The sequence below is a fragment of the Papaver somniferum genome, unplaced genomic scaffold (assembly GCF_003573695.1).
Source record: "Papaver somniferum cultivar HN1 unplaced genomic scaffold, ASM357369v1 unplaced-scaffold_107, whole genome shotgun sequence".
Lineage (NCBI taxonomy): Eukaryota > Viridiplantae > Streptophyta > Magnoliopsida > Ranunculales > Papaveraceae > Papaver > Papaver somniferum.
Window position 1 is genome coordinate 768,154 of NW_020619603.1, and position 72,089 is coordinate 840,242.

Genomic DNA, 72,089 nt, shown 5'->3' on the forward strand with positions numbered 1-72,089 from the left:
TTGGCGGTTAAGAAAATCTTCACCCGCCACCCTACCCGCCAAATAGTGGATAGGGTAGGATACGGTTAAAAAACTGGCGGGTAGGATAGAGTTGGCGGGTATGGTTAGGGTATGTACACCCCTGGTATTTTATATGAATGATTGTATGTGAAAATCATCGTAGGGAAGGATATATGATGACTTTGAAATCAACGGAAAGTCAATTTCTATATCAACAAGAAGATGCACGTAAATTGTTTGATAAAAAGCCTCTTTCGAATCAGGTAACTATTCTTCTTCATTGTTTGATGCTCTTAAGTTCAAGAATGCAAGTTCAGAGTAATAATAGTGTGGGTTCTATTCTGATCTTCAATTGCCAGTTTTTTCCTTTTTCTTTTTGGACACAATACCAAGCAATTAATTTGATGAGGTTTTATTTTATTTTATTTTTGTTTTGATCAGACAGCTTGGGAAAATATAAGAAGCCAGAGGTCGATTTTGATTTTGCAGTAAAATGTAGATCAAATCGTATAAACGCAGGTAGCCTACCATCTTGCGGCAACAAAGATCCCATAAAGTGATGATTAAGCCTATTCTTCTTCTAAGGTTTGATCCCTCTCATTACTTACTTTCAGTATAAAAAAAATTTATATAATGTATGTCGTCTTTCTCACAAATGACAAACTAACAAGTGTAAACGGAGTCTGTACAAGGCTCTTTTGGCGGGAGTATATAATACTTAGGCAGTTACTTAATTTAAGTGTTTTGGTTAAAAGCTGAGCATTGTCGTCTCTTTACTAACATCTGAACTATATATAACCCTAGAACTACTCACAATGGATGGATGAGTAGTTTGGTTAGCTAGATAAAACTTCATTTCGGGTTGATCCAAATTACGCAGAGCTTTATCTCACTACATATGTTGATGTTTTTCATTGCCAGATATTGAGATTTTTGGATCAACTAAAGAGATTTTTTTCTTCTTTGTTTGGTTTAATTTTGCAGGTGCGATTTTTCTTTCATAAACAACAAAAACCCATTTTGTGTGTAAACCCGAACCCTAAGGTGCGATTTTTCTTTGCTCTTGATAAATGATAAATAACAAAAACTCATTTCACAATACTCATGGAAACTGGAGTTTTGTGTCATAAATTGATTTTTCGTTTTTGTAGTACTACTTTTTCAGGCAGTGATTATGATCCTATACACTCTTCAATGACTTCAGAATAAGTAGTAGTAGTTTAGGGTTCTTGGATAAATTCGTTAAACATACATTCTGGTATGTACTATAATAACCAAGGTTCTTTTGCCCACACTACAGACTGGAGGTACAGCTTGATGCGAATAATTTGGTAAGTAAATTGATGTTCTTCTGATTGACTTGCTGCCGTGATTGTTTTCTATTTTTGGGAGAAGCTGAAAAATTTTGTTCCTGCGTAAAACCTCCCCACCCCCCCCCCACCCCCCCCCCACCCCCCCCCCCCCCACCCCCCCCCCCGTATTTTTCGTCTGCAAAAAGTAGTCTTTTCTGTGTCTCCCGGATGAACTAACTGTTTGTTTTTCTTAACTAATTTTTGTGCATCAAGGCGTTTGGTATATTCTAACCCTATTATCTTTGCACGACATAATATTTGGGTTTCAATAGAATCTCTCTATTTAATAAAAATAAGCTATTGAAAAGATTTTCAGGGTTTGGAATGATAGAGGTAATCTCATTAAACGGTGATTAATATCAGTTCAACCCCTGAACTGGATGTTCTATTGGTTTTGATCTTTAATCAGTTACTACGGGTTTTTCTGTAGTTTATGGCTTCATTAGAGAGCGTGTTCGGTAAAGGAGCATATGCCTACCATATTTCGGTTTTCACATGCACTTGAATGTCAGCATACGTCCATGTCAATTATGTGCTTAATCATTATCGTTTGTGTCTTATTCGTGATGTATTCTCTATCAGCTTCTTCTTCCGGGCCACCTAGATTCTCGGGATAGGAGGATTGTTTTCACCTAGCCTTCTCAACACCTCAGTCCAAGCAGGGCCTATAGGGATATCTGTAAAATTAGTGACATGAAATTGATTATTAACTGAAACGTAAAATCTTGATAAGACATGCTGCATATGATGCCTTGGGAGGTTAGTTTCACAGAACTGAACTGATATTTACTTCTGAAGGATACATTATTCTACAACCACCTTTATGCTGGATGATTTAGTATATAAGGAAAGCACATTAAACTGGCCTTGATTTCCTTATGCAAGCAAGAAAAAACTCTCAGTGGTGTGTTGTTTATTAGATTGATTTTGTATTGAATTTCTGCGGGTTCCTTCTCATGGCTTGATGGGTATACCATATAGTGTTTGTACATCTAATTCTCATATTCTTTTTGAAGCACAAAAGATGGTAAGTGGAAATGAATACTTTGGTTTAGATTTTTTAAGTTTTTGTGGTCAGGTCACATACGTTATTAGTTTTTTAAGTTTTTTATAGCTGCAGCGGTGAATGTAAGTACCATGAAGGCAAGTTTTATAACAATAGAAAATTTTCAACATTCTGGGGCATTCATTTCAAGCTGGCTCGAGGCATCTCTAATTTGTTTCTCTCTTTGTTTCAACCAGGCATCAAATATTGATTCACTGTTCTATCAACAAATATTGATTACGATCAAACCTTCGATTCCAATTATTAAGAAGTAACATTACTTTTTAATTTTGCTGCTGGATTTTTTGCGAAAACAGCGAAGAACATAAAAAAAACCTAAAAACAAACTGGTGGCGCAACCACCATGAGAAAACCCTAATCTCTTCTCTTCCATAATCACGGCTAGCATAACTTATTGCGTCCTTCGTTTTTGCCAGTTTTTTCTTTATTCTCACTGTGCGTTCTGACATGCTATTGATTCTGATTTCTTTTCTTCTTCTCGGATTGATATTTTAATCATGTTTTTGTGTTTGTTTGATGCAGCGGGTGATCATACTTGGACGATGTGCAATGGGTTCATCTTTACAATCTCATAATGGAATGATGGCCCTCCATGATATTTTTTTGGTAATTTCGAACCCTAACTTTTAATCTACTTTCACAATCTCTTTTTCATTATTTTAGCTGGTAATCCCTTCCTCTTTTATTCATTCTTGAGTGATGTTTTTGTAATATTTATAAGCATTTGTTTTTGGATTTAAGAAACCTAGTTTCAAGTTTATAAAATACACAGACCTAATTTGGAGTTACCATGATTTGACAAGAATTTCATCACATGAGTGTGAACAAGGCATTAGAGTGTGCAGACTCATGAATGGGAATGGTAATTTATTTCTTTATTGTGTGTAATTTCACATGGGGCGAGAGATATACACTAGGTTGCCTTTTAGTGTCGCCAAGGCAGAGGCTAAGCATAAAGGGAATGGTAGGATCATTGACCAACGACAGCAACACAATATAGCAATCCCCCACATCACTAAAACACCAGCATCGTCAAGCTGAGAAATGCAAAAATATGAATGGATGTTCGTGGTGATGGGGATTGGGAGGTCATGTGCTTTTAATTAACTTCCAATATCCTTTTGGGTTGTTATCTTAGTCAGTTGTTGTTTCAATATGCCACTTTCAATTCAATTTTTTTATTTGTACCAACTTCAGCTGCCATAAATACAATATGTAAGCTTTACTTTTGAAGCAAATTTTAATTCTCATTGTTTTATTATGGACGCCCAGTCAATTTGTCTTTTTTTTACTATATATATCAATAAGTTTGTCCATATCACTGTATTCCATTCGGCGCTAACAATGGGTTTTTCCTTTCATCATTTGGATAGCCGAATCCCCTTTGGGTTCTCCGATTTTTGTTCTATTGTAATGGGTTAAGGTACCCCCTTACGTATTATTATCTTCTGGTGGGGATATGATTATTGATTTTATTGGTTAGGATACTTCTTCTCATCAGTTCATTTCAGTCCGGTATAAATCCATCTACCATCGATTAATCAGTAGTAGTTGAGTACAACGGGGGCAGATCACAGCTCCAAGTTGTTGAATTACAACCATGAAAGACCAACCTGTTCTTGATATTCTCCCTCAAGTCGGTGACGTCATCTTTGAATTCTGGTCATGCAAATTTCATCATTTGCGGATCAGTTCAGCAACTCACACGATCTGACATTTCCTTTTCATTCTTAATGCACATGCCTTGACTATGTATATACTTAGGACTTGACCTATGATATTGGCACTGACTTAATAGATAATGTAAGCGTTAACCACATATACATTAAAGATGTGTTCACTATCCAAAAACATATAAATGGATACTTGCTTTTCCAATGATATTGGCACCGAATGGTCGAGTTAATTTTTCCTAATGAATACGAAGGCCGCCAAGCGTCCACAAGAACGACGTGGATGCCTTCCCGTTTGGCTTATGAAGTTTTGTTAGGGTTCGTTTGCAACAACTTCCAATCAATTTAAAGGACTTGGACGAGGCGAAGCCGAGCTTTACCGAATCAAATGGGGACTTGGGCGAGGCGAAGCCGAGCTTTACCAAATCAAAGAAAGAGGCGGTGATGCACGGATTGGAGTCATTTGTGCAATCTAACCATGATCCTCAGTGTTCCCACACTTATCCACTTGTGCAAATTAAGAATGATGCACGGATTGGAGTCATTTGACATGCTACATTTAGCATATACTCTATAGTACATTCTTCAAGAATAATTCCCTTCAGGGTAACCAAAATTCATAAATAAACATCAAAAGAGAATCGCCAATAACAAGAGAAACGAATAATTATAGCAACAAACAAATTGAAGCAAGAAGTCTCTGTTTCATTGTTGTTTTCTAATCCAATTATATATGGTAGGAAGGACATAACATGCTTCTACTCTATGTTCCAAATTATCAAGAACTTACTAGTGTACAAAGTGAAGATAAAATTCTAATTAGATATATTACATACTGGGACTCGGTGTAAACAGAGAATGACAACCTTCACAAAAATCAAGTGAACTTGCTAAAATTTAGACAAAAATCAATGAGAATGAGAAAAACAGGACTTACTATTGAGAGGAGAAGTCCATGTGGCAGTCAGAAAACTATATATCATTGTCGCAAGAGATTTCGTAAGAGAAGTCATCCATATGTCATCGGCATCATAAGCACCGTCGTTAAGTTTTTTTCAGGTAAAATATGATCTCAAGAGGTTTTATAAGATAATTCAACCATTAGGGACTAGGCCATCAGCATCATACACTTCCTATAAGCTTTTTCAACACTTGCTTTTTCTAAGCATCGTTACTTTAGGAAGAATCCTCTGTAAAGTATTTTGAAGCTACTCCATTCCATCTTTTTAATGTATCTCTGCACCAAATAAACAAGTAACGATATACAAATAGTTCAGTCCATATAATTGAAAAAATGTGCTAGAATACGGCTGTCCTGAATAGAGAACATTTTTGGTTGTAACAATTTGGACTCTTCTCTAGCTTCAATTCTTAATCATCCAATTTTAGAAACGGATCTCACAGTATTTTTGTGTTAGTTCCTGTGAACTCCAACAAAAACTTTAACTAAATAATTCATGTGGTTGAAGGACAACTACTAACATGACTAATTTTTTACCCTTAAAAGAGAGTGAATTGTTTTGATACTTGGAGGGATTCCGGCACTTCTGCAGTTTCGATCGCCTTGTTCAACCACATTCCTAGCCGCCGTCTTTTGCTATTTGTGGGAAATATGTGCCTCTGCTCATGGGTATGAGTGCCCACCCAAAGATTGCTACATTAGGAGGAGGAATTAATCAAAATTAGGTCATTCAAATTCAAATTTGAAACTGATTTTAGTATGTGTTTGATACTTACTCAGGTTACATCACCCTGTTGGGGAGGTATAAAATTCCCTTTTCCGATTCCACTCATACCAATTAATATCCAAATTAACCATTTTATCTTCCTCTTTCCAAGGTATATGAGACACAAAACCCAAATTCCATTTATAACCCATCTATCAATTAAGTGGTGATGAAGATAATGTGATGTAGTGGAGGTAGAATGGAAGATGAAGACGGCGCTGCTGTTTTTTTGGAGGAGGAGGAAGACAGTTAGTGAAATAGAAAGAAGCGGAAATCTATATAGGTGTTTCTTTTAGGGTTTTAAGTTGGAAATTTATATTACCGAAACTACCCTTGTATTTATTCGGTCGGTTTTGTGGTTGTCGCCTGATCGGACCACGATTTAAGATCACGATCCAATAGGAATGTAATTTTTAAAATGAAAAACTAAGACCATAGCCGGTTTGAATCAATCCGATCCCATCCATCCATCTGCCCAATACAGCTGAAAGTATAAAATCGTGCCTTAAACCGAACATCCAGATTTTTCTCTTTCTGTTTGTCCCCCTCCCACTTTTGAGAGAAAGAAAAAGGACGTTAGGGTTTTGAAAATGGCATCTTCATCTCGTAATGGAAAACAAAAGTTAAACACGGTTTGTCATGTCAAAATCTTCAAGAATAACAACTGTGATGAGGTACACTCCAATTCTTGATCGGTATGCTAACACACAAACTATTGGCTCTCAAATGTAAACAGTTTGATTAAACCCGTAAAAAATCTGATTCACCAAAATTTAAACAAAATAGCCTTATACTTCTCAACTTGTACCGCAACATATAGACCAACAACCTACGATTTATATCAATCTTATTCACACCACAAATGCCGTATATAAAATATCATGAGGCAATCTCCCATATCACTTTTAGAATAGACTCGGAGTCAATTCAGTGAAAACCTTGTTGCAAATTTCATCTTCATCTTTTCGCTGATCGCCTTTCTAATCTTATGCATGTTTTAAATTCATAGTTTACTATACTATACAATCTAAATTTCATCTGAAATTCAAGTCTAGTTATGTTTCTTATGTCCGTGTGCTAGGTCGATGGCGCACTTGGATGAACGCTTGCGAAGTTACAGTGGTTTTTCCTGACTAATCCTTATTTTATCCTTAACTTTCTGAACTGTTTAATTCTCCAAGGATTTAAATAACTATTTACCCATTCTGATATCCTCTCTGTCACACGCTTATGGCTATTACTAGACTCGGTAACAGTATTTACACAAACCCTATGATTAGGTGTTATCGATTTGGCAAGTTTTATTACAAGTGTACATCATTCAATCATCGGAAATACAGTGTCTTTTTTAATATTTTCCTCATATTCACTGTTTTCTCCTCCATCACTATTTACAGCTTCAGGATTGATCATCTTTCCAAAAAAAACCAAAACTTGCAACGAACCCAAAAATTCATGGAAGGTTCATCGCTTTTTAACATGCTTAAAGCCTTAAAGCTTCCTGATATTTCTTCTGAAGATTTGGTTTAGGGTGATGCTCAATGGAAGTTCTGATTTTTAGGTAAAGTGTATTCAGTCAAAACTTTCATTGTTACTAAACTAGATAATGAGTTGAAAACGTCGTGGATAAAAAGTAAAGAAATTTTTATAAAGAAGGAGGAAGATGACATGTTTATGATAAAGTTTTACACTCAAGAAGAATATGAAATTATCTTAAAGTTTCATTCGTGGTTTATTGAGGGTGATCTACTTGTCCTTGAACCTTGGACCACATTTATTCCAAAAAGCCAAGTTAATCTTACTAAGCAACTTCTGTGGCTTAGACTCTACAACATGCAGCCATAATTTGTTAACCCAATCATTGTCAATGGTATTGTTGTTGTTATAGGTGAAGTGAGAGCCCTAGACCCCCCAGATTGCATTCTTCCTAAGGGTGAAGTTCAAAAAGTTCAAGTGTTGATCGATGTTAGAGATCCGTTTCGTAGGGGTTTTTGGTTGAAGAACGTAGTTAATGAAGAAGTATGGTTACCCATATTTTATGAAAACAACCTTTTAATCTCTGTGGTTATTGTTACACCATAAACCATAAATAAGGTGAATGTGAAATGATTGCTAATTTTCTCCTCCAACGACAAAAACGTTATCTCTCATCCAACTCTATTATTGACCCTCCTTCATGGACCAATCCTGATAATAGAGGTGTTAAGTTGGTGGTAAATCAACTGCAAGTTCAACCAAGACTCGAGCATCAACCAGAGATGGAAATTAATGAACATGCAGAAGAATTAGAAGACCATGCAGAAGAAGGAGCTTGGAATTGGAAACTTTATTCAACACAAAGAAAAGAAAAAAACCGTTGAAGACGAAGAAATCACAGAAACTGCAGAAACCGAAGAAATGACGCGATTGAGAAAATAAGGGCCTAGTTAATCTCCCTCCAGTACTTCAATTTTATGTTTGCATGCCAAATTAGGTCAATAAAGTCAATTTTTTGAATCTGCAGTTACTTAGCCGGCAGGGTCTTTGATTACGACCCTGCCGACTTTCAATATTTAGGGTTAGCCGTTATTTTCCTAGGTTTTGATTTCTAATGTATAAAGTGTCGGAACTGGAAATCTAGCGTAGTGATGGCTTTTGAGTTGGAGCATTTGTAGAGGGATTGCTTAAGCCTGTTAGTTAGACTTAATTTTATACCTCCACCGGAATAGGTAGTAAAAAAAGGTGGTTTGAGATTATTATTATTATTATTTATTTATTTATTTTTTGGGGGTGGGTGCAATCAAGATGGGTTAAGCCTGACTTCTAGTGTAGTTTTTGGTTTTTCATAAAAGATATTCATGATTTATAAAAGGGGATACCACTGTTAGCGGGTGTGATACCAATTGAGCGATCCAACAATCAGGATCTGTTAACACTTGCTTGTCCTATATAGAAAGGCATCACCCCCAAGTATTACTGGTATCCTCTTTATAAATTATATGGAAACATTTGTTTGGATTTGGGTTGCACGGACGCATAGACGCGGACATGACACAACGCGGAAACTATAAATTTCCCAAAAAATTAGGACGCGAACACGTAAATACATATTTTATTTATATATTATTTATATATGTAGTTATGTATTTATGCAACAAAGTCAAGTGTTTCGATTCTAAATTAGAAAGTAATGCTACAAGTGTATTAATTTCAAAATAAAATGAGAGATCGTTTGTTTATACACGTCGAAGGTCAAACAATTATCACTATTAAACACATGGCACAATTAAAATGCATTCTTAGTACAACACATGCCCAACCAAAAATATATGTGATGTCATTTCCAATTACAAAATCCTAATAAAGACTTTTTTTTATGCCCATCCTAATAAAGACTTAAATGTTTGATCTAAATGTTTGTCTTTTTTCATTTAGTTAATAATAGTAAAATAAAAGATGAAGTTTAAATGAAAATGAAAAAAAATGTTCCAAACACGAATCATCGGCGCGTCCAAATAAGACGCGGGCAGGACGCGCATATTGGTGCGTCGAACACACGTCGTCTCAACATCTAATGCGCGTTCTGTGTCCGACACGAATCGGACATGGACGACTCCAAAAACGGAGCGTCCGTGCAACCCCGGTTTGGATCGAACCACGGGCAGCCCCAGTACTCTCCAGACAGACGGAGACGGCCCGGAAGGAGATAAATATTTCATGAAAGACCTAAACCGAAACTTTGCCAAAGATGTTCTTTATTTCATCTCCTCCCCAATTATAAACGTCTGCACCACCGCCGTGTGAGAGACTGTTAGGGTATTGAAAATGGCTTCTTCATCTCTTAATCAACAAGAAGAAGATACATATGTCAAACACGGTTTGTCATATGTGAAGATCTACAAGAACAAGAAGTGTGATGAGGTAGGTACACTCAGTTTCTCTTTTTGATTTTAGGTTTTCGATCTTAATTTCTATTTATTTGTCTCCTTGTGTTAATTGTAGGGTTTTACTAATGATCATCACCATAACAGTCCACATCCACCTTCTATTCATCATACCAGTGAAGAAGAACGACCTCCGTATGTAATTGTTGTTCACGGACCCCCCAAGGTGAATTACTGGTTATTATACTGTAGCCGAAGCCAATTATGGTTAATTTAGTACTTCATTTGGTTTGATTTGATGATTGCTTGCAATTCTAACTTAATTCCGTTCCTATTTCTGTTCTAGGTTGGAAAAACCCTATTAATCAAGTGTTTAGAGGATCACTTTAGCAGGAGAAATGTGGCAGGCCCCAGTAGATGTTTTTTATTAGGTGACAAGAGACGGATACAGTTTGTGGAGTGTCCCAATAATGTCAATGGCATGATTGATGCTGCAAAGTATGCCGATGCTGTGATGTTCCTCATTGATGCGGGTTATGGGTTTGAAATGGTATGTCACTAGCTTCTTCTGCAGTTGTCTTTGTTCCTTATACCCTTAACTTTTTTGATGTACAAGTGTAGGAAGCTGCTTATGAATATGTTTCTGTTGATTTCAGGAAACATTCGAGTTCCTCGAACTCTTAAAAGTTCACGGCATGCCCAAGGTTATGGGGGTGCTTACATATCTTGATAGCTTCAAGGATGAAGATGTGCTAGCAAAGACTCGGCAAAACCTCTTGGACCAGTTCCAGACTAACATACACAATGGAGCAAAAGCGTTCTGCTTATCCGGTCGTCATAATGCGATGTAAGTTTCGTCCTCCTATCTTATTAGTTTTTTTCTTCAATGGAAAAGCCAATTTGTAACCCAAGGGACTCACCCGAAGGAGAAAAACAGTGCATTAAAGGAAAAACTCTTACTCAGCTGATGGTGGTTAACAGGTATTTGGAGCACGAAATTAGCGAGCTGGCAAGCTTCTTATCGACAATGGAATTCCATCCTTTGTCATGGCGAGCTGCACGTCCTTATATGCTGGTAGATCTTTTTGAAGATGTCACTCCTCTTGAGAAAGTGCAAATGGATAAAGAATGCCCAAGAGACATTATGTTGGAAGGATACCTTCGAGGATGTGACATCGAGAATGGATCTAAGGTACTTCTTTTTCAGGCCAGGTTACCTGTTGAGTGACTTGTTTGTTATTCCATCACTTCCAGAAAGTAGAAACTGCTTCTGTGAATATAACTTTTTGGTTCGTCTGAGCGTCCTCCTGCTTGCATTATTGCTCCTAGTTCAGCGTGATATGTTCTTTTTCTTAAACATTTTTCTATCTAATGTACTATATCTGTCTTCATATCTAGCGTGTAGTTGTTTATTTTTTCCTTCCACGTACAAACTGACTTAATGTGTTATTATGTCAGGTGCATATTGCTGGTGTTGGTGATTTTCCTTTAGCTAGCGTTACAAGCTTAACTGATCCTTTCGCGTTGCCGTCTGTTGATACCAATAATCTGAAGGTACCCACTGTTTTTATTCTTCCTACCTAATTTCTAGTCTCTAGAAAGGCGACTGATAATCTTCATTTTTTTTTTTTTGGTGGGATTAATACTGCATTTTGTAAAAAGGTAGTTCGCCTGGAATTTGAGGCCCTTTATGGCTATACTTCATGCTCTTGTGATTCCTTTGTAGATTTTTATTAAATCAGTCAAAGAAATGGTTTGCATATATCTACCGCATTATGTGGAAAAACAAGATTTCCTGAAATAGGAGGCTGATATGGCTTCTTTGTGGATCTTCATTCTTAACCACTTTTTGTGAATGGAGAACCTGTTCATATCATTACAGTGATTGCATCACTTCTCTTTCCTTCATTGTTTTATGTTAATTTTGCTAGTCTTATAGAATAATCCGAAGGGTTTATAACTTTCTATTCATGTTTATTAAGACGTTAGCCTAGTGCCTTTTGCAATTAGGTATTTGTATTTGTTTCTTAACCTTGTTATTTGTTCAAATTATCCAGTCTTTGGTTCTCTAGTTACTCATCCTCTTTTCCCCTGTTTAACTACTTTTATTTGGAAGCAGACAAACACAGACGAGGTCAGCGATTTTGACGAGCTTTCTAACATGCAGATCGAGTGCTTCAGAGCAGGGACATATTTAAGGTTTGAGTTCCATGACGTTCCATTTGAGATGGTTAAAAATCATGATCCCTGTCAGCCTATTCTTGTTGGAGGCATCACTGTTGAGGAAGCAAAAGTTGGATATATGCAGGTTATTATACTTCAATATTTGATAGTAAAGTATTTTTGGGACACTTTATGTCTGTTCACTACTGTAAGCCCTTATGAATACTGTTTTCTCTTCTAGGTGAAACTTGAGCCACATAGTTGGCATATGAAGTTATTGAAGTCAAAGGACCCTATCATTGTTTCAGTTGGTTGGAGGCGGTACCAGACAAGGCCTATTTATACGCTGGAAGATTGCCATGGCAGAAATCGAGTGCTGAAATACACCCTGGAAGACATGCCCTGTCTTGCAACGTTTTGGGGCCCTCTTGCACCTACCGGTACTGAACTTGCTGTTGTACAAAGTCTGGCAGATAACAAGGTATGGTGTATTTCTTCTAAGTTAAAAGTCCATGCAATTCGTTTTGGTTAAGTTAAAAAGTGTGGTAATTATATTATATTCCTTGATAAGAATGTTATCGTTCTATTATTCCTTGGATTTTTATTTAATTTGCTGAGTACATTGTAATTGGATTTCCAGGCTGCATTTCGGATTTTAGCAAAGGCTCCTGTTCTTGAATTTAACCATGACATAAAGATAGTGAAGAAGCGCAAGCGGATAGGAACTCCATATAAGATATTCAAGAAAACTGCTCTTATAAAGGATATGTTCACATCGGATCTCGAAATTGCTAATTTCAAGGATGCAAAAATTCAGACTGCACGAGGAATATCTGGGATGGTTGATAAGGTTAGTGTGGCAAGTGTTCGTATTTATCTTCTCTAATGTGCATCTAAATTGTGTTTACTGTTAAGCTAGCGAAATTTATGAACCCACAAAATTCCTTTGACTATTTCTGTATGGTCTACAGTAGTTTGTTCACATAGTTGTTTTTTAGAGTTCGAGACCTTCATTAATGTGTTAAAAATAACCAATAACTATTACCCTGAGTGAATGTCTAAACCTCCAAACTATATGCACTTATTTTGGATCCTTCTGTTGTATATTGTGTTCGATGCAGCAATGTTATTGCTAGTTTTTTGTGTTTCTGATTGTATTCTTTAACTGGCAGCCTGCGGGGAAAAGTCTTACTCATGGACTAGAAGGGATTGCAAAATGCACATTTAAGCATAAAATTCGCAAGCGTGATACCGTTTTCATGCATGTATATGAACAAGTTGAGGTTCCTCGCTTCTTCAACCCAATAATGAGAGGTCCAGAACCACCTGACCGTATTTGGCATTCTGTTGTTGATACTTATGAGCTTACTCGAGCTAGTGATCTCTGTGTGCCTGCTAACTTGGAATCTTACTACAAGGTTTTTGTTATACTGTGGATTCAGTGATGTACCAAGTTAACAGCTTTAAATATAATTGTGATTTGGTTTATAATATTATTATTCTTTTTGCAGAGGGAAATCAATCCCTTCCATACCAGGGATCTCGAATTCTATTCGAGGTGGCCACGTTTGATGGTGGCACTAAGGCGTGCGACTTCGGAGGAAGACAAGCTATCTATAAAGCGCCAGATTGAAGACTTCGAGATTGTGCGCGATGAGAGACGGAGAGAAAGGGAATTAGAGGCCACTGCTCCAAGGCGCCAGACGGTTGAACAAGTTCGTGCTGTGCGTTTTATTGAGGTGAAAACTGAACTTCCCTCTGTGCGTTTTATGGTTTAACTCGTTTTAGAAGTTAGTTAATTGTTATGTGTAATCGATAATATGGCTATTCAACAGAAACCGAAGGATACCGAGAAACGGTTGGCATTGATGTCAGACGAATCGTTGAGGCACTTAAGTGAAGGCTTGGTAAAGAAATTCATAGAATATGAGAAACAAAAACAGAAAGAGAAAGAGAGGCATCAACTATTACAGTGATCATCTGTATAGTATAATAATGGAATTAGGATGGCTAGCTCTAACTTGTTGGTTGACATCTCTTATCAACACTGCTATTAACCTATGATTTCGTTTATAGCTTTTAGTTTGCTTGAGATAGCTTTTGAGTTTTCTTTTTGCCAGCCAACTTGTGGTGTTGGGTTGAGTGTTACCTGATTAGATGCATAAAGAAAGGAGTGTAATTCACATTCTGTGGTTTGGGTCCTCCGCTGCAGTGTATCGCTGAGCATTTTATCCGTAATCCGTGGATTTAATCGGGACCAACCGCATTTGGATGGATGCCCGGACCGTTCGTTAATGGGTTGGGCGCGGATGAGATTTTTGAAATCCAACGGATTACGGATTGGACTCGGATGTAATCTTGAAAATCCGTTTGACATCCATACCCGTTAAATTAAGTGCATTTATATAGTTTCTACAAAATATATGGATAATGTTGGAATTTTTAAGGTGTTCGCTTGGAGTGTTGTCCATGACATTTCTATATTTATATACATATATAAAATGTGTAGGTTCTGTAAGAAGTCATATATGTAGGTTTGTTTTTTCATTATAAATTTTAACTAACACAAATCCATTGGATTATCCGCACCCAATCCGTTCATCCGTGCATCCATTGGATGCGAATTCGTTAGATGTTGGATTGGATGCGGATACCAAGTTTGAAATCCATAGTGGATTGGATTGGATTGGATGTGGATGAGGATGAGGTGAAAACAGGTCCATAACGGCCCATGCTCACCTCTAGTGATAATATTAAATGTAGAAATTAACGTTTAGTCTCATTGATGGGTTTTGGACGCTCTAGTCGAATATAAAAATAACTAGCTTAAAGAAAGCTACTTCAAATATAAGAACGATTTTTTGGGGACCATGCTTTTTTGGAGGACCATGGTCCTATAAGCCATTTACCCTATACTTATAAGGGATGTCCTAAAATCCGGTACAATTACTAAATTGCCCCCAAATCCTAACTAAACTAATAACTATCCAAAAATAAAATTAACCTAATTGAATCTATTAACAAAAATAGAAAATCAAACCTCCTCCCTACCCTACACGCCGCAGAAACTGTTTTGGGAGAAAACAAATTTTCTCTTCTTATCTTCTTCTTCGTCTCAACCTCTTCTTTATCGATTAATCGTCGATTCATAAAATTTTCATCGTCGATTAATCAATCAAGTATATAAATGGTTCTTCGAAAGCTCACAGGATCAGATCCACTATTAGGACATCTATCTAATCAAGCAAATCAGATTTAAGAAGAACTTAATCCGGAAGATGAAGCCTTAATTCGGTGTAAAAGTCGCAAGAAGAACCCTGAATCTTCCATGGGACCGATTCGCAGGTATTTCCCGACAAACCCATTAATTTTAGTTTTATTTTCATCGATTCAATTGATTAGTAATCATCAAAATAGGGTTCAAATGGAAGTTACAGTGTTGAGTTCGGTTAGAACGTGTTTTATTGTTGCCCTAGTTTCTTAACCGAACTCCCTGAAATGAAGAACAGTTCGGTTCCATAAGATATTAAACTAGGTTACCGAACTGGTTATTCGGTTTGCAAAAAAATTGAAACATGTCTAGTAACCGAACTCTACCCATATTCTTAAAAAAAAAAAAAAAAAAAAAAAAAAAAAAACAATGTAACTGAACTGTGCTATTTTGCCAACTATGTTTAGTTCTCTTTCAACCGAACTTTTGCAACTTTGTTCGGTTGGTTCGCAAAATTTTGGAAAACTATGTAGTAACCGAACTCTACCAACATTTCATACATGTGGAGTTCGGTTTATTCTCAATAACAAACCGAACTCTTCCCTAATTACATTTAACGTAGAGTTCGGTTTATTCGTAAAAAAGCTGGACTAACCGAACGTTTCTCTGGAACATGATTTTTTTTTATAGAGTTGGACTATTATTCGTGAACTTTTTCTACTAACCAAACCTAACTACGAGAACCCTTATGTTGCGTCTGATTTAGTCAATAATTTATCGGTTAAGCTAATATCTTTTGTTTTCTTGATTAGTCGGAAAGGCAAAAAATCAAACCAACCTTCACTAGAAGATCTGAGAACACCCACCCTCGTGGAAAAGTACACTGTGGTGTCCGTAAGCGCGAAACCAAAAATGTTAAGTTGGAGGGGGACATTACCGTGTGTTGTCATCCAAGATGATGTCAATAGAGATAATGTTGACAATGTAATCGAACCGTTAATCAAGAGATTGTGGAAGACATGAGCAATCAAGAACATAATCAAGGAAATGAGGAAGAGATGGTGGAAGCTCCACCAGCTGAAGAAGAAGAAGGAAATGAGGATGACAATGATGACGGTGAAGGAGATGAGGAAGATGAAGATAAGGATGGAGATAATGAAGATGACTCGGGTGAAGAAGAGGATGACTCAGGGGAAGAGGAAGAGGAACAAGCCGAGGTAGTTAAGAAAAAACCTAGAAAGACGCCTAAAAATCCTTGTGGTAGATATGCATATATTCCTGATGACAATTTGTGTTTGTCGCCAAATTAAGAACCCAACTTATGGTACTCCAAGAGATGGATGGGAGGTATTGTTTGGCTACAAAACTCATGGGAAGCGAAGATCTTTGCAACAAAGGTATTGAATCTTAACCATCAAGATTTCTCAGTCATTTTATTATATTCTTACATATATTTTCGCTATATATTAGTATATAAGATATGATGTTGTTTCTGTAGGATCATAATAATGTTGTTCGTGTTTTGAAATGTCAAAAGAATAGGATATGGAATATAGAATAAGTGTGATGAGGTCTGGTTGGCGGTATTTTATTATGTACTATGGAATGCGATACAACATGCGCACCAAAAATTTGATGCTGTCACTTTTTTTGCATTTTTCGAGAGGGTTTATCCAGAGACGGATACCTTTCATCTACCTTTTGGCGAGATGACAATAACTCCGGATGATTGTCATCGAATCACAGGCCTACCAATTACGGGTACAAGTGTTCGAGATGGATACGATCCCTCGATGACTTATGAAGTTATTGAAAGTTTGTGTTCAAGTGTCTAGGATGGAACTATTCCAAGGCACATGGTGAGTTTAGACGAGATGCAAAAGAGCCCGATGAAGGTGATGAGTTAATGAGTTCAACCCAGACCGGTCCTTCAAGAAGAAGTTGAGAAAGATCAAGATGAAAACATTGATAGATGAGTTTGGAGGGATGAAATATTTGGTTTCTCAAGGTAAGTTGGTGATGACATCGGAGACCGTTAAATTATCCTTTGTGTGTTTCAAATTATATTTGCGAACAAACTGAACTTTGTTTTTGATAATTGAATGAATCATTTGTGGCTTCTTCTCATAGGTTTGGGTGTATGACCACTTCCCTAAACTGAAATTGTCTTATGCTCACACTCCTTGGCCTTATGGGAGGCCTACAGTTGGTAAATATGAGTTTTTGAACTCACGGGACAAGGGTAAGAAAAACAAGGTGTTGAGGTTGAGAGAGACATTGGATAATGCAACAGTTGAAGATGTGGTTTTCCATCCATACACCCTTCAATCAGATGAAGAATAGAAGATGTTGAGGCCATTGATTTCTCAACTATCGCGTCTTATAATGGACCGATGTTTCATCCTAGCGGTTGTACAATGTATAATCCTCGAAGAGTATTGATTTCTTGTGTCCAAAGCGTCCCAAATGAGGAAAACATCAACTTCAAAGTGAAGAAGCGGGGAAGTAACAACACCGAAAAGAATTTTGTTCCAAAATACGAACCTGTTCCATCAGTGGACCAATGGAACAACTTCGGTAATTATCTTGTTCCTGCTGCAGAGTTGCAAGATTCGTTTGATGAGCCAAATGCTGCTGACGAGGGATATATGGAATGGTATGAACATTTTTCTCATCCTCGTGTAATAAATAGTGTCCAACAAGCCTGTTGAATAAAATGATAGAAAAAATCCGGAGCGGAGAGCCGATGAACACTCGAGAACAAACAGACCTCTACAACCAATTGACTAATGTTTTTCAGTCAACATTGTTGACCCAATCCAGACCATGCTGGTGAAAAGGGGTCGCCAAGAAGGGGAAGGTTCAAGTCGGATGGTTGAACAACAAAGCAGTGGATATGACACTCCTATTGACGAACGGAAACCTAAAACTCATTCTTAATGCACATGCCTTGACTATGTAATACTTAGGACTTGACCAATGATATTGGCACTGACTGAATAGATAATGTAAGTGTTAACCACATATACATTAAAGATGTGTTCACTATCCAAAAACATATAAACGGATACTTGCTTTTCCAATGATATTGGCACCGAATGGTCAAGTTAATTTTTCCTAATGAATACGAAGGCCGCCAAGCGTCCACAAAAACGACGTGGATGCCTTCCCGTTTGGCTTATGAAGTTTTGTTAGGGTTCGTTTGCAACAACTTCCAATCAATTTAAAGGACTTGGGCGAGGCGAAGCCGAGCTTTACTGAATCAAATGGGGACTTGGGTGAGGCGAAGCCGAGCTTTACCAAATCAAAGAAAGAGGCGGTGATGCATTGTATTTGTAGTTTGTAGTTGTAGATTGAATTGGTGAACCAAGTTTGCGAAGCGGCACAAAATCTAGTATAATTCTTAAAGATGAAAAATCAACTTACATAACAAAAGGAGTTTCCAACCTGGTTATCTACACCAGAAATATGATGCATTGTACATCCAATTTCCACATCAACAAGATCCATGTAGTGTATTGTTCTATAAAGCTTGACTTTAGAACGACTTATAATTAGGAAAGCAAAAACCGATCTATGTAGTGCATTATGCTGAGAGGAGATATCATTATGTTGCTGTCTTCGTATTGTTGCTGATGATCATAAACATCTGAAGCCATGGTCGATCCGCTGGTGGTTGTTTCGGAGGTGGCGTGAAAGAGAGAAGAAAAAAGGTAATATGATGCCCTAGAAAACACAGGCGACCCAGTAAATAGTAGGGTGGAGATCAATACAAAAATGGATTGCGATTCAAGATGATTATCTTGGATCAAGAAGCAAATTGAGAATCACATATATGACAGAATAAAGATAAAATTTAGACACAGTTCGATTCATGGAACAATTTCTGAAGTACAATGATAGATTTCATGTCACAAAGCGTTCCAGAGATCCACATTTGAAGCTCAAGCACTCGGATACACTTTACAACTCATAGACCTCGGTACCACCTCAGAAAGAGGCTAATGCACTTTACATTTATTTTTCATGATATGAGTGAGATTCTCAAGATGTAACTAAGTGGAGTAGAGGGAAAATTTGCCAAGTGCTGTAGGTGATATCAGTCGGTGTATATATCTGTACAAATTCACATTACCCCAAGTTCCCTAAAGGGAATAGTTTTACACAACTTTGAGATACGGAATCTTAAGTCCTGACCTGCAACCATATCGCTTTTCAGTGGAAAAAGAAGACCGCCCAACTTGATAGTCTCCAGCCTTGATTCAGTTACGTCTGTCGTGTCATTTAACCCCTGTCGCCATTACAATGCTTACTATAATAATGTTGCTGATGTGATTTACTATTGTCGCCTGGCGCCTCTCGACCAGAACTTGAACCTCGTGAATATGGATGTGGACGGTAACTTGAACTGTTATGACTGTAATTACTACCACCTCCTCGGGGACCAGGCATTCCGTTAGCAACATAAGGAGGTCCACGTCCTTGTGGAGAATGTGGATATGAGCCAGAGTTGTAACCTCCTCCACCACCTTGACTTGCTCGATTTGGATTGAATCTAGAGGGCACACCAGAAGGTCCTCGTGATTTTCCATAATGATGGCTAGCTCCAGCAGCCACTGGAGGCTGAGAAGTATGTATAGGCTGGTTAACTCCTGGATGGAGTGGAGGGTACCTAGACTGTTGGTACGGAGGCACATGTGAGTGCTGTAGCTTTTGCCGTTTCGCTGCTTCCTCTTGTTGCCTCTGCTGCTGGCGTACCTTGAACTCGTGTGACGTTTCATATTTAGGCAAACTGTACCATAAAGTAAAATTAAATTTCAGCATTATCAAAACCGAGATCAGAGAAAAACGCATATACATCTACATATGAGAATTTCATTCCGCCAAGACCTGTCACCGTATCAACTTTTATCGAGGAGCGCACAAAAGGTTATACAGGAAAGAGGATGTGGTCATGGAATGTCACCTCTTGGGATCACAAGGCAGGGGATCCGTCCAGAAATACTCGGCATCAAGCGCATCTTTGGCTGATATTCTCTGAAAACATGAAGATGGCATTATGATTTAGTCATCAAGAGGTAAAGTTCAGTCATCCAATGGAGAGAGTAGATTCATAGAATCGTAAAGATGTATATCCAGAGGAGGAACCACAAGCTAAAGGTAGTCCACGGGTAGTTTCAAGAACAAAGAGAAGTTAGAGGGGTAACTTATTCTGGTGGAAATATAGTTTCATAGAATCATATTAAATTATTTAACTTCGCCATCATTTATCTCGACACGTGTAAGTTTTAAATTAGTACCTGAGATGGGTCAAGAGTCATCATTTTGTCCAATAACTCCACGGCATGGCGACCATACCTACGCAAGGGCATAGAGAACAATTATTTATAATATTTTGAACCAATAATTCAAAAAGAGCACCAAGTACTAGTCATTGAAATAAATCTATGTGAGAGTTGGTTACATACTGCCTGAAAGTTTCCCTGAGACAGCTCTCCTTGGGCTCCTTTGGCTTGAAATTCTTATACCAGGGTAACTTAGAGACACCAGGCCAGTTGACCTCATTGGGAGATCCACAAAGCTTAAAAATCATCTCCAATTGCATTGTCTGCAGAAAATATTTATATCTAGTTCAATTCTTGGAAATCCATTTTCAATTTTTTTGGTCAACAAGTATTTGTCAGAGAACTCTCATCATATAATAAAATATCTGAATATCAAAATGTAGGTAAAAGAAAATGAACAGATAAACCAGACCACATAGGTTCACAGAATTTCGGAAAATTTCATAGCAATCACACGATTCGGCAACCCGAAAAGGAAACAAATATGTTATTAGATATGCACATCCAAACTATGCAACAGAAGTTGGGTGTTAGGTAACAGATGATATTTATGAACCTATTAGTAGCTTGGTACCATTATGATACACATTTTACGTTTACTTGGTCATGTATTTCTTGTCTTTTGTTTTGTGTTTATCCCGTGCACCAATTTAGTAGCTTATTGCGATCTAGGATATTGACTCATATCTATTGTTCTTAATGTCGTTTTCTTTTTACAATTCTGGTCACAGTTCTCTTAACATGTTAGGGTCAAATCAGTTGACATGTTAGGGTCAAATCAGTTGACATCATTCGAGAACTGGCACTAACTATTCCAGAAAACCATTCATTTGGAGTGAAGAAACACACAGACACAAGGTCTTTCTTAATAACTGTTCGTGAAATCCAGGCAGGATACTAGCAAGCTATGTTGTAAGGTACATAACCATAAACCATTACTGAAGAAGGAATAGAATATCACCCTGTCTTTGCCAGGTAAGATTGGTTTTCCTAACAGAAGCTCCGCGAAAATACATCCCACGGACCACATGTCAATAGCCGGTCCATATTTAGTAGCTCCGAGCAATATTTCTGGGGTCGTAAAAAGGAACCAAATATGTAAAAATGCTGCACAGACTAACAAGTAGCGTCAACTGAATACCCAACTTTGTAAGACCCAATTGCAACAGTTATTACCTATACCACAGTGTAATCACTTCATTTGTCAGGTTCCCTTGATGGTCGTTGGATAACGATCTTGCAAGGCCAAAATCTGCAAGCTTAAGGTTCCCCTCATTATCTACTAGAAGATTAGCAGCTGCAGGAACATATAATTTCAACGTCTCGGACCATTGGAAAAAAGAAAAGAAAAGCGAAAACTCAATTTATTTAATAAAACAGAATAGCTTGGCCTAAAATTAACCTTTAATGTCACGGTGAAGTACTTCATTGAGGTGACAGTAATGAAGTCCTGTCAATAGCTGCTTCATATAGCACTGGGGACAGAGTAACTTGAGTACTCACACGACAATCACTTGCAGAAAAACTAACAATTCTCAAAGATAAGTTTCTGATGGTACCTTGATCTGAGGAACTGAAAATCGCACCCCACGTTTAGAAAGCCCAGAAAAGTCATGGTCCATGTATTCAAATACCATATAGATATCACCCTTGTACTTGTTACCATCTGTCGGCCCTATAAAAAATGCAGGTAATTTCGTATATCAATTCACCTCCAAGAAGTTCAGTGGAGCAACGAAGCTTAGTCGATGATATGCTGAATAGCCTTGGTAATCAGTAACCAATGTGATAACAAAATAATATTCTAAGAAATATATCTGAATTGTAGAAGAGTAATGAAGGAAAATTTTCAGCTGAAATTCATGCAACTGTAAACCTACGCACCTGGCTTCCCTTGCTCATCGTTCCCGGGTCCTGGTGACAGTAAAAGGTTTAGAAACCTTAATAATTAAGTGTGAAAACTAGTGATGAGACTCGTGAGCAAAACGAAAAAGAAATTACGAATTAAAACTGGAAGAACTAAAAAGAAGGGTACCAGTGGAGGTAACAATCTCTTTCAGCTTAATCACATTTTGATGACGCAATTTCTTTAGAATTTTAATTTCTCGCATGGCAGTTATAGGGAACTGCAAACAGTCAAACTTTAATGTTAGACATCCAAAGCTCAGGCGTCCAATTAATAATTGGTTAAGAAAATAACGAATGTTACCCCTTCTTTCTCCTTGTCCGTTCGAATCTTCTTAAGGGCAACAATTTCCCCTGTTAAGACGTCTCTAGCCTTGTAAACTAGACTGCAAGAGAGTGTGGACAACAGATAAAAAAAAACAATTAACCTCGAGAAGGTATAAGGGAACTATGGTTTGAGCGCAAACAGACTTAAACTTGCATTATGCTTGTCATGAGCTGGTTTTCAGAGAAAACAAGAAATTATGATTGCCATTACAATCCACTAACAAACTTTATTAAATAAAACCCATTCAAATCAGAAATAAATTTGTATACTAGTCAATAACACAATGCACCAGAGAATTAGGGTTTTAATAAGGGTTTTATAATAGTTAGAATAGTCACCCATATGTTCCTTCACCAATCTGCTCCAACTTGTCGAAACAATCAACGGTGCGGGATCCAAAAGCAGGGGACGCATAGAGATTGAGCTGCCCAGGGGCAGCTACAGCCATAATAACTCTTTTTCAACAATCCTAGATGATGGATAAACGGTATCTAAACAGGAAGAAGACTGATACTAACAATTATGCAATACGAACTTCAACTTTATTGAAAGAGTTTAACAGCGTTTTGCCCTAACTGTTGCATCTTTCTTCACTGTTTTTTTTTTTTTTTTGGTCTTGAATTCTCTTCTATAGTATTCTGCTAGTTGTTTTTTTTCCTCCCTCTCTATATTCGCTCTTGCAACCTATTTATGGACAAGGACTTCAACTATTCCTCCTAGGATTAGAAACCTGTTTCCAATAATATTTTGATGGGCCTAAATACGGATCAGACCGAGTTAGAATACTGAGTCGATTTTAAATCAACTCGCGACTCAGTAAATAAAACCATGATGAAAACCTTGTTTCTTCATTTTGGAACAATTTCTGATTTCACTTGTATTTCAATTACTCAATCAATCATCATGAATTCAGAAAGAAATAAAAAAAATCACCTAATCAGAACCCTGAACCTCACAATGAACCCTAATTTCAGAAATTATAAACCCAAACTTCAAGTTGAATCAATTCATGTATTAGCAAAAGAAATCAATGGAAACTCACTTGCTAAAACGAATTCCTATCCCACGCCACAACTCTTCTGAGCATCTGCAAAATTAGATCGGACATAAGATTAAGAGAAGGAATAAAAGAAAATCAAAGGAACACATTAAGCTGTAAATGATAGATAAATGAACCTACCAAGCGTTTCCGGCAATGGAAAACAACAACCAAAATAAATAATATTTGCAGAAACAGATCCAATCAAATCCATGTCCGAATCTTTGCTAAATGATGGGTACTTGAACCCACTGTCTAAAACAAGGTTCTTAGTTTTGTCCAGGTTACATGGACAGGAGACAAACATCTGTGATCACTGATCAGATTTTGAAGAAGATGAAACTACTGTTAGAAACAATGAAATGAGTTTTTAGTTTTCATTTCTTCAAATCGTTTGAAGCAATAAAAGGGAAAGAAGGGAGGGATAAAAGTTAGATTAGAAGCTGGGCCAAGCACCAAGGTTGCTGGGCCTCCAAAATCTGTGACTTTGAGCAATATAACAAAGAAAAAAACAAATAAAACAAATACAAATACAAATATGAATAAGATACGATTAAACCGGAGGAAGAATAGCTTTCGAGAATTGCCTTGAATAAAATCAGGCTGAATAACAAAATTGGAATTGTTAATGTGCAAAAACTTTATAAATTCAAAACTACAGTGTGTAACCGAACAAGTACCCCTTTTTATTGTTTGATTAATAATAAAATCAATACAAATTACAGAAACCAAATTTCTCTAGGAGCAGCGTAGGACAATTACAGCAGCTAACCCTTATGCCATTACCAGCGGAATTACTGGTATCAGTCGTACTAAATCTTCCAGTATTCCACCATGTCTCGCCCTTACAAGTTATTACTAGGGGTGGTTGTGGTGGTAATTGTTGCGGAATTGAATGACTCTCTTTACGACTCCACACAACCCTGAGGCTGCCATAATCACCAAATACAGGAAAACTCTTCTATGAGGATGCACCAGAAATTCCTGCTAGCACGAGCAGACGAGCTACAGGTCTCGATCTAGCTACATTTCATCCAAATGAGTTAGAAGATGATGTGAGGCATGGCTACTACAGTTCAACTCTCAATCTCGCCCATGTAATCCCCAACATCCATTGTTGCATACTGTGCACGAACGAGGAGCGGTATGAACTGATACTATCCAGGCTTTGCTTTGACGTTCTGAATCCCAGTCCAGGAATTGATCACTAGGAACCACTTATTTGAGTTTAGGGACAAATTTATATATCAAACATCAAGTGTACTTAGTAAGGGATTCATAGATTACAAACCTTCTCCAGGGAATTCAAACATTCAGCTGTTCTTTCTCTGTTAACCATGAAGATGAGCTCCTCTATTTCAATGTGCGCTAAAAATTGACTCATCCTGTCAGTTTTAGTCAGCGTCCTCTCGTGCAGTATGTTCAGTTGAATTGACAATGCCTTCTGAAACTGTAAAACCCATAGCATGCCCCAACTTCTGTAGGACCTCGGGATCACTCAAGTACCTATAAGCAAGTAAGAACATCAAACAGTAAATAAAACAAAAACCAAGTTCATTGGTAGTATAACAAGTTATTAAGCACTAAAATGCACACAAACCTATAACTTCATACCTCATCATTACATCTGGACCACCGATCTCAATATCTTCTATAACAACTTTTAAATATGGATCTTCCTTGATGCAATCCATTCTTTCTTCAAGTTCTTCACAAGACATGGAAGCAGAAATACCATGTGAAGAAGGCCCGTGCAGGATTTCACCAATCTCAAGTTCTTCTACTAGTTGCCGTTGCTGCTTCTGCTGTAGTTGTTCTTCTCCTTCTCGTTGTACTAGTTCTTCGACTTCTGCTTCTCTGTCTTCCACTTCTGTTTGTTGTTGTTCTCCTTGTACTAGTTCTTCCACTTCTGCTTTTCCTTCTCCTGCTTCTCTGTCTTCTACTTCTGTTTCCTCATCCACTTCTGCTTCTCCTTCTCCTGCTTCTCTGTCTTCTACTTCTGTTTCCTCATCCACAGCCAACCAATCTTCTAGTTCTACTTCTACCACATCTCTATCATCTACTTCTCCTTCCTCCTCTTGCACCTCTTTTTCTTCTTGTTGTTGTTGCTGTGCACGTGCAGCAACTGCATCTCTTTCTAATTGTCGTAGCCTTCTTCTCTTGCTATTTAGCTTTTCGTGCAGGACTCGACTCTTCGATTTGATCTTTTTGAAACTGTGGAGATTATAGGGTTAGATTCAGTGTACTATATTATATCAATTCATGTTGGAACTTCTACAATTGGTGTTAAAAACAAAAAAGTTGACACCTTTGCATACAAAAAAAAGGGAAATGCAAAAATATTGTTCATATGAGAGCTCTATGATCTGATACAATCTCATTTCTTTCTGTATAAGTTGGGTTATACGTCTAATGAATTGCTCCGAACATATTCATCCAGCACAATACAGTCGTCTTTAAAAAGTCAATTTGTTTTTAGATGAACAAAAAGTCCAACGCCTACGAATTTGAACCTGTACATGTGAGTTGGTAAAAACAGCAAGCACTATTGATTACATTACCAGATAACAATAGTGAACTCCAATTATCTAACCCATTTGTAAACCAAGAAAGAATGTAACTCTGTATATTGACTAAAGTTTATTAAAACATCTTATCTGTTGCAGTTGATTCTAATCAAAGTTCTGTCCTCTTATTGTCTTTCTCAACAATGAATTCTTTCAAGCAGGTTAGTTTTGTGGCCTTATCGTGAAAAATTGACTGCCTACGCCTAGTTAAGAAAAAATACGAAGACAGTGCTAAAACACCGAAGCAAAACCAGCCATCCAGTTTGATCACTAAGCTAACTGAGTGAAAGTAGTGCTTTAGGTAACCAGACAAAAACAATTCCATATTTGTGTCAACTGTAGCACCTCATGTCTGTACTGTGAAACTTCAGATTTTAATCCTGAACATATGCAGTCTCAGATGTTGTTTGTGATTCACCGTTCTGTAAACTTTATCCAAACATATTGTAGCTAACTCAAATCTCTGCAATTTGTTTGAATCGTGGATGAAAGTCGTAGTATGTTTCTGTTCAAATGTAACCAAAAATACAAAACAAACACGTACCTGTACTCAAAAGACAGCTCTCTCCCATCATCAACGAGGCCATCATATCCAACTTCCTCCATCATAGTACGAGCTGCTCTCTGTGTTACCAGAATGAGTTTTTAGAAACAAACTAGATAGTGAATAAAGAGGTATAGGACAACATAAAGTTTACATACCACTGAAGGAAAATCAATAAATGCAAATCCACGACAGGTGCTAGATTCCTTTTCCTTTAAAACTCTCACATTACAAATGGGTCCCCATTCTGCCTAATAATAGAAGCAATTGAAATAAGAAGGCAGACAATCAAAACAATAGCCTTTTGTTTTGGAGGATAAACAGAAATCTTATCATCTATAGGTAAAACGACATATACAAATAAGATGTGAGACAAAATTCAGAGTTGAAAGTTTATAGAGGTTACTAGAATCTGATAAACATCTTCCTTAGTTGCATTGCTTGACAAACCCCTCACCCTAACGGTTGAAGATGGAACCTGAGAGTGGAAATGGTAGTCCCAATTAGCAGGAAATTTACGGAAAATATACTAGACAATAATGCAGTGTCTCTTATAGCATACCACTGAAGAATGTTCATAATTCCGCCTGTCGTCATAGTTGCCCTTCCACTGGTTGTGAACTCGAGGAGACCTTATTCTCTGACGATCATAATGTCCACAATACAGGGAATGTTCTGGACTTTGATCTCGCTTCCAACTCGAACGTTGTCTATCACGAACACGAACAAGGGAATCACACCTCTCCCAACTACCATCTCTTTTTCTGCTTTTGTCACAATCAGAACCATAGATGGAGCGGCCATAATCGGTATCTCTTTCATGCCTATCCTCCCTTCTTCGAGACATATGATGCCTATAATCATGACCAATATCATAAGGTGCAAAATCAGCATGATTACGACCAGCAAACCTTGTAGGCCTGTCAAACCCAGAATCGTGGGAGCTATCAATGCCACGATAGCTATATGCATGGGTATCCCTGTCATGTATGTGTCGGTGATAAGCCTTCCGAGGGTATGTTGCCTCACTTAACAATGCCATGTCAAACCTTCTATCACTATCAGTACCACCAATCCTGCCAGAAAGAAGTAAATCAGGAAGAAAAAATATTTTATTTAGATATAACAGACCATGTTGCAACGAATAGATCAGAGAGCAACGTAAGCACGTTAACCAGAAGTAAACAATAAAATTAATTTGAAATTTCATAAGAAAATAACCACATTACTTTTGATTGTAGGGTAAGTGTTTACATAAATATAGATATTACATGCAAAACCACCATTTTCAGGACATGTTATAGTTCTGAAACCACACCAATACCCTCACCATATAGAGGCAACATACGTCACTTACCGAAGATCTGCCTCATGAACCACAGGATGCCCCTCCAGAGCCTGTGCATTAAGAAAATAAGATAAGTTAGCAGCTAATAATCATGGTACATGTACACAAAGACAAAGTCCTATTGGAAGAATTGGTAGAAAAGCGCACTTACTCTGACATGGACCCATTCTTCCTGAAGTAAATGACGTGTAAAATCCATTATAACCCGTAAGCTTCCGCTGAGCGCTAGGTTTACCTCCGCAAGGGTTCTGACGATCTTTTAAGTGTTTCTTGAAGCAGATTCTTTTGTCTTTCCTGTAAACGATGCACAAACGGATATCATTTTGCCGATTTGAAGCAAGAAACATTTTTATGGCTCAACCACTTTTCTTATTATTATACTTCTCAACCAAATCCTTACGAAGACAACAATCTATCTTCAGTTAAGCCCTCAGAGGATTTGAATTATATAGACACAGAGGTACCAATAGAACATGATGTTCATCTTTCACTCTAAATTGTGAAAGACGAGTCTTTTCAGTTCATAAGATACCTCAACACTTCATCTAATGCATTAATTCAGATTATATGAAAGTTGCAATTGGATACAACTATGAGATTACCTTACACCTTGATGCGATAACATTGGGCAGAACATATTTTTGGTCAAAATTTCAATAACCCAGTTCCTTTTAACTTATGAACCCCAGAGGTTTAAGTTGTACATCGATAATAAGACAGATAAGATTCAACAAATTAAACCTAAAACTGCATCAGGCTTATCACTTGATTGATAAAGAATCCTACAGTATTATAAACAAACATCATCCAATTTAAGTAACTTTTAGCTAGAATTTCACTATCTCCGTAAGCGACAGAATTAGCTATTAACATCTTAGTAAGAAAAACACTGGGAAATTTTTCAATTCTAGGGTTCTTTGCATTTGAACCTGTTTAGGGTTGTTTCGATTTAGTAGATCGGAGATGGAGAAGGGTTCTTACCAGTCCAGCAACTCTAATCGAAAAATGGAGCTTCCCCAAAATGAACCCCAACACTACAGCGTTTGTCTACATACAGGAATTTGATGTGCCTCGGAAGAGATGTTTGCAATTTGTAATTTGGGTTTTAGGGTTTTCTGAGGATCAGATAACAGAAATTGTGGATGCTTGGTGATTAATTAGGAAATGTAGGGTTCAGTGAAACCCTAGATTTGAAATAAACTTTTTTAGAGACAGTAATAGCTACAGTTTCAGACAATCCGCAAGAATTTATCAAATAACTAATTACAATTGAATCAATAGAAGAAGATGGACTAAGATTACTATTGGTGCAGTACAGAGAGGAGATGAACAACATTTGGATTCTATAATGTGAAGAGGAAATACCTAGAAGATACTGATGATGACGATGACGAAGTGGTCTTCTTGTGGAGAATAGCTCCTGCCACCACAAGGATTCCAATTTCACCACTGGAGCAAAAATGAAAGGGGGAAACGAGAGCGAACCCTAGAATTTTGAGAGTTTGAATTTTACAAAATTTTCGTTTGAGGAGATTTATGAAGTCAAGAAAACGCAAGTCAAAGTATGGTGATTATGGTCAAATGAGAATAGAGTAAAAATCGCATGTACCCGACTCAGTATCCTAATGGGTTTTACTCCTTTTTGTCCAAGTTATATAAGGGAGACCAGATTTTGCCTGCCCAAGTGCAATCGAAAGTAGTTTAATGAGTCCAGTTAGAGCAATTCCTATGGCAATGTTCAAATGAACTTGTTTGTTGAGCCACGTGGATGGTCAAACAGAAATCTCCACTGTGGAAAAGAAGTGAGTGATAGATGGTTAAACGCGCGACCGAATATCTGGCGCTAACGACTGAACTAAAAGCATTGGCGCCCTTGGTAATGACGCCAGCGGCAGCATTAGCAACTCCAGCATTTGTGGCAATGACCCCAACGGAAACTTCTTAAAAGTCACTGGAACGACTAGTTTCCGTTTCCACCTCTATAAATACGACTCGAATTTGATCTCACAAATACACAACAATCTTTCATCCGATCAATCTTTTCTTAATTTTAATTACTTTCAATTTTCAACCATGAATTTTAATTTTGATTCTTCTGAGGAGGATATAGAGATGGATGACATGCAGACCAAGATAGAAGAAGACGAAATTTTATGTTGTTATTACAAACCGGGATCATACCAAAGCCTTTAGAGCCATATGAAGTTGCAACTAGAAGATGGACGTGGCGGAATCGACATTTTTACCACGAAAAGCTGATGCATGATTATTTTAATCATGACTGTGTGTATTCCAATGAAGATTTTCAGCGTCGATTCCGCATGGCCGCAACTTGACGCAAAGGATTATTGTTGAACTTTGTCAGGTACAACCTTTATTTAATTATCAGTATGATGCACGACATATACGAGGCTTTAGTCCCGAACAAAAGGTCACTGCGACCCTCCGTATACTATGTTACGGGGTACCGGCGCATTCCACAGACGATTACATACGTATTGGGAAAACAACCGCCTTTAGGTATCTCAAACAGTTTTGCGAAACAATAGTCGAGCATTTTGGTCCAACCTTTTTAAGAAAGCCTACTCAGGAAGATGTTCAAAGAATAACTGCAGAAACACCGAGAGGGGTTTTCCAGGAATGTTAGGTAGTCTTGACTACATGCACTGGACGTGGCATGCGTGTCCGGTACAATGGGCAGGCCAATATAAGGGTCATTATCCAAAACCAACTGTAATTTTGGAAGCTTCAGTGCGCTACTTATGATTGTTGGTTTTGGCATGCCTTTTTTGGACTCCCGGGTTCAAATAACGAACTCAACGTTTTATATAAGTCACCATTGTTTGAAGATCTTAAGAATGGGGTCGCACCGCACTGTAATTTCACCATCAACGATCATCACTACACTTAGGGTTATTATCTAGCAGACAGAATCTATACAGAATGGTCAACTACGGTTCAAGATTATAAACAGTAGGCTTTGGTCCGACGACTTCGAAGGATATGCAGTACTTTAACACACCACAAATGGCATGCAGAAAGGATGTTGAATGCGCTTTTGGCATATTGAAAAGGAAGTTTGCCATCATAGCTGGGCCGACGCGCTTTTTTGATATTCAAGAAATGAATAAAATTATGCTGACTTGTATTATTCTGCATAACATGGTCATTGAAGAAACTACGCGTGGCCCAACCTGGACTAGTTTTCCAGATGAAGATTTAACCAAGAATCTTTTGGTAGAGCGTGGACGTCCGGCAAGAGAATATAGACTTGCCACTGATAGACTCCACAATCGGGGAATCTTATTGAGGCAATTATATTAAAAATTGTTGTTTATTTTAATTAATATTTTTTTAATTTAAGGTTGTTTGTTAAAATTGAGGCAATTATATCAAAAGTAATTGTAAATAAACTAAACTGAATTAATTAAAACGGCTATAGTAAATTAAATTAAACTAAACGTGTTCATTCATTAGCAAGACTGAATTATTTTTCATTTTCTTCCGAGACATCATCTTCGTCATCCAAATTCACATACTGGCCAGTTTGTTGAGGGGGACTCTAGTTTGTTGGTGGGGGCTTGTTGGGCCTGGACTTGATCGGCCTGGACGTGTTCTTCCTGGACTTGATCCATTTGCTTAGTCCATATACCATATTTCCCTTCATTCATTTTTCCAACGTCCAAGGAGAGTAACTTTTTTTAGCTTACAATCCCTGTAGTATTGTTCTCGCGAAAGACGACTTTTTTGTTGATTTTCTAAAGAAATGGCACGGTCCCTGACTCTATCATCCTCCATTTGCGTCTCCATTTCCTTGTGATCAGCATAGTTGAACTCGCTTGAACCTCCTTCTGTTGCTCGTTGGGATGCGTCTCTCGCTGCTTTTGCAGCTTTCTGACCACCTCCTCTTCTTCTCTTGCATTTGGTGTTAACGTCTAGATTACTATTGTGTTGATCCTGACTACCTGGAGTTCCATCAGGTGATCTTCCAGGCACTTGATGACCTTCCATCAAGTATGGATTAGACTTCTTAAGCACCCTCAGAATGGTGAAACAAGTTTCGTGTTGGAAGCTTGAACCTTTGTGGGATCTTTGCCACTCTTACCGACATCTTTGTTCCACATCCGGTTCGTTTTCACCACTTCTTCTGTTGTTCCACATTTGAGTGATAATAGCTACATATTCAATAACGGCTCCTGCAATTGTGCAAAAACGATGACACAACCCATCGACATCACGACCATGAATGTTACCGGTTTCTTCACGAAATTTTTATAAAATATTACCATAAAGATTTTTTTTTCTTGACTAATACCATTGATATCATTTAATGTATATAATACATAATTTCTGCAAAGTGACTTGTCTTCATCCAACGTATACTTGGGACCACGAATTCTTGTGTTCCTTTGTTGTGACTGTTGTGTTTGTTGTTGTGACTGTGTTGTTTGTGTTTGTTGTTGTGCTTGTTGTGGTGTTTGTTGTGGTGTTTGTTGTTGTGATCGTTGTTGTGAGGATGCCATATTTGTTAAAGATGGAATTTTTCTGAGAGATTGAATTGATATGAATAGTTTTGTTTGAAAAGAAAAAGAAAAGTTGAGACGGTATGGAAATTGTGTAATGTTGAGGAAGGTGTGAGTTTAAGTTTGTAGACGAAGTAAATTTATAAGGAAAGGAAAGAAAGGAACAATACAGCCGGGATGGGAATAGAAGTTGGCGCTTAGAAAGAACGCGGCGTGATTAGCAAAAACGATGGCGTCCTAGTAGTGAACACACATTGGTAGTCAAAACGTGGGCGTTTTTTGTTCTGACGCCAGCGTTAGTAGAGATGACGCGCGTCCTTACCACAGATACGCGTCGGATGTTCCGACTTAATGTATTTGTTGATTTAAACATCCATTTTTCATGTTTGTTTATTCCATAGTGGGAGCAAAATGAACAAACTCTAAGTTTGTTCATTCCATAGGAACTACCCTTACTGAGGAAAAATTAACATGGAAGGTAGAGTTAGTTTTCCCCCCCTGTGACACAATCTCAGCCCCCATCCGTTTCAGTTCCCTTGTCTAGGTTACCCATGAGGCTCGTTGGGAGGCTAGCACATCAACCTATTCAATTAATGTAGTAGTATGTTGTTGGAGCTTAGCTTGTTAGGCTTCCAACTAGTTAATGTAATGCTCTTTATCCAATAAATTAATTAAATAAAAAGATAAAAATTAAACCTAGATTTAATAAATTTGGTGTTAATATTTATCTGAATCTAATTTTGAACGTCAGGGCACACACCTTTCTAATAAGCATGCAACTTATCCAAAAAAAACAAAATAAATCAACACCATCATCTTGAATTGAGGGAGGTTGGAGGGTAAACTGGGAAGGTACATACACAATGAGGGAATTATCGTGGCTGGAACAAGAAAATAAACCAGAAATAATGAAAATATTAGAAGATGTGTTATTTGAAGAAATTAAATCTCATTAGATTCAAAGTTTTAGTCTTTTTGGTTGTCATTACGAAAGTAATCCTCAATTGATTACCAAGAGATTTTTAAGCTAAGATTGTTTACAATGTTTTTGTTTTGTTTTTTTTTGAGGCTTTTTTTCCCTTTTCTCAATAAATTTATGCCTATGTAGAAAAAAATCAAAATAAAATATACTTCTTCCGTTTCTGGAGAAGAGATACTTTCACTTTTTCAATTTGGCCTATTTTTAGGCTAAAATGAAAAGGTGAAAGTATCTCTTTTCCATAAACGGAAGGAGTATTAAAACACGTTAATGCTACATTTAAAAGCTAATATAATAATTATAATATAGTGTAAGCCTGCAAAGTGTACGTAGGTGTTAGGTGAATAGAGTATTGAGAGTTCCGTGAGACTGATACTCTGAGTATATATAGTCATATTTGTGTCTGTAAAGGTATCTTTTATTAGTTTAATTGAATAAAACTGTAAGCATTCTAGACATCCAAAAGTCTATCATGGTATCAGAGGTGGAAACTTTGCATAAGAATTCCAAAATAAATTCATATTTTATTCCAATGTCAATTGTTATGGACACGCTTGAGATTTACACCCCAAACAATGAAAATCATGACTGAAAACATATCAAATTCAGAGTCATTGTAAGTGTTGATGTTCGTTTCTTACGAGGCATAATGGCAAAAAGATCAGATGTAAAACTTACCTACATTCAGTTTACTTTTGAAGCAAACATGTTCAATGTTTGTAACCTCTGCAGAACCATCAGACATGGTACACCACAAGACTTCTTTGACAACATAGAAACTTTGGAATATATTAGTTATTGACAATAACTTTGTTGATGAATTTGGGGCTGATATCTTTGGCTAGAGATCCATAAGAAGACTTCCCTGATATTGAAACTTTAAAATAACCAAGATACATATGAATATTGCTACGAGGTAGAAAATGTTAATGGTGAAGTTATTGGTAATGTTACAAAAACGAGTCCTTTGCTAATACTGAGAACGTGAGGGTTCTGGTTCAATCCGCGGTAATCAAGTACCTAATAACACATCAACAACCATACATCGGATTAAAGTTATTTTACTCTTTTGAATATTCGACTAATAGACAGTTAGGATTTGAAAGCTTACCTATTCCAAAATTTTATATCAGCTAGGTACTAGAATTATTAATTAATGTCATTTCAAAACTCAAACTCACAACCAAATCATGTTTCGGTTCCAGGTGATCAGGTATCCACTTATACATCGACAACCATAGGTGGACATTAAAATTACATGTAGTGACACTTTGGTGTTTGCCATGCTATGAGAAAGCCGAACTCTCAAATTTGTATTTTATTGCTTATTACTGGTTTAAAAATAAATCAAAAAAAATTGAAAAGAAAAAAAAAAGGTTTCTCTCCTCTCTTACTTCCCCTCTCAACAGAAAAATAGTCTCTCGTCGGAAAAGCTTACCTGATCAGATTTGGTCTGTTTTGGTCCAGATTTGAGCACAATTTTTATTTCCCTTCGTTGTTTTTATCTTGTTCTTTGTTTAGATAGGTTTATTTACGTTTATCCCTTATATTTTAATAAGTTTTGTACACCCTTATGGTGGTTTTATCTCTTGTTAATGATCGTTATTGGTTACTACGGGTTTTAATACCACTTGAGATGCATTCTAATGACGGGATTCTCAAAAAAAAAATAATTCTGGTTGCGGAATCTTCACTGGAATCTTCATCTTTGGATTATCCGGCTACGGAATCTTTATCAATTCAATAATTCTAAATAAAATTTTCATCACAAGTTTTAAGAGATTTGAGCAAATCACTACAACTTTAGGAGCATTTGTTTATGAAAAAGAAAAACAAACAAAATGGTTTAGGATTTAATTTTGGAAAAACCATTATTCCACTGAATTGATCGGTTCTTATTCATGCTCATATTTATCATGTTGTGTGAATCCTTCTCTTTCTCTTGTTGGATTTTAGTGTTATACTTGTATGACTGTTTTTTTTCATTGTATTCTTTAATTTTCCATATTAGACCCAATTTAACATTGAATATTTATTAATGAAAATGTTCCTTTGTTTCAAAATAAAAAATCAAGAACAAGTCTATCAAAATCATTGAGATTTCAATTAGGCAAATATTCGTGTGTGCTATTCCTGATGGTGCGTGTCCGTCTTAGATTTGATGAGTAACACACATTCCTCGAGAATTTTATTTCTCTCAAATTTCGTATAATCAGTGCTTATATTTTCTTTTTCAAAACTAATGGATCAAAAGTTTCTGATAAAGAAAGAAATCACGACCATCTCAGCAAACAAGAAAGACCTAAATCTATAGTTTTAACTTTTTCATCAAAACCCAAAACATAAACCTTCGATTTACCATTAATAAAATATCAAAAAAAAATTACATCAATGAGTACCAAGGACGAACAAAGAAAAGGAAGATCTAACCAAATTCATTGCAACTAAATGAAACTTTGATAGTATTTTCCCAATAAACTTTATATCTTATCAATTATATATATGATTTGATTATGTCGTTAATTAATTCATCTTGATTGTAATATTTCTTTCAACCCTAAGTTGCAGCGTGTATTGAAGAAGAAGATAGTGAGATTTTGATCTAAGATAAAGATAGAGAAAATGATTTGATTTATATTGGTCAAACTAGCTAAGTCAGGCATAGTTTGACAAAGGTAGTAGAAGGCAAAAAAAAAAAGTGACATGGGATTATTTAGAAAATATGTATGCATTCGAAAGATAGAAAATGACCGTGACTTACACTAATAGAAGAGAGGACCTTTATACTCAAGAACACATGTCAGTCGATAAAGGATAGTGTATGTGAGTTTTGGCGTTTTCTTCGTGCTTCTTCATCAGTATATATTGTTGTTTCTAGTTTCATACCAGAGAATATCAAAGAGTAAAAGGAAAAGCAATGTAAAAACTATGAAACAATATTCTCCCAAACCCTAAACCCCTCTACTACCGCAAAAAAAATAATATATATATATACTTTCCGCCTCCCCTACAAAAAGAAAATAAAACCCATTTTCTTCAGCGCCTCCGCACAGATAAAAACTATCTTCTTATGTATCATTTTTATCTCCATATATGTTAAGATATTTAAAAGATGGAAAGTCTAAGAAAGAAAAGGATGTTTACAAATATGAAACATATAAAATATTATTCTTTTCAAGTTGTGTTACCAAATATGAATCAATGTTATTGTTAAGTTAGAAAGACCTTCAAATGCAGTGAAGACAATTGAACAGTTAAAGGCGTTAGTAAGAAGTGAATACATGAAATCATGCAGAGGTATTGCTTCTTCGCAAAAGAGGACAAACATATTCTGGGCTAGTCCAAAATTATGTATCAAATATCGTGGTTGTAAAATCTTTAAGCCAATAATGTGTCTCTATGAGCCTGGAAGAATGCACATCTTAATATCATAAGTGAGGGACCGTATGTGTTTATATTTGATGATTGATTAGTTTTATATATATATATAGTTTTTCATTCCTCTGTTTCGTTTGCTATTATTAGCAAGATGGAGAGCGAAGTCGTGGGGTGAGTAACAACATTCCTACGTTGTGCCCTAACATTAGAGGTAAATCTTATCTTTGCACCCCTTTACTTGTATATATCTTTTATATACCCCCTAAAAATATTGACTTTAGAGCCCAATATTTTTTTTTACAGAAGAGACCGATATTAACTCGATCCGATTTCTACAAAATCCACCATTGCATGAAAACATTCAAATAGTTGAAGTTATTGAAATTAATGAAATTGCTAAAGTGATGAAACCTAGATCTATGGCTAATTAGATCTATGGATAAGGATTTAATTCATTAATAACAACAAAGTTACATTTAGAATAAAACACCAACTTACTACATATTAATTGTTAATTAATATTGTTTTATCCATGTTCTAAGCTCCTGATCATCATGAATATCAATCTCAAACCCCTAAAACAACTAAAATTCAAAAGACAAACAAACCCTAAAAGATAAAAGATAAACTGGAACAATGTCAAACCACAAGCAGAAAAAAACCTAAAATACCAAAGACCTTCCATTTCCCTTAATATTAAAGCAGCACCAACCTTCGTTCTTCCGCAAACTTCAGAGAAATCTTAGAAAATATTTGCAAAGAGTTGCTTTGCAACAGCAAAACAACCTTTTTTCTTTAAAGCACTTTAGAAAAGCTTTATGCAATATCTATAGAGTCTAAATAACACTTTTAAAGTCCCCCCTAAAACATTTAGCTGATGACCAGCTTCACTAAATTACTTACACGTTTCGCGAGTGCTCATACCTAGACATGAACCACAAACAAGATTATGAAGTCTTTTTTTCTTAGATTTTGGAGTCGATCTGGGTGTGGTTGGATTAAATGGAGTAGATGGAGGGGAGCATAGATACGGTGGTGGTGGAGGGAAAACTGAAGGTGGGGTTGGAGGCATTTCGGGAAAAGGAAATCCGAATGAAGGCGACCCCTGTTCTGCTAAACCACAATTTCTTGATTCTGAAGCTCTAAGTTGTTGTGGTTGGACTAAAAAAATACAGATAATGAGGAGCAGAAGGAAATAAGGAACCTTTTGTGCCATTTTTAGGTGTTGGATTTAAGTGGTACTGTTAAGGAGATTTTGGGGAAGGTACACACACGATGAGTAATATCGTAGCTGAAACAAGAAAATAAAACAAAAAATATTGAAAATATTAGAAGATGTGTTATTTTAAGAAATTAAATCTCATTAGATTCAGAATTTTAGTATTTTTAGTTGACATTACGAAAATAGTCCTCAATCGATTATGTAGACAGGGATTTTAAGATAAAATTGTTTATAATGTTTTTCTATTCTTTAGAGGCTTTTTTCCCTCTAGTTCTGTAATTTCCTTATGTTATTAAATTTATTTTACCTATGTAGAAAAAAATAAAAATAAATAATATATTAAAACACACTAAAGTTACATTTAAAAACTAATATACTTATAATATAATGTAAGCTTGCAAAGTGTACGTGTATGTGTGAGGTGAATAGAGTATATTGAGAGTTCCGTGAGTCCGAGACTCTGAGTATATATAGTTATATTTGTGTCCGTTGGAAACTATCTTTTATCAGTTCATTTGAATACCAAACTGTAAGCAATCTAGACATCCAAAAGTCTAACATGGTATCAGAGGTGAAAACTTAGCATCAGAATTCCAAAATGAATTCATATCTTATTCCAATGTAAATTGTCTTGGACACGCTTGAAAATTTACACCCCAAACAATGAAGATCATGACTTGAAACATATCAAATTCAGAGTCACTATAAGTGTTGATGTTCGTTTCCTACGAGGCATAATGGCAAAAAGATATGATGAAAAACTTACCTACATCCAGTTTACTTTTGAAGCAATTATATGTTCAATCTTTGTAACCTCTGCAGAACCATCAGACAGTACATCACAAGACTTGTTTAGCAACATGGAAACTTTTGAAAATATTAGTTATTGAAAATAACTTTGTTGATGCACTTGGGGTTGATATATTTAGCTAGAGATCCATAGGAAGACTTCTCTGCTATTAAAAACTAACCAAGATACATATGAATATTGCTACGATGTAGAAAATGTTAACGGGGAAGTTAATGGTAATGTTATGGAAAACAGGTCCTTTGATCCTTTGATAATACTAAGAACGTGAGGTTTATAGTAACTCTTAGGCCCAGACCCAAACTAGCAGGTTCTGGTTTAATCCTCAGTAATCAACTTCCCTATATCACATTAATAAACATACACTGGATTAAAGTTATTTTACTCTTTTGAATATTCGACTAATAGACAGTTATGACTTGAAAGCTTACCGGTTCCAAAATATTATATCAGTTAGGTACTAGAATTACTCATTGGTGCCATTTTAAAACTCAAACTCACAACCAAATCAACAGGTCATGTTTCGGTTCCGGGTGATCAGGTATCTACTTATACATCGACAGCCATAGGTGGACATTGAAATCACATGTAATGACACTTTGGTGTTTTTCATGCTATGAGAAGGACGAACTCTCTAATTTCTATAATATTACTTATTGCGGGTTCCAAAAAAAATTAAAAAAGAACCGAAAAAAACAACAGTTCCTCCTCTCTCACTTCCCTACTCAGCAGAAAAATAATCTCTCATTGGCAAAGCATACCTGCTCAGATCTAGTCCGCTTTGGGCCGTATTTGAGTAGGATTTTTATTTCCCTTTGTTGTTTTTATCCTGTTCTTTGTTTAGCTAGGTTTATTTATGTTTCACCTTTATATTTTAATAAGTTTTATACACTCTTATGGCGGTTTTATCTCCTCTTAATGACCGGTCTTGGTTATTACTGGTTTTAATATCACTTGAGATGTATTTTAACAATGAGATTTTCATTATTTTTGTTTCTGGCTCATGTTTGGATTATCCGGCCATGGAATCTTCATCGAAATCTTTATTATTGATATTCCAAATGATCACGAGTTTTAAGAGATTTGAGAAAATCACTCTAACTTTAGGAGCATTTTTTTTATGAAGAAGAAAATCAAACAAAATGGTTAAGGATTTAATTATGGGAAAAAACCATTATTCCACCGATTAGATCGGTTCTTACTTATTCCATCAATCTTTCTCTTTCTCTTGTCGGAATTTCTGGTGCTATACTTGTATGGCATATTCTTGTTTCTTTGTATTCTCCAATATTCCATTTTAAACCCAATGTAACATTCAATTTCCATTAACGAATATGTTCTTTTGTTTCAGGAAAAAAAATCAAGAATAAGAACAAGTCTATCAAAATTGTTGAGATTACAATTAATAGGTAAATATTCTTGTTTATTATAGCTTTTCCAATGGAATGTGTGAGGATAAATGTCTAGTTATGTCTTCGTAGGATGCACATCCATTTTTCTCTAAAATCTTCTTCCAACCCTGATGTCTTAAACCAATGTATAAATGACTTTGGATAGACATTGTCAAAGTGAATGTCTCCTTGACAATGTCTACATAATTGTCATCTTTTACTTAATTAAATTGACTTTTATATATTGAATGACCATTTTTAGCTTTAATCAAATCTAAAAATAAAGAATATAAAATTTTATACTAATAAAAAAGATGTCAAATACAAAACCATTGGAGATGGATTTTTTTTCTCCCTAATTTTTAGGAAAACTATGAAGGAAAATGTCTTGTTTGTGTTGCCACATTCCCTAATTTTGAGGAAAAATAGGAAGAAAAATGTCTTGTTCGTGTTGCCACATAGGAAACACACACAATGACTATTGGAGAAGCTCTTATTCCTTATGGTGTCCGTCTTAGATTTAATGAGTAACATACATTCCTCTTGATTGTGTATTTCTTTCAATCCTAGGTTGTAGGAAATTGAAGAAGAAGATTTGTGAGTTTTTGATTTAAAATAAAGATTAAAAAAAATGACTTGATTGATGTTGGTCAAACAAAGTCAGGGATAACTAGTTTGACAGAGGTAGTAGAAGAAAAAAAATGTGGCATGGGATCACTTAGAAAATAGGTCTGCATTCTACCACTTCGGTTATATCGCATTTGAATGCGCATCCAGAAGCATCATTTTGAATCTAGAAGTCGAAAAGCAAAAGTTTTAGTTGAGAACTTCAAAACGATTTCTAAAAGTTAAAAATGTTACTTTTTGCTGAATAACGCGTTTGGATGTGCATTCAGAAATAACTTTTTGACTTCTAAAAGCCAGTTTAAGTGGAGAATTTCGAAAAAACTTTTAGAAATCGAAAATTAACTTTGTGTGAAGCAAAATAGTCTGCTTCTCACTCGTGCTTCTTGCATCTAAAGGCGTTGTTAAAGGCAATCGAACTATCTAGGTAATTTCTATGTCATGCGGTTGGGCCATGACAAACACCTAGTGCAGATCCTAAATTACCTCCCACACCACTAGACTCATACCTCACTCCAACTTGACGTGTCAACATTATATAACCCATACAGGGTTGTTCATGGTCGGTTTTGGTTTGGTTTCTAGCCAAACCAAAACCGAAACCAATACTATTGGTTTCTAAAAATCTAAACCAAACCAATCCATTAACCATTGGTTCGGTTTCCAAATGGTTCCAGTTGGTTTCGGTTTGTCCCAGTGGTTTTTGGTTAACCAATAATTATGTAAAACCAAAAAAACACAAATTTACAGATATAAAAATCATAGTTGCCGATAGTACTGGTTTACACAAATTTACAGACAAAAAAATAAAAAAAATATCAAGAATAGTTAAAGCTTACTCCAATTTTATAGAACAAAAAAAGATATATAATATATCTTAATTTAGTTATTGACAAATAAAAAAGAAGGAAGACGGGAAGAAAAAAGTCGAGTATCAGCGGCTGTAGTTGGGGGTGGAGAAGGGAGACGACTGAGAGAAGGAGAAAGAGAAAGAGGGAGAGTATCATAATGAAATATTAGATTTAGGGTTTCTATTTATCATCTAAATCAATGGGTAGAATCTAATACTTGTAAATCAACGGTAGAAATTAAGTTTAAAAATTAATCGATTTTCCAATGGTTTTTGGTTCGGTTTTAGAGGTCAAACCAAACCAAAACCAACACTATCGGTTTTCCCACTTTCTACACTGTAACCAATCCATTAGGAAATGGTTCGGTTTTGTTTCTTTCTAATTGGTCTGGTTTGGTCCGGTTCCAGCGGAAAACCGAAATCATGTTCAGTCCTAAACCCATACCTTACCTCCTCCACCACACTCAGCCTAATCACCCCTCTGATTGCTTCCAACTACACTGAGCCAAACAGGCACTACCCTTTGGAGTTCGGGTGTGTGCGCCTCATTTTGTCAAAATGAGAGTTCCGGGGCATAACTAGGGCTGCACAGGAACCGTCCCGTCCCATGGAACCGTACCGGAACCGCAGGAACCGTACCGGTACCGTCCCGGAACCGTGATCATACGGGACAGGTACAAGTACCAAAAACTGGTACCGTGCCTAGAGTAGGTACAAGTAACGGTTCTAGGCTATTCCCGTCCCGTCCCGTCTGATAGACGCATTTATGTGTCTAATTTATCTCAATTATATATATTGTTAGTGCTCGATATTGTACTTATTTGGATATTTTATTTATTTGTAGGTGTTTTTAGAAGAATAAAGTTTTGCGGCGAAATTGGCTGAAAATGCGGCGTTTGGACCTCCGTTGATAGAGTACCGGAAGCGCCCCAGAAGTGTACCGGAAGTACCCCAGAAATACCCCGGAGGAACCCCGAAAAAAGTGCGAAAAATGCCCCAGAGGACACTTGCTATACGGACCCTTGATTTTGGATAAGGGGTAACCTAATTACTAAGGGGTGACCCATTTCCAGGCATCTGCTAAAGGGAGACCAGCCACAGATAAGGGGGAGGTCATCTTCAAAGTTTCAAAACTGGATTTTGGCGGGAAAAAAGGCAGCAGCGTCAACAGTTTTGGATCAAGGATTTGAGCGACCTAGGAGGCGATTCAATGGTCAAATTTGGTACCCACGGACTCTACAAGACATAAGGGACCTGTTAGAAGCGATTAGACCCATCTAATTGGGCTGGATAAGTCATAAAATCCACACAAAGTCAAGACAGTGCACACGGTTTCTGTTTAGGGTTTGAGATTTGTTTGAGAGATTTATGGGATATCTTGCGTGGGATATACATCAAAACAGTTGGGTAAAAGTCCTAGAAGATATTTGAGACTAGAGAATAGCTAGAAACAGCCTGTAACGCAACAAGAAGAAGGTTATTCTTCAAACAACCCGTAAAGAATAATGGAGATTTCCAAGGGGTTTGATCGAGTTTCAAGGGGATTTAAAGCCTATAAATAGTTGGTTTTATGTCAGAGAAGAGGGATCAAGAGTTTGGGGTCGAGACAGAGCCAGGAGGAGCGAAGAAGAAGGAGTAGCAGCAATGTTCACCTGCTGCTGCTGCTGCCATTAAAAAGCTTCAAGAACACGAAGAACAGACTCTTCAGGACAGTCTTATTTTCAGCAGCTTCAGAACAGTCTTATTTTCAGCAGCTCAACATCAGAAGAGAGGTGTCGCAGTTCGCTGCAGTTTTATGTTGTCGTTCTTTTCTGGACGCGTTTTGTGAGTCTCAGAACTACTATTTTATAACTTTTGACTCTTTAATCACACTTTGAGCTTTGAATTAATATGTTGAGTGTGTGATTGATATGAATAGCTAAACCCCAATACTGGGATGATGGAGGAAACCATTCTTTATGCATGAGTAATTTTATTTAATTCTTTTATGACTATTGGTGTAAGGGGAAAAGAACCTACAAACTAGCCTGCAAGTATACAGAGTTGTTGTAGATAGGTGGAGTAAGAAAGGGTTTGTCCACAGGGACTTGGAGGATTTGCTGAAGTTCTCTTTGGGGAGTTTCTAAGGTTATCTGAGTTCAAGGGAGGGTACTAAGGCTTTTGATTCCACTACTTGACCCTAGGCTAAGGAAATTGTGATGCAATGTATGTCTTGTTCTTTCATGAAAGATTACAATGAAGAATAGAGTAACTAACCTAGCTAAATGACCCCTAGCATCAGCTGTCTTTCAACAGCACAACTGATCACAAGTATTTAGCTCAACTAGCTAACTGAGCTTAAGGCAATCTCTCTAATGGATTAAATTCTTACACACTGACCTAGCTGCACTCCTAGCATCAGATGTCTTCTAACAGCACAGTTGATCACAAGTGAGGTAACTCAAGTGGCATTTCATTAATCCTAAGGCAGTTAAATCATTCCAAGACAAAACATATACACTTACTATCCTAGCATATGATCAAGAGCTTCCTCTAAGCCCTAGCAAATGAATTAGAACATGGACATGGTTATAATCATGATATTAACACATATACACATGCTCCACATTATAACAGTATACTTCACAGTCAATTTTTATGCATAACAAACATTCCACATGAACTGAAAATGTAACTGATATATTAAGTAAAATGAAAACTAAAACATGTGTTCACTGGCTAGCCCAGAGATAACTTTTACAACAACACCACAGTCTATTTATACCCCAAATCCCTAAATTATACAATTAGGGTTTATAGAAAAATCCCCAAATTCCAACAGTGAAATTAACTCACCTAATCTTCAAATTGACGTCGACCCATCCTTCTTTGCCTTCTCTCAGTCCTTCTCCTGCTCCAATTCAGTCTTATAGCCTCACCTATTTTACTAATTTCCCACCTAGGGTTTCAAGGGAAAATTAGAGGGGAAATGGGTAAAATAGGTGGCTAGAGATGTATGTAGGGTATGGGGGTGATGTGGGTAGATACGGTTTGGTGGAGAGAGTTGTTGGCGGCGTTTGGTGGAGATGACAGGGGAGAAGGTGGTGGTGATGGTAGTGCGGCAGGGTATGGTGGTTGCAGAGGGAATGGGGAAGAAGACGGGGTGAGCTCGATTAGGTTCTGGCTAGGGGTTGTTTGGTTTGTGGGATATACACTTAGGTATTTGAGTGTTGAGCGGGATCATCGAACCTTGATGTTCGGTGATGAAAGGCGTAGGATGAACTTCTGAAACGGATCTAACGGAGAAATTGAGACAGATCATGAGCGACCGTTGGATGCAAAAATACAACGAAACTGACGGCTCAAGATGGAGTTAGGTGTTGTAGTGTAAGGCGGAGATATCAAACTTCGATGCACAGCAAGGGAGCGACCGTCGGATGCTTCTGAGAACTGATCTGACGGCTGAAGACGCAAGCGGGTATGGATTTGGGTTTTAGGCTTTTGGGTATAGAAGATGGGTTTGGGAAATGAGTTTGGGCTTGGAAAACCTTGAGCCCACTTCTTCTTTAAGAACAACTTTCTTCTTCTTGAGCCCATTTCCAGCTTTTTGGACGTGCGCTCCATTCTTTGCGGCTTCCTTGCGTAATTTCTCCCGGCTTTTCACCACTTTTCTGCTCTTTTTGCTCCGCAACTCATCCAATCTTTATTTATTACCTAAAAATGCAAATTTAAGTAAGAAAAATATTTATTCTTGAAAACAATGAAAATACAGAATATGGGATAAAATATAGAATTAATGCACAAAAGATGAGTTAAAATGCCAACAAAAAGGGATAAATATATACAATATTTGGCACTCATCAATACCCCCAAACCTGAATTTTACTTGTCCTCAAGTAAAACAAAACTAAGGAAATCCTAACTATACCACTGTCGCTGGTCTCTCGAATGCATTTAGCGTATGCACTAAGCCTTTTAAACCACTAAGTGTCCCTAGTGGACGAGTTGAAGTCTCGTGAAGGTTTACCAGAGGTGTGCCTACAAAACCTAAGGACAAAATATGAGCTCAGATTCCATCAAATGTGACATGTGCAAAACAGTTAAGCTCACAGCAAAATGGAGATGTCAATCTAGCTATCGAAGGCACAATCCTAGCACTGATAACAAATAAAGACATGTGATAAGAGTGGTGTATCTACACATGTGTATAGAAAGATCTGAAGTTATGACTACTAATCACCAAGAGATAGTTTCTCAGGCTAAGAACTGAGGTCGAAATCTAGCTAGCTGTCCGGACTTTACGAGAATTGTGAATGAGTTGGAGGTATTTCACAATTACTCGCGGTGTACATCAATGGCATACACCTCCTTGCTTACAACACAAAAACAACAAAATAACTCTTTACATGACTCTTATTTACATTGACTACTCTCTTTTTATTTTTGGAACAAGAGAGGATGGAATTGAACAATACTTGATTTTTTTGTATTTTTCTGTTTATTCTGAATATATACATCGTTTTTTTTTTTTTTTAACTGAATAAAACACTTTTGATACATAACAAAAAGAAACAAAAGATTACATGACACTTTGCAAGAGGTAGCCCTTTTTGATGCACCCAGTTAAATTCGATGGTTGTCTTTCTTAATGTAACCTCCACCTTCTATCCCAACCAACCAAAGAACAAGCTAGTCCAGTTTCGTTCAGTATTCTAAAGTGATTGGAAATCGTAACTTCCTATCAAACACCTTGAAGATCGAGGCCATACATGTATTGGTAGATCGTGCGCGTGCAAATTTCTTATCACTATGTGAATTGTGCTAGAATCAGGGTGCCTAAATATCTAGACTAAGACTCCTAATAAAAATACATATTTGCACAAGAGTCAACATTTCAAGGTAAATGAGCTCCATTTTTATGATTTTTCATTTTTAATTTTTTTTTTTTTAATTTTGATTTTTCAATTTTTTTTTTTTTTTTTTTTTTTGGAATTTTTCAATTTTTTCAAAAAAAGAAGGAGTTCGTTTTCAATTATGGAAAATTATCATGGTATCTACTCTATCCCCCCCTAAACTAAACATTGTCCTCAATGTTTCAAAGTATGGAAAGAATTATAAAACAATATATGAAGAGGAACATGCTGAGTAGAGTAAAAGGAGAGAGATACCCGATTGTACGGTGGTAGCTCGATTAAAACTCCGTTATTTCAAGGCAAAAATCCATCATATTAGCAGTCACAATGGATGAGCACAAAATATATACAAAAGGAAATTTAACTAACACATTATCTACAAGAAAATTTGGTTTTTAATGGGATTGGACTTTTGGAAAATTTTGGTTTTGTGGGAAATATTTGGTTTTGATGGGAAAAAGAAAAATTTTGGTTTTTATGGAAAGATTGGAAACTTTTTTGGTTATTTAGGGAAAGAGTGGACCAGTTTAGTCCACATAGACTGGGTCCTCCAGGTTGGTTGTTTCAATGTCGGGTGGAAATGGCTCAAGGAATGGCTTTAATCTCTGCCCGTTGACTTGAAAACGTTCTTGTTGGAGACATCCTCCAGCTCTACAGCTCCATGAGGAAAAACTGTGCGTACTAGGTACGAACCCTTCCATCTCTGGGAACGCAGTTTTCCCGGAAAAAGATGTAATCGGGAGTCATACAGCAAGACTTTCTGACCAGGAGTGAAGGATTTGCGCAGAATACGCTTGTCATGAAACATCTTCATCTTCTGCTTGTACAGCTTGGCACTGTCATAAGCCTCATTTCTCAATTCTTCCAACTCGTTGAGTTGAAGTTTCCGTTGAATTCCAGCTTCGTCCAGAGAAAAGTTCAGCTCTTTGATTGCCCAGTAGGCACGATGTTCTAATTCCACAGGTAGATGGCACGGTTTTCCATACACTAGACGATAGGGGGACATGCCTTGGTGTCTTATAAAGCTGTTCTATAGGCCCACAAAGCATCATTCAATCTCAATGACCAATCTTTCCTGGACGGGTTGACCGTCTTTCCAGAATGTGCTTAATCTCCCTATTAGACACTTCCACTTGTCCACTAGTCTGAGGGTGGTACGGAGTAGCAACCTTGTGAGTTATGCCATACTTGCGTACTAAAGACTCAAAGTACTTGTTACGAAAATGTGAACCGCCGTCACTGATGATAGCTCTAGGGGTACCAAAACGTGAAAATATGTTTCCTTTAGAAATGAAAGTACCACCTTGTGGTCATTTGTTCTGGTTGCTATGGCTTCTACCCACTTAGAAACGTAATCAACTGCAACTAGGATGTACAACTTGCTGTCAGACATGGGAAATGGACCCATGAAGTCTATCCCCCACACATCAAAAATCTCCACAATCAAAATGGGGTTCAATGGCATCATGTTTCTCCTTCGAAATGCTTCCTAGCTTTTGACAGCGTTCACAGCAACACAATAATCATGGCAATCCTTGAACAATGATGGCCAATAGAATCCACACTGCAAGATCTTTGCAGCGGTTTTCTTGGCACTGAAATGGCCTCCACATGCTTGGTCATGACAGAAAGATATCACATCTTTCTGTTCCATGGGGTACACATCTCCTAATGATTTGGTCTCGGCAGTACTTAAACAAATATGGGTCGTCCCAAAGGAAATGTTTAACTTCAGCCAAGAACTTGGAGCGGTCTTGTCTCGACCAATGTGAGGGCATTCTACCTGTAGCAAGGTAGTTAACAATGTCGGCAAACCAAGGAAGGTTTGTCACAGACATCTTGTTCATCAGGGAATGATTCTCTAATCAGCTCAGATTCATCAATAGACTCACTAGTTAATCGGGACAAGTGATCAGCAACCACATTCTCACAACCTTTCTTATCACGGATTTCGATGTCGAATTCCTGTAATAAGAGTATCCATCGAATAAGGCGAGCTTAGCATCCTTCTTAGAAAGAAGATACTTCAAAGCCGCATGGTCAGTGTATATGATGATCTTAGATCCTATCAAGTAAGATCTAAACTTGTCTAATGCAAATACCACGGCAAGTAACTCCTTCTCGGTAGTCGAATAGTTGAGTTGAGCATCATTAAGAGTTTTACTAGCATAGTATATCACATATGGTAGTCTATCAACACGCTGTCCTAAAACAGCGCCAACGGCGTAATCAGAGGCATCACACATGAGTTCGAACGGTAGTTCCCAGTCGGGTGGTTGGACAATAGGAGCTGAGGTGAGGAGAGTCTTGAGTTCTTCCCACGCCTTCACACACGAAGCATCAAAGTTAAAGACAACATCTTTGGCAAGTAGGTTACACAAAGGGCGAGAGATTTGGCTAAAGTTTTTGATGAATCTCCGGTAGAATCCGGCGTGACCTAAAAATGATCGAATCCCCTTCACAGAGTGGGGTTGGGGTAAATGTTGAATGAGGTCGACTTTAGCTTTGTCTACTTCAATTCCTTTTTCCGATACGATGTGTCCTAGAACTATGCCGGATTTCACCATGAAGTGGCATTTTTCCCAGTTTAAAATCAGATTCTTTTGCTTACATCTTGATAGCACAAGGACTAGATGGTCCAAACATTCGTCAAAAGAAGAGCCAAACACAGAGAAATCATCCATAAAGATCTCGAGAAAACTATCTATCATGTCTGAAAAAATGCTCATCATGCAACGCTGGAAAGTAGCAGGTGCATTACACAGCCCGAAGGGCATACGTCTAAAAGCAAATGTCCCAAATGGACACGTGAATGTAGTTTTTTCCTGATCTTCCGGTGCAATGTGAATTTGGTTATAACCGGAAAAGCCATCTAGAAAACAGTAGTGACTGTGTCCAGACACACGTTCTAGCATTTGGTCTATGAAGGGAAGGGGGAAGTGATCTTTTCTTGTTACTGTGTTCAACTTCCTGTAGTCGATACATACTCGCCATCCTGTGGTTGTACGTGAAGGGACTAACTCGTTCTTTTCGTTCCGAACTACAGTAATGCCTGACTTCTTAGGCACAACTTGAATGGGACTAACCCATTTACTATCTGAAATCGGATATATGATACCCGCATCAAGTAGCTTCAAGATCTCACTCTTAACAACGTCTCTCATGTTAGGATTAAGTCTCCTTTGCATTTCCCTAGATGGTTTGGCATTCTCTTCAAGATTAATGTGTGCATGCAAATGGTGGGGCTTATCCCTTGAGATCTGAGATGGTCCATCCTAAGGCTTCTTTGCTCCTCAAGTACTCCTAAAAGCTTGTTTTCCTGTTCTATGTTTAATCGTGAAGAAATGATAACAGGTAAAGTATCAGAAGGACCTAGAAATGCATACTTCAAAGTATCAGGTAATGGTTTCAATTCCTGTTTGGCCTTAGGAGACTCATCCGAAGATATAACAGACTTCTCAGAAAGTGGGAGTTGTTCCACTGTAGTCTGCCATTTAGTGATGTCCATTTGAGGTACAGATTCGAGCAAAGATTGGACTTCACCAATGTATTCATCATACAACTCCAAGTTAACATCTTCCAAACATGCTTCCAGGGATCTTTTGACATAATGCCAGTCAATGAATCTTGTATCAAACTCTCAATCATATTGACCTCATGTACATCCTCATCATCAAGATTCACATGCTGTTGACTAACATTAAACACATTCAGCTCGACAGTCATGTTCCCAAAAGACAGCTTCAACACTCCATTACGACAATTGATGATCGCATTAGATGTCGCCAAGAAAGGACGTCCTAAAATGACAGGAATGTGACTATCCGGGTTTTGTACAGGTTGAGTGTCTAAGACAATAAAGTCTACAGGAAAGTAGAACTTATCAACCTTAATTAAGACATCCTCAACTACACCTCGAGGGACTTTGACGGATCGGTCCGCCAATTGGAGAGTTATGGGTGTTGGCTTCAATTCTCCAAGACCTAACTGCGCATAAACAGAATATGGCAGGAGGTTCACACTTGCACCTAGATCTAATAAAGCTTTACTGACCATGTGGTTTCCTATAGTGCAAGAAATTGTTGGACAACCTGGGTCCCTAAACTTAGGTGGAGTTTTGTTCAGAATGATGGAACTCACCTGTTCAGCTAAGAAAGCACGTTTGTGCACATTAATCTTGCGCTTTTGAGTGCACAAGTCTTTGAGGAATTTGGCATATGCAGGGATTTGCTTAATTGCCTCAAGAAAAGGAATGTTGATGTTGACTCTTTTGAACAGTTCTAACATCTCATTGTAGTGGGTGCTTATCTGTTGGCGAACTAACCTCTGAGGATATGGAGCAACATCAACATTAGGAGTTAGAGGGGTATTCACAACAGTGGGATTGTCGGCTTTGCTAATGTACTCAGGTTCCTTTTCTAAGTTGGAGGTGTTCTTTGGTGGTGTAGGCAATGATATGCTTGGCTCAGACTCATTTGATGTGGTATGCCTACATTGTTCTCAACAATCTTACCACTTCGGAGAGTGGTGATGGAATGGGCTTGATCGGGTGAGGTTTCATTGCAAGATGATGTTCCTGCTTGAAATATCCTCTTTGGATTTTGTTGGGGCTGGCTAGGAAGTTTACCCTTTTCTCTTGTATTCAGTGCATCGCAAATTTGACCCATCTGTAGTTCTAGAGCGGAGACTCGTTGATCAGTGCTTTCTCATTCTTCATCAGATGTTGGGTCAATTGATTGATACTTCTTCAATGCTAGACAATTTCTTGTCAGCAGTGTATTGAGGGTACGACTGCTGTTGAGGATTTTTAGGGTATTGATAGCCTTGATTGTTTTGATAGCTTTGAGTGGGTTGAGATGGTCCTCCTTGGATGGGTCCTTTAGACCATGAAAAATTGGGGTGGTTCCTCCATCCGGGTTGTAGGTCTGAGAATAAGGGTTATGCTCTTGTTTTTGAAACATAGCATGTGCCTGTTCTAGCCTAGATTCTTGGAATGCATGCATTTCCGGACAATCACTGACCTGATGGTCAGAACCGTTACATATATCACAGATAGCCATTTCGACATGTTCACAGAAAGCAGTGGTAGAAGGTTTTACGTTTTTCTGAAGTTCTAATGCTTCTATTCTTCTTGCTAGTGCTGCCATTTTTGCATTTTCCTCAAAATTAGACTCAATTCTATGGACCTTATCTACAGGTGTAGTCTTTCTAGGTTCACGAATGGACTCCCATTGTTGAGTTTTTTCAGCAACTTCAATTAGGAAAGCCCAAGAGTCATCAGCACTTTTATCTGTGAAGAGTCCATTGCACATAGACTCTACAATTGTTCGGGTGGAGACATCTAAACCTTCATACAAAATTTGCACAAGTCTCCATTTCTCAAAACCATGATGGGGACACTTAAGCAACAATTCATTGAATCTCTCAAGATATCTAGCTAAGGTTTCACCTTCTAATTGTACAAAGCTGTTCAGATTTTGACGAATTGTCGCAGTCTTGTGATTAGGGAAGAACTTTTTGAAAAACTCTTTTGTGAGGTTGTCCCATGTCCTAATTGACTGTGGATGTAAGGCATACAGCCATGACTTGGCCTTTTCCTTCAAAGAAAAAGGGAATAGTCTCAATTTTAGGGTTTCGTCAGACATCTGAGTGAAACGTATAGTTCCACAAATCTCCTCAAATTCTCTCACGTGATGGTAAGGGTTTTCATTTTCAATTCCTCTAAACACGGGAAGCATTTGTATTGTGCTCGATTTTAGCTCATAATGACCAGTAGCTTCTGGTAAAACAATGCACGAGGGTTGGCTTGTCCTTGTGGGGTACATGTAATCCTTGAGGCTACGGGGTTCTTCCATTATCTCAGGTTGGTCCGGTGTTTTTCCTCAGAGGATGTGGGTATGTCAATTGGGTCTATTGGATTGACTCTAATTAGTCGGTTTGATTGGTCTCTAAAGGTCACAACCATATCCTAACAAGATCATTGATCGATGAACTAACATCTAACAAGCCCACAGTCAATGAAAAACACGACCTAAAATTTGGTTTTGTTGGGTTTTGGTTTCACAATGGGTTTAGAGAAATTTTGGATTAATTGGGAAAAGCCCAAACAACTAAAAAGGCTTTTGGTTCTTGGGTTCTTTGGGAATTTTGGTGAGAAAAATCTTAACTCACGGACCAACAAAATTTCTCCCTTCTTTGTAAGGTTAGGAGCCCAATGGTTGGGATATAAACCTATAGTCCAAAATAAAGTGCAAGCCCACAAAAGAAAAATAACAAACAAATAATTACAAGCATATAAAGAAAAAGAAAAAAAAAAAAAATTATTACAAGCCCAAATAGAAAATAAAGAAAAAGAAAAATAAAATTATTACAGGCCCAAATATAAACACTTAAATACAAGCCCAGATAAATTTAATGAGGCCCAGTTGGGTTAGCTCATGGGTTAGGCTTACTTGATTTTTGGAGGGAGCCCAAATTTGGGCTTTTTATCCCTTTTTGGTTGCACAGGCCCAGTTGGGCTTTAGGATCGTCCTAAGCAGCTCAGTTGGTTCAATCCCAGCAGCAAAGGTGGAGCAGAGCCCAGCAGAATCTGCAGCGAAGCCCAGGAGCAGTAAGTACTAAGCCCAGCTCAGTTGGTTCAGAGCCCAGCAGCAGAGAGTTGGCACAAGCCCAGCAGCAGAGAATATGCAAGCCCAGTTGACAGCTTCAGTTGGCAGCCCAGTTGGCTTGGCAGCAGCAGCTCCACACCAGCAGCAGCAACAGCAGCAGCAAGCAACTGCAGCTTCACAGCAGCAGCTTCACAGCAGCTTCAGCAACACTTGCAGCAGCACAACAGCAGCTTCAGCAACACTTGCACTTGCAGCAGTGCAAGGTAGTGCACACCAACAGCAGCAGAAACCAACACTTGCACACTTGCACACCAACAGCAGAAAACAAGCAGCAGAAACCAACACTTGCACACCAGCAGCAGCAGCACTTGCACTTGCAGCAGCACAGCAGCAGCACTTGCAGCAGTGCAAGGTAGTGCAAGGCAATGCACTTAGTGAAGCAAAAACAAGACAGAAAACAGGAAACCAACAGAAAACAAGCAAACCGCTACCGAGTCCCCGGCAGCGGCGCCAAAAACTTGGTGTAAGGGGAAAAGAACCTACAAACTAGCCTGCAAGTATACAGAGTTGTTGTAGATAGGTGGAGTAAGAAAGGGTTTGTCCACAGGGACTTGGAGGATTTGCTGAAGTTCTCTTTGGGGAGTTTCTAAGGTTATCTGAGTTCAAGGGAGGGTACTAAGGCTTTTGATTCCACTACTTGACCCTAGGCTAAGGAAATTGTGATGCAATGTATGTCTTGTTCTTTCATGAAAGATTACAATGAAGAATAGAGTAACTAACCTAGCTAAATGACCCCTAGCATCAGCTGTCTTTCAACAGCACAACTGATCACAAGTATTTAGCTCAACTAGCTAACTGAGCTTAAGGCAATCTCTCTAATGGATTAAATTCTTACACACTGACCTAGCTGCACTCCTAGCATCAGATGTCTTCTAACATCACAGCTGATCACAAGTGAGGTAACTCAAGTGGCATTTCATTAATCCTAAGGCAGTTAAATCATTCCAAGACAAAACATATACACTTACTATCCTAGCATATGATCAAGAGCTTCCTCTAAGCCCTAGCAAATGAATTAGAACATGGACATGGTTATAATCATGATATTAACATATACACATGCTCCACATTATAACAGTATACTTCACAGTCAATTTTTATGCATAACAAACATTCCACATGAACTGAAAATGTAACTGATATATGAAGTAAAATGAAAACTAAAACATGTGTTCACTGGCTAGCCCAGAGATAACTTTTACAACAACACCACAGTCTATTTATACCCCAAATCCCTAAATTATACAATTAGGGTTTATAGAAAAATCCCCAAATTCCAACAGTGAAATTAACTCACCTAATCTTCAAATTGACGTCGACCCATCCTTCTTTGCCTTCTCTCAGTCCTTCTCCTGCTCCAATTCAGTCTTATAGCCTCACCTATTTTACTAATTTCCCACCTAGGGTTTCAAGGGAAAATTAGAGGGGAAATGGGTAAAATAGGTGGCTAGAGATGTATGTAGGGTATGGGGGTGATGTGGGTAGATACGGTTTGGTGGAGAGAGTTGTTGGCGGCGTTTGGTGGAGATGACGGAGAAGGTGGTGGTGATGGTGGTGCGGCAGGGTATGGTGGTTGCAGAGGGAATGGGGAAGAAGACGGGTGAGCTCGATTAGGTTCTGGCTAGGGGTTGTTTGGTTTGTGGGATATACACTTAGGTGTTTGAGTGTTGAGCGGGATCATCGAACCTTGATGTTCGGTGATGAAAGGCGTAGGATGATAACTTCTGAAACGGATCTAACGGAGAATTGAGACAGATCATGAGCGACCGTTGGATGCAAAAATACAACGAAACTGACGGCTCAAGATGGAGTTAGGTGCTGTAGTGTAAGGCGGAGATATCAAACTTCGATGCACAGCAGGGAGCGACCGTCGGATGCTTCTGAGAACTGATCTGACGGCTGAAGACGCAAGCGGGTCTGGATTTGGGTTTTAGGCTTTTGGGTATAGAAGATGGGTTTGGGAAATGAGTTTGGGCTTGGAAAACCTTGAGCCCACTTCTTCTTTAAGAACAACTTTCTTCTTCTTGAGCCCATTTCCAACTTTTTGGACGTGCGCTCCATTCTTTGCGGCTTCCTTGCGTAATTTCTCCCGGCTTTTCACCACTTTTCTGCTCTTTTTGCTCCGCAACTCATCCAATCTTTATTTATTACCTAAAAATGCAAATTTAAGTAAGAAAAATATTTATTCTTGAAAACAATGAAAATACAGAATATGGGATAAAATGTAGAATTAATGCACAAAAGATGAGTTAAAATGCCAACAAAAAGGGAATATACAATATTTGGCACTCATCAACTATTTGCACTATTATGAATGGAATTATGATTTTTATTGATTATTTGTGATTTTGTCTGATGATGTATGCTTAATCCATGAGATTCTTGATGCATCATGCTTATGATTTACATATAATACTTACAAAATCTATTTTTGGCAAAGTAAGAGTCGGTATTTGTTATCAATATAAGCTTTAATTGTCTAGAATTAATAATTGAATCGCATGAGTATAAGAATTGGTGAAATCCTGAGTCCTGGTTCCTCTTGATCCTGTGACAATTTTGTATATATTTTTGTTTTAAATCTATTCAAGTCCGAGCATCGAATCCGTATTTACCGCACGAAAAATATTACAACAAAATGGCGCCGCCGACGCGGACTTGTATATAGATTTGTTTTTAGGTTTTTATTTTTTTTTTTTTTTACTATTATTTGTTTTTTTTTTACGTTTCTTTTTGTGTCTTTGATTTACAGGTTCGAAGTGTAATACTAAGGACTTGGGAACAAAAAGCTTAAAGCTAAAAGCTAAAAGATAAAAGAGAAGAGAAAAAAGACATAATTTTTTTTAGGATTTAATTTTTTTTATTATTATTATTTTTTTGTATATAGCTTTTTTTATTTATTTTTAGAATTTGTAAATAGGCTTTATTTTTCATAATTTTTGTAATTTTGGACTTTTTATTTGGACTTTACTCTGGACTTTGGACACTTTCTTTTAATTTTAAACCCTACGGAAGGGTATCCTTAAATACAAACTGTTTGCAGGGAAGGACGACGATTACGATATCGTCTCGGCCCCTCGGGTTAGTACATGACATAGGAGTCGTGGCCCGAGTCGACTTCCCGGTTCATCCCCCGTCTGGTCCGGGAGGGTAAGTCCATCGAAACATTCGCGAATCTCCTGTAAGCGAGTTACTGTATTCCTTAAGGTGATTCATTGATTGAGGACGAATTTGGACTGTTTTTAATTTCCTAGTAAAGGGAAAGGCCTGGCCAAATCAAGATAAGGACTCGGATTTCATCACCGTTTCCTTCTTGCCCGCCTTAGGAAAACGAAACCAAACGCGAACCTAAGCCTAAAATTTTGAATAGAACGAGACCAATAGGGTAACGAGCTTAATAGGAAACTCGTTCGAAAAATATTGGTTGCTCTTTAAGCACATTTCAAAGTTCATGATGGTTTCTGTGAGTTGAATGCGTGACTGCGCCGCCTTGTGATAGCGGTGAGGCCTTGGGTATCAAAGCTCCACTGAGCTTCCCTCGCCTCGATTCAACTTACATTAGCTTGGATTGATTCCAGAGGGGTGTGCTCAAATTGTAACGAATTCCTTTTCGAAGGAATAGAAGCTGGTCTAGAAAACAATCTAAGTGGAGCCATCATGCTTTTTGTTTGCTAGATTCTATAGGTTTGATTTGGTCGAGTTGGACTTGTTTGTGATTGCGTAGAATTCCCCTGCAATTAAGAATGTCGAACTGGTATGATAGAAGCCAATACAATGAATATCGACCTGAATTTGAATATGGACATCATCAGTATTATGACCATAGTGAGAATAGTGACTGGGGACGCCAACCTTTTCAAGGTTATGGTTCATACCATGGTGAGCCCAATTACTATCCGCACGCGCATCAGTCATACGAGCAAGAAGATTATAATACTAGTTCTTCGTCTTTATAGGATACAATCAAACTATTGAAAAGTAAGTCCTTATTATGATCCTTCAGTTCCTATTCCTTCTCTAGAAGAGACTCTCAGGAATTTAGCTGAGTCATCACGTCAGTTAGCTGAATCGACGTATAAATTAGATGAGGTGAATAATGTAGTTATGGACCTCCGTTGATAGAGTACCGAAAGCGCCCCAGAAGTGTACCGGAAGTACCCCAGAAATACCCCGGAGGAACCCCGAAAAAAGTGCGGAAAATGCCCCAGAGGACACTTGCTATACGGACCCTTGATTTTGGATAAGGGGTAACCTAATTACTAAGGGGTGACCCATTTCCAGGCATCTGCTAAAGGAAGACCAGCCACAGATAAGGGGAGGTCAACTTCTCAAATTCAAAAGAAAATTTTGGCGGGAAAATTTTCTTTCACCAGACAGATTTAGGGTTGGATTTTCGGACGAGTTTTAATGAGATTCAATCACTGACTCTCATGGGCTGGACGTGATATGGATATACAATTCTAGTATGGATGATTTCATGGGCTTAATTGGGCTAGAATGGCCGGGAGAAGTGAATCAAAGTTCAACAGGATACGTACTCTTTAGGTTTATTTTCAAAGATTTTGTGAAGAATTTTGGGAGAGTTTTACGCTGGATAAAGATGTACCTAGTCTTGTTCAAGTCTTAAGAGAATTTTGGAGCGTAATAACTGGCCATAGGACGCGTACAAAGCAACAGAAAAGAGATTATTCTCTCAACTGCTCGAGAAGAAAAAAAGAGAAATACTCTCGGATTTAGTCGAGATTTATGGATCTGTTGGGCTATATAAGTGTTGGTTTACATAAAATAAAGGTTAGAAAAGTTTAGAGACAAATAGAAGAGAGTTCAGAGCCGAAACGAGGAAGATACCATTGATTGTTGCTGCTGCTGCTGCTGCGAGGAGGAAGAACGTGAAGAACATACTCTCCAAGGCCGTCGTTTATCAACAGTGACATCGACTGTCACTTGTGTGTCGTAGTTCTTCAACGACAACAGCACTTCAGCTTTGTCGTTGATTCTGGACGCCTTCTGTGGGTCGCAAAATTCTGTTTTACATCATTTGCTTGTCTTTCTCTTCATTGTAAAACACTTTTGAGCATCAATGAAATATTTTGAGAGGTTTTCCAACATGATGAGCAGCTAAATTCTTGGTGATTGAGGCAATGGAGGATCTATTCACTCATGTTTGATTGGTAAATTCTTTTTATAAATTCTTAATTATTTATTTTATTTAATTCACTTGGATCAATAAAAAAAGAGATAAAAATGGTTTTCTTAATTAGTTGTGAATCAGTTTGATGTTTTATGCTTAGAATTAATTCTTTGATAAATCATGCTTAAGGATTACAATTTAATATTTGGACACCTTATAGATTAAGAGGTGATTTAATGGAAAAAGAGCTAGATAATAATTATGAAATATTTTTTCAGTTTCCTCTCAGAGAAGAGAAAATTCCAAACTTTTAGTTTTGATTTCCTTTCCATCATCATCATCTGTATAAGACTTCAGTATCCATTTACGTAAATGGATCTGCTCTGAAGAACTGTTTTTCTTTTGTATCAACAAAGAGGTGAAGAATATGAAGATCGTTTAATCCTCTTTGTTCTTTGGTCTCTGTGTATTTTTTTTTGGGTTTATGTACTCTGAAGAACAAGGTTCATGTTCTAATAGATTTCATTTTGAATAATACTGCAGTTGGAAGTAGAGAACGGAGATTTGAGGTCATCTGTCAGTGATAATTCTTCAGTTGCTACTGAAAATCGAGGTAAGATCATCTTTAATCTCTAGTTTTATGTTTTGGGTTCAATTTTGGTTTTTATTTATTTTCGATTTTGATTTTGATTTTGTATGGAACTAAGAAATCATGATAAGCTTCAGTTCTCTTCATCTTTCTATTTTTTTTATTAAAATAAACTTATACCCAATCTCAAATTGTTTTCCAGATTAGCCTTTTCTCCCACTTTTGTTCTTAAAAATGAATTCGGAGTTTCTGATCTAGTTTGGGACAGATTTATGATATTTTGAGGATTGTTGTTTTCTGTTCATAATGTTGTATTATTGGATAGTTTGTTACAAATTGAATTAGTTAACTGAGGTTATATGTGATTATGATGTTTATTGATAGGAAGTCTTTATGATAAATTATGTTTGGGTATGAATGAATTGAATTTTTTGTGAGAAACATATCTCAATTTCAGGCATTGCCATAAGTAAGTCCTTGTTATAATCTAAGGATGTGTAATTTCTTTTGAAATTGAAAGAATGATCTGCAACATGGTTGTGTGAAATTGGTTTTGAAATCAAGATTAGCTTTCTGTAATTCCTTTGAATTTGTGGTGTTAACCAATAGTTTCTTTGAAGAAGACGGTGAACACTTTAACTTATGTTTACCCTTATCTGCTCTAAGATGCAGGTGGCCCTGGCCCTGTTTTGTTTAACACTTTAACTTTTGTTTTTCATTTCAGATGGATGCAAATACAACTCAAAGTGAAGCTGCAACTGAAATTGGTTCCTCTATTCACCCTACATCTATACCTGCACCTTCTGCTGATGCTCAGCAAGCTGCACAATCTGCTCCAACCGAAGCTACAAATAATGCTGGTGATGTATCCGCGAAGCCGAAATCCAGTTCAAAAGTTTGGAATGAGTTTATAAAATTAAATGGGGAATGGGCAGAATGTAAGCATTGTAAGAAGAAATTGAAAGCCGGTAGTCAAAAGAATGGTACGTCTGGATTATGGAAACATTCACCAAGAATCCTAATAAGAAGCAGGTGAAAGGACAGAAATTATTGGTGGTTGAACCCCAAAATCCAGGTGAGGATAGTAAATTAATTGCATCTAATTTCAGTCAAGAAGCGTGCAGAAGGGCTCTTGTTGTGTTTATCATTGTTGATGAGAAGCCATTCAGAATTGTTGAAGACGAAGGGTTTAGGGCCTATTCGCAAATGTTGGAGCCTAGATTCAAAATTCCGAGTCGTATGACCATTTATAGGGATCTGTTTACAACTCTATGTAGATGAGAAAATTACTTTGAAACGTTACTTTGCAGCTTCCAAAATGAGGGTGTCCTTGACAACTGACACATGGATTTCACCTAACAATTATAACTACATCTGTGTTACTGTTCACTTTATTGATCAAAATTGGAAGTTACAAAAGAGAATCATAATGTTTTGTCAAATTGAAGGTCACACAGGCAGTGATATTGGTCAAATTTTAGAAAGATGTTTATTGGATTGGGGTCTTGAGGATGTGTTTGGGGTTACTCTAGACAACGCCAGTGCTAATACGAAGGCAATTGAATATTTGAAGCAAAGTGTGATTGGTTGGACATCAGCTCCAATTAGAGCCGAATATTTGCACGTAAGTTAGTTTTTCTGATTTGTTCATTTCTAAATTCTAATATTTGCATGTGTATCTGTAATTTATCAATTTCAGTGTATGTGTACATTTACTAAGCCTAATATTTGCATGTGTAATCTAATATTTGCATGTGTAATCTAATATTTGCATGTGTATCTGTTCTTACCAGGTCAGATGTGCAGCTCATGTTCTTGCCATTGTGACAAAAGATGCAGTAAGACTCTACAATAAATCAATATGTAGGATCAGGTCAGTTATCAAATATGTAACTAGATCTCCTGCTAGGTTGAATAAGTTTAAATATTGTTGTGGTTTAGAAAAGATTGAATATAAGCAAGGTTTGATCCTGGATGTGAAAACTCGATGGAATAACACTTATTTAATGTTAGAAGCTGCTGAAAAGTATGAAAAAGTTTTCAAAAGGTTAGAAAAGCATGATAGGGATTTTAGACAGAAGTACATATTTGAAGAATCTAGGAAAGATGCTTTACCTGATACTGATAATTATGACATGGAAATTGATAATGCTTTTGAGGATTACTCTAGTTCTGAATCTGAGGGGGAAGTTGATGAGGATTCTAATAGAAAAGGGAAGAAAAAGACGAACAATAAGAAGAAAAAGCCTCGTCAACATGCACCATATGAAGAGGATTGGAAATATGCCAGAGGTCTTCTGAAATGCTTGAAGATATTTTTCGATGCTACTGTAAGATTTTCTGCCTCCACACAAGTTACAACTCCTGGTTTCTTATGGGAAGTAGTACTCATCCATGAACAGTTAGTTGAGTTTAGAGATAATGCAACTAATGATCCATTTATTGCTCGTATGGCTGATATTATGTTTAGGAAGTACAATTTTTATTGGGGTGCTTATGAAAAGATGAATTCTGCCTTATTTTTTGCTCAATTGTTGGATCCAAGAGAGAAGGAAAAGGGTTTAGAATTTGCTCTTCAGTGTTTATATAAACAAGACCTTGTTAGGGTTAATACAGTTATGAGGCAAGTAAAGAGTGACTTTAAGATTCTCTTTGAAGAATACAAGTCTTTTCATTCAGTTAACGAGGAGGTGGCAAGTTCATCTAGTGGTGTTGTAGTTGACAACTCAGTTAGTGCTCAAAATGTTGATCGATTTGCTACACTTCAGTCGAGAAAGAAAAGGCACAAAAAGAACCAATCGACTGCTGAGGCAACAATAACAGAGTTGGATATGTATTTAATGGAAGTGTTTGATGAGTCTGAATCTGATGGAAACAATACAAGCAAGTCTAGTTTTGATATTCTGGCTTGGTGGCAGGCTAACAGTAGCAGGTATAAGATAATTTCATGTATGGCAAAGGATATATTAGCCATGCCAGTGTCTTCGGTTGCCTCTGAATCCGCTTTTAGCACCGGAAAGCGTGTGCTTAGTCCATGGAGAAGTTCTTTGTCTACAAGAACAGTTGAGGCTTTGCTCTGTTGTCAAAGCTGGTTAAGCAAACCCATTGATCTTGATCTTTTAGCTGATTATGTACCAGATGATAACTCTAAGGATGAGGAAGGTAATATAAACTTTTCTTTGTTTGATTATGATTTATTTGAATCAGTGGTTCACTGATATATATATATATATATATAAATTGTTGTTGCAGAGATCTTGGGTGTGGTTCAACTGTCAGAGGTCTTGGATGCTTGATGTTTGGAGTTGCAGGTCTTGGATGCTTGGTGTTTGGAGTCGTAGCAAACTTATAGAAGGGGTCAATTATCAAAGCCGAAATATTGTTTTTTGCTTTGCTTTTTGTTTTTTCTATTTGAAGTTTTAAACAACGTTGTTGAATTTAGAAGTTTAAAGATTTTTGTTAATGTATGAATTCAGGTCTTAAGAGTTAAGACTCTTAAAAGTTAAAGTTTTTAAGCTTAGAACTTTCAAGTATTTTTGCTTTTTCTTTTTTTACATAAATAGATATGCTACGGGTAAAGAACCGGACCCGTCCCGTCCCGTCCCGAGTTAAACAGGTACAGGTCCCGTCCCGTACTACACAGGTACCGGTACAAGGTACAAAGGCCGGTACCGGCCATAAGGAGGTACAGGTACTGAGTTAGACAAAAACCCGTACCGTCCCGTCCCATGTGCAGCCCTAGGCATAACTCATTGATCTTCTGTCCATCCATCGGACCATCATCTCGTTTCTTTCTCTCTGAACTCCCAACTCGGAAGTACCAAAAATCTCTTATTGTTTCAAATCTAGTGTTTCGACCAATTTTCAGATTCTAGGGTTAGAATCAGACGGATAGATACAGTGGAGGAGGAGAATCAGATACTTATATAGAAGAATGATCTTCTTCTTCTCAAAATTTCAGACCTGGGTTTTCTTCTGCTGGTGGTGGTCAAAGCACCAATTTCCATAGTCCTCCTCATCATCATCCTTTTAATCACCAGTCACGGCACAGTCCTCCTCCTTATAATCATTCCCAAGGTGGTGGTGGTGATGGTGCTGGGTTTAGACCAATGGTTGGTGATGCAAGTGGTGGGAGTCATGGAATGCGAATTTCTGGACATTTATTTTCTCTGCTAGAGGAGGGTCTCCACCAGGTAAACTTATTTCTTCCATTTTGGTCTTTGGGGACTTCTAAAATTTGGATTTTATGCTAATTGAGTTCCACTAGTGTCAATTACATGAAATTTTGTGGTGTTTCCTCATCAATTTGACCTAATTCCCCAAATTTTGTGTTATTTCCTCGTTCTATTATGTAATTAGTTAGTTAATGTGAAGATCAGGTTACTTGATGCCCTAATAATTAGTCAACTATAACTCCTGTCACAGTAGCTACTTAGATCCTGAATTTTTGAGTTTAGTTGAGTGCACTGTACTGATTATTGCTTGCATATGGAGTATAAATATGCTAGTGCGACTTTATTGATTTGCACCGACTACTAAGAGGTTTTATGTTGAGTTTTCTTTCTTTGATGGAATTTTGGAAGAGAGACAAATATATCTTGCTCGTTTACCACTCATGCTGCGGAGGTATTTCAACTTATTTCATTGGCAGTACCCCAGCAAGTCCATCTTAATGGAGTTTGATGGTCATGTTTGTTTGTCATTTGTCCATGTGCAACTTTAGTGCAAGCCCAAAACATTACACTGACAATTGCATTTGAATGGATGTTAATGGAACTTAAAAATCGAATTGTGTAATTTGGAGGATTTCTATGGCATCTTGTTGTCTTGGTTACTGGATTGAAACCAATTTGAATAGCTTGGGTGGCTAGTTCAGTAGTTCTGTTATCGGTTCGACTTATTTATAACTTTGAAGTCTGGTTCACATTCCCAGCTTTATAGATCCTAGCTCTTGAAGCCCTTTGGATTTTATCTTAATAGTGCGCCGTAAAATTATATCCTTACATCATCTAGTGTGAGCACACTCTTTATATATGTTGATTCTAAAGCTTTCACTCAACAAGTGAGCATATATGGTTAGTTCTGCAGGAAATGAATAGATTAAATAGTTTGTGTTCATAGTGTATGTGGACTGCACGTGTAAGTTGTCTTTATATGTTTCCAAATGGTGTGGTTTCTGAGAGTTTAGTTTGGTATTGGGGACCTATACTTGGCAGTGATTGATCTATTTGGATGCATCAAGAATGAATCTGAATAACTTTCCTCAGGTAGTGCATACTTTAAAGGGAGTTGTACGATCAATTATGAAGAAGTTATAGTTGATGGTTCGGTTAGAGGAGGCTTCAGTTAATGTTTGGCCTTTTAATTTTAATGGATTCACATGTGGTCCTGTAGGAAGAGGTCATATGTACACTAGTTTTAATCTAGCTTTTGTACTTGTAATCTCGCTAAAATTACATAATTTCTTTATCTAAAGTTGCGTTTTTCTTTTTTCAGTGGAATCTTTTATGAGGTTAGGTGTAACGGTTCCTTTGCTTGCCGCACAATCTCCATCAAAACGAGGCAGAGGTATATGCTAAACACCAGGGTGAAGTAGAAGGGCGCAGATCCATAAATTCATCCTGATGTCACTATGGGACAAGGAACAGTTGGGATGGAGATTGTGTGTCATGCTAAGAACCATTGCGTGCAATTTTCATACCTGTCGGTGGTGGTGGCCTAATTGCTAGAATTGCCGTCTATGTAAAGATGGTTTGTCCTGAGGTTAGTCAGTCATCACTTTGCAGATCTTTAACCTTTATGGTTATATCCTTCTAGGTTCACGTGTGGTTTAGCTGATGACACACTTGTCATGAGGGTGTCTTTTTGTGACTGCCGAAATTTTTATTTGAGTTCCGGTTGATTTGTCATGGAATGTTAAAACATATCTCTAGAACATGTTCTTAGACCAATGGGTGGTGCTGCAAGTAGCTTGAATGGTGGTGGGACTTCGGAGTCATGGAATGCCAATTTCTGTACAGAAAAGTGGGTTTTTTTTATCTGCTAGAGGAGGGTCTCCACCATTTTGGTGTTTGGGGGATTTTAGAGTTTTGATTTTTTATGCTAATTGAGTTATCCACATGTGGTTTAGCTGATCACATTTTGTGAATGCCGGAATTTTAACTTGAGTTCGGGATGATTTGTCATAGAATGCTATAACATATCTCTAGAACATGTTATTCTTCAATGAACCTTGGTTATGCAAGTTTACCTTCAGGCTTTCATGTTCTGCGTATTCTTATATTGGTACTGCTGCTAGTCTTAGGAATCCAGTTTGGGGATCTCCAATTTGATGGTTGGTCCCTGCTTGTACATATTTTAATGTCACTATGAGTTGGTTCTCCAGTATGTATATATCTATTACTGGCAACTGGTTCAACTGTTCATCCCAGACTGAATTCTAAAAGAACTTCGTAATGCTCTTGTGTAGGAGGAAAAAAGCATTCTGGAACCCGCAGGGCTCTTGCGCTAGCTGGAGCAGAAACGTACTGCAAGTACTGTGGGCTCAAGGGTGAAAACATTGTTGCAAAAACCATTGGAGCAATATGGACTTTAAAAGACTACCCATTACCAGGCGTAGTCTCTCAAGGTCCATGTTTGCTCCACTGGTTAAATCAACTTTCCAGTGTTCAAAACAATTCTCTGAACTGGTGGTATTAAGACTGTATATGCTTCATCAATGGACTTTTTATTTCCCGCTGCGCTTCAAGCAGCAGCTTTGTACCAAATCATTTCAAGCACATGCTGATCCAAACACTAGGCATATACCCTGAAAGGATCAGTTTATGAAGAATAGCAGAAACATCTCTTGGTTGCTCTGTGCGAACAAGGCATGGCCAACTCTCTGTAATCGATGAAGAGGCCTTATCCCCCTGTCCTGGACTTCCATTAACATTGTATTTGTATATTGCCTCGTCAAATTTAGTTGCAAACAAGTTAATCATTTCTTTCAGTACATTGATTAGTTATTTTCGAGCTTCGTGGCAGCTAGAGTCTTGTTCAGCAGTCCTGGTACAAATTTATCTGATGAGTTTAAGTAGACAGGTACTTTTTTTTGACTGGAAGTCTGTAAATTTTGGCAGGCGGCAGAGCGAGATCCCTCTATTTAATACTGCATGTATACAAGTCAATTATCAGATCAGTAGTAGGTAGAGCTGGCAAACGGGCGGGCCGGGGCTTGCCCGTTGCGGGTTCCACGGGTTCGGGTTAATACGGGTTGAAACCCGCGGGTTGAAATTTTACACAGGTTATCATTTCTTCAACCCGTGCCCGTAACGGGTTTAACTTGCGGGTTCACGGGTTAGCCCGCCTGTTTGCCAGCCAGTTTCATCCTTGCTGCCAGTTTCACCTACTGCAACATCTCTATTCACTTTCTCATACTCCACCATCATTCATCACTGCTAGTCGAGCTCTCTTCTCTGATTTCTTGTTTCATTCGAACTCTCTCTATCATCATCTACCATGGCTTGATTCATAAAATCACCGAGAACATCAACTGCCATACTGTTTCTAGACTACTCTTCTTTCTTAAACCCTACACACAAAAATCATGTTGCTAGACTACTCTACTTTCTTAAACCCTACACACAAAAACAACAGAGAAAGAGGCGCCAAGAGACAAAGAGAGGAAGAAAAGGTAAGGATACTCTTTTCTGTTCTTCTTTGCTATTGTATTGTGAATTCGAATCTAGGGTTTTACTTTGTAGGTGCGTATACTGTTTCAAGGAGCTATCATCAATCAATCAGTACTTAAATTTACAATTACAATACCCTATCTTAGGTTAAAGTTCATTTTAATTATGTAATAAGCAAAATTGGTCTTATTTAATAATGGGTTTACTATTAATTTTGTTTTTATTTTCAATTTTTGATCGAAAGTTGGGATTGAGAGAGATGTTATTTTGTTGGAGCTTTGATTGATGTCGTTTCTGTTGTTTGATTTTATTATCCGTGTTTGTTGATTCTCAAGTTTATCAGTTTGATTCTAGGATGGGTAAAATTGGTCTTATTTAAGAATGAGTTTACTAAGGATTTTGTTTCTATTATCAATTTTGATTCGAAATTTGGGATTAGGAGTTGTTTTGTTGGGAGTTTGATTGGCAACATGCTGAGAACAATTAGTGGGGTGGTATAATATCTTGGTTAAGTTTTGTTTATACTGTTTCGATGTCAAGTTTTGAAATCTTATCGATATAGCACCGTATGGTTTACTGTAAGAGGGTTTTTACATACACGACTTAGATGCAACAGTTATAAGAATCTTTGCAAGTGTTGAACTTGTTGTACTGGGGTTTATCTCTCTTTTTCTCGCTTTTGGAAATTGGAGTTGTTCCTTAGCTATGTTATTGCCAAATGTACCGTGGTATTGTCAACAGCTTGATTAAGAGGAGGTAGCTAATCATGTCCTTAACTATAATTTCTACTTATCAGAAACCTTAACTTTATTAACTTCAGTTTCTACTACTTGATTGGCGTAATATCTGCTATTTGATTTCATTATCCAAGTTTGTTGTTTCTCGAATTTGTTAGCCGCCTTAAGCAATTCAGAATCACTTGTAGCTAATGATTAGTTGAAACTGGCTTAAAAAAGAAACCACAGATCAGTGATAGATTCAGTTTTTGTTTTCTGGTACTGTTTCTCTCATAGTCGGATTGGTTAGAATAAATTGGATTCATTACTCGTATTGGGATCTCTTTGTAGAATTGGATTCATTACTTCACACCGATGGAATCTGTAAGAAACATGGAAATAGGAAGCCACTTTATAATAAGAGACTTAAGAGTTAATTTGTAATACTGGGGCATCGCCCTATTTTTCTAGCTTTGGAAATTGGAGGCCGAAGGTTTTTGTTCCTTGGCTATGTTGTTGTAACTGGGCATAGTAATGTGTCATCAATAGCTTTCATGTGGAGGTTTTTTACAGATAATGGTGAAATGTTGGTTGCATACGGAAATACAATCCTTGTCCTCTTTTGTTCTGTTATTCTGCTTATTTTTTCTGACTAAGACTTAATTTGAACGCTTTTGTGCTATTTGTCAAACCTTGTAGTGAATCAGAAGATCTTTTTTTTCACTCATACAAGAGTAAGATGGTGTGAGGAGACTGGTTAATTTGATTTGCTCATAACAATGTCGTCTCTAAGGAATTTTGTCCCTAGGAGAGCTCACAAAGAACGATCCCAGCCGTGAGTAACTGCTCATTTTTCCTCAACTTTTATACCTTATTTGGTTATATCCGCAACCTTCATTTTTTTTTTCCATACTTTCAGGCAAGCAAGAAAAAAGTTTGGGATTCTTGAAAAGCACAAAGATTACCGTCAGCGTGCAAAGGCATACCACACAAAGGAGAACATTATAAAATCACCGAGAACATCAACTGCCATCAATCATCCGAGACTCAATAACACACTTCCATGCATGGCAGCGAGCATGTATTCTTAGTTGAACTCGGGCTGAAGTTATCCTTGCATCATCATCATGTCGAGATATACTGGCAACAACCCAAACTCGATACAACTTCATTCTCATCTCCATCCACATCTCATCATCTCTGCCAACCGTCACAACTATGTACGATCATCAACAGCATCACATAGACGTCCATCCTTCAGTTCAATGGAAGCAACAATCAACTTCCGTCATACACTACAGCCATTAGTTCCTTCTCGTGACTACTGCCAACACTACTCCCATCTTCACTGATGTTGATCGACGGAAGTAACTCCAATCCAGTATTCCAACTCCGACAGAAACCCAATGTTCTTCCCAAACTCCATACAAAACCGAGCATACCAATAAATATCAGTAGCTTCTCCTTCCATAGAGAACAAGAAGAGAGCTATTGTTACTTGAGCTGATGACAGCAATAGCGTGAGATAGAGTCAGTGCATCGATGGGTTATGGAGTTGTGCTGCTGCCATCATCAAAAGGTGATGGAGTTTGCTTTGAAGAAGATGCTCGTGATAGTGAATTAGTGATGACTGATGATGGAGTAGTTGTTTCTCGAGTATGGACTGTTGTGAATGACTCGAGATGGATCATTGAGCTGATCAGAAGAATCAGGGCAGGAAGGAGTTCGAGTAAAAGAAGAACAGGGTTTGTTATTAGTGTTATATGACTTATTAATAAGGTAGACGGGTTGTACCCGCGGGTTCACGGGTCGGGACAGGTTAACACGTTTACTCACAAACCGATATTTCTCCAACCCGAACCCGGTTTATTTTGAAACAAGCCGAGCCGGGTTCGGATTTTCACGAGTCGGGCACGGACTAACCCGCGGGTTTTGGCTTGTTTGCCAGCTCTAGTAGTAGGGTCGGGTTCCTCTACATTCATCCCCTCTTGGCAAGGTGAACATCATGTTTATATATTGTTTTAGTAGTTGTTTGAAAACAAACTGCCAATTTACAAGTCAATAAAACAACAAATCAATCAAAATAATTCAACGTAAACTTTCAACCGGCTGCCGTCGTCGGAAACCACTAACAAGAAGCCTTAAATGAAGATGAATTAATAGGACTCTCCAATTAACAAGAAGATAATTGTTTGTGGCCTAAAATGAAGAAGAATTAATAGTACTCTCCAATTTTATTTTATATTATTAATTAATGACGTAAAACCATTTTAAGTTATCTCTACTCAAAATTAGGCAACCCAGGGAGCTGATCTTGATGATTGGATCCCACCTGCTCTCTGCCGGAGGTAGTTACGGTACTGTTGTTATTATTCAAAGCAAACATGAATTGCTGCTCCTGCTGCTGTTGATGCATGATCACAGAGCTTGGATCTTGATGATGTTGAAACCAATTCTCACGAGGTAGTTGGAAGTTGAGATTAGTACCGGGGAGAACACCAGCAGCAGGATGATGATTATTATTAATACTAGCAAGAGAAAAGGGTGGATTAGGAACACCGGTGAACTGTTGAACCATTGCTCTGAAATTACTTGCATCCGTATTTAGAAGAGTGACCGGAGCACCGCGGGACGCCCTACGTCTCCGGATCGGCTTCGAAACTCTTCGCTCCGGATTCAAATGCGTGCCACTACTGCTTGAATTCATTTGTAACTGAAATTTTCTGATGCTGAATTTGTCCCGTTATGCAGTGCGTCTGGTACAGCACCGTGGCGGCCGAACATATCTTGATGACGACGGTTGTTGTTGTGGTTGATGATGATTATCACCAGTTGGGTTATGATTCCTTCCGTTAATATGAAGCCAGTCGTTGGGACTAGACATTAGTATTGGCTGCTGCTGGTTGATGAGAAACCAGTAAAACCAACTACAACCACTACACGAGTTTATATGCTACTAGTCGACCAAATTATTAAGAGGTTGAACGACCATACGTTCGGCATGTACATTATTTCGTGCTCCTTTTCGTGTAAAAATATTTCGCTAATAAAATTGTTAAACAGTAGGTCGATTTATGCATTATTAGTAATGGATAACGATGATTACATAACTAGTTGGAAGCCTAACAAGCTAAGCTCCAACGGCGTACCACTACATGAATTAACAGGTTGCTGTGCTAGCACACCAACGGGTCTCATGGGTAACCTTGCCAAGGGGAGCCGAAACAACGGACTGGGGGCGAGATTGTGTCACAAAGGGGCAAGCGTCCTGAAATATTAGGTCATAGAAGACTCGAACTTGGGACCTCCTACAGCGCATCACCTTTGGGGAACGGGAATGATCAGCTGAGCTATGGCCCGTTATTATTATTATTGTTATTATTATTAATAATGTCGTAATAAAGAAGTTAGGTGTGTGGTTCCAGGAAGCATAGCTAAGTAGATTTTAGTGAATGAATTGATGATTGGGACGTAACTGGGATCTAGGAAACAAATTTCATGGCGTTGAATCAGTGACACAGGACTTTTCAAAGTCTTTGGAGACATGATTCGGTCGTAAAGGTAAAAATTGATGGATCTGTTTTTAGGTTAGGTGATTATTGGTACACAAGAAGTGTCTGCCTCACACGCCACAATGTATGGTCTTCTAATCTAACAGCTAGTTTAGCAGTCCACGTCAGTTAGGGCAACGTCCTAAGTCCTATGGAGTGCTAATTTAGCAGTTAGATTAGCAGTCCACATCAGCTGGGACCACTGCCCAGCGCTGTTTGGTTCAGCGTCACAACTGTTTGGTTTAGTGCTTTAAATTTCAGACGTCAGATCAAATTTTGTGATTTTTATGACCCGTGTGATTTTTGTGAGCACTGATCGGTTCAGCGCTAATGTCATTTTTTGAATGCTTAACCATTCAGCGCTTCAATATCGCTGCTAGTTGAACTGCGAACACATGTTAGGAGAGAGAACTAGTGTTAATTTTAGGCCACAATTTCTTTTTTTTGAATTGCAACACTTAACTGCCAATCTAGCAGCTCAATCTAGTCCATATGACTTAACCTAAGATCGTACACCCGCAATACATAATTTCATCATTTCCTACCCGGATGAGTTGGGCTCATGCTTAAAGGCCAAACAAAACTTCTGGTTTTATATTTAGGCTAACTTGCTTTGCCTTTGTTTATTGAAAACGTTACCACACTATTTTGGTTCGACAATGGTGACTGTAATTTGAGGGCATGCAGCTTGTTCGCAATAATTACTATTACGGTTCTCGCCTCCGAATCCCTCCAAATTGAACTTGCACCTACAATTCTCGGGCGTCTCCTGACAACTCCATTTGTTGATATTGATACAATCCCAATCTGACCATCCTACTGAGATAGTTGTTGTTTAGATGTTACTTGCTAAGGTACTGGTTGGTGGATCTCCAGAAAATAACCAGAGGTGTGGATCTTCTTTTCCCATTTGGATTCATGATGTTGCTTAAACAATTTCATCTAGGCGTCTCCGGACGTTGC

The 72,089-nt window shown here is 37.6% G+C and overlaps 3 protein-coding genes, 1 long non-coding RNA gene and 1 pseudogene across 11 annotated transcripts; 2 read left to right on the forward strand and 3 right to left on the reverse strand.

Annotated features, from left to right (window-relative positions):
• Positions 1-9,556: 9,556 nt before the first annotated feature.
• On the forward strand, positions 9,557-13,919 carry LOC113327734 (ribosome biogenesis protein BMS1 homolog). Of its 3 annotated transcripts, none has more exons than XM_026574865.1 (12): positions 9,557-9,718; positions 9,800-9,907; positions 10,028-10,231; positions 10,338-10,528; positions 10,663-10,873; positions 11,140-11,235; positions 11,801-11,989; positions 12,086-12,325; positions 12,485-12,694; positions 13,017-13,262; positions 13,356-13,583; positions 13,680-13,919. In XM_026574865.1, the coding sequence occupies exons 1-12, from the start codon at positions 9,623-9,625 to the stop codon at positions 13,818-13,820; spliced, it is 2,160 nt and encodes a 719-aa protein (XP_026430650.1). In that variant the 5' UTR covers positions 9,557-9,622; the 3' UTR covers positions 13,821-13,919. The 3 variants fall into 3 exon arrangements, with proteins under 3 accessions (XP_026430650.1, XP_026430651.1, XP_026430652.1); XM_026574866.1 differs by having other exon boundaries at positions 11,849-11,989; XM_026574867.1 differs by having other exon boundaries at positions 9,608-9,718; positions 9,829-9,907.
• A 4,972-nt stretch (positions 13,920-18,891) lies between these two features.
• Positions 18,892-24,079, reverse strand: LOC113328239 (annotated as a pseudogene).
• A 215-nt stretch (positions 24,080-24,294) lies between these two features.
• On the reverse strand, positions 24,295-29,628 carry LOC113328257 (SUPPRESSOR OF ABI3-5-like). 6 transcript variants are annotated; one of them, XR_003349322.1, is made up of 11 exons: positions 29,497-29,622; positions 29,113-29,246; positions 28,283-28,425; positions 28,141-28,181; positions 27,346-27,859; positions 27,190-27,261; positions 26,942-27,034; positions 26,784-26,863; positions 25,287-25,886; positions 24,964-25,178; positions 24,295-24,879 (listed from the first exon to the last, which is right to left on the reverse strand). XR_003349322.1 is itself a non-coding variant. In XM_026575372.1 (9 exons), the coding sequence occupies exons 2-9, from the start codon at positions 28,328-28,330 to the stop codon at positions 25,067-25,069; spliced, it is 1,560 nt and encodes a 519-aa protein (XP_026431157.1). In that variant the 5' UTR covers positions 28,331-28,425; positions 29,113-29,622; the 3' UTR covers positions 24,295-25,066. The 6 variants fall into 6 exon arrangements, 1 of the variants encoding a protein (XP_026431157.1); XR_003349323.1 differs by lacking the exon at positions 29,113-29,246 and having other exon boundaries at positions 29,497-29,628; XR_003349324.1 differs by having other exon boundaries at positions 24,295-24,853; positions 29,113-29,622.
• Positions 29,629-58,958: 29,330 nt separating this feature from the next.
• On the forward strand, positions 58,959-59,968 carry LOC113328157. Its single transcript, XR_003349283.1, has 3 exons — positions 58,959-59,015; positions 59,141-59,210; positions 59,911-59,968. It is a non-coding gene; the product is annotated as an uncharacterized LOC113328157 (long non-coding RNA).
• A 9,888-nt stretch (positions 59,969-69,856) lies between these two features.
• Positions 69,857-70,282, reverse strand: LOC113328308 (VQ motif-containing protein 22-like). Its single transcript, XM_026575423.1, has one exon. The coding sequence runs from the start codon at positions 70,280-70,282 to the stop codon at positions 69,857-69,859; it is 426 nt and encodes a 141-aa protein (XP_026431208.1).
• Positions 70,283-72,089: the final 1,807 nt, after the last annotated feature.

Excerpts from the sequence above, each read along its gene's own strand:
- LOC113327734 (XM_026574865.1), top strand. The coding sequence starts at position 9,623 with ATGGCTTCTTCATCTCTTAATCAACAAGAAGAAGATACATATGTCAAA. Across the intron at positions 10,529-10,662 it reads TCCGGTCGTCATAATGCGAT|GTATTTGGAGCACGAAATTA; the intron begins GTAAGTTTCGTC and ends GGTGGTTAACAG. Across the intron at positions 13,263-13,355 it reads ACTTGGAATCTTACTACAAG|AGGGAAATCAATCCCTTCCA; the intron begins GTTTTTGTTATA and ends TTCTTTTTGCAG.
- LOC113328257 (XM_026575372.1), bottom strand. The coding sequence starts at position 28,330 with ATGGATTTTACACGTCATTTACTTCAGGAAGAATGGGTCCATGTCAGA. Across the intron at positions 27,860-28,140 it reads GTTCATGAGGCAGATCTTCG|GATTGGTGGTACTGATAGTG; the intron begins GTAAGTGACGTA and ends TCTTTCTGGCAG. Across the intron at positions 25,887-26,783 it reads GAGCTGTCTTTTGAGTACAG|TTTCAAAAAGATCAAATCGA; the intron begins GTACGTGTTTGT and ends TAATCTCCACAG.
- LOC113328308 (XM_026575423.1), bottom strand. The coding sequence starts at position 70,282 with ATGAATTCAAGCAGTAGTGGCACGCATTTGAATCCGGAGCGAAGAGTT.